Source organism: Branchiostoma belcheri, unplaced genomic scaffold (genome assembly GCF_001625305.1).
Source record: "Branchiostoma belcheri isolate BF01 breed outbred unplaced genomic scaffold, Haploidv18h27 scaffold1, whole genome shotgun sequence".
Lineage (NCBI taxonomy): Eukaryota > Metazoa > Chordata > Leptocardii > Amphioxiformes > Branchiostomatidae > Branchiostoma > Branchiostoma belcheri.
In genome coordinates, this window is record NW_017802379.1 from 11,692,946 (window position 1) to 11,765,034 (window position 72,089).

The 72,089-nt window shown below is 37.3% G+C and overlaps 4 protein-coding genes across 4 annotated transcripts; 1 reads left to right on the forward strand and 3 right to left on the reverse strand.

Annotated features, from left to right (window-relative positions):
• Nucleotides 1-11,627: 11,627 nt before the first annotated feature.
• On the forward strand, nucleotides 11,628-33,953 carry LOC109475946. The gene is made up of 10 exons (XM_019776786.1): nucleotides 11,628-11,730; nucleotides 11,916-12,022; nucleotides 27,528-27,624; nucleotides 30,044-30,108; nucleotides 30,646-30,790; nucleotides 31,294-31,434; nucleotides 32,031-32,149; nucleotides 32,818-32,930; nucleotides 33,304-33,439; nucleotides 33,912-33,953. Exons 1-10 carry the CDS (start codon nucleotides 11,628-11,630, stop codon nucleotides 33,951-33,953), a joined length of 1,068 nt encoding a protein of 355 aa, XP_019632345.1.
• A 5,503-nt stretch (nucleotides 33,954-39,456) lies between these two features.
• Nucleotides 39,457-46,044, reverse strand: LOC109476036. The gene is made up of 7 exons (XM_019776899.1): nucleotides 45,984-46,044; nucleotides 44,750-44,841; nucleotides 44,232-44,376; nucleotides 43,234-43,371; nucleotides 41,334-41,479; nucleotides 40,452-40,564; nucleotides 39,457-39,614 (listed from the first exon to the last, which is right to left on the reverse strand). The coding sequence occupies exons 1-7, from the start codon at nucleotides 46,042-46,044 to the stop codon at nucleotides 39,458-39,460; spliced, it is 852 nt and encodes a 283-aa protein (XP_019632458.1). The 3' UTR covers nucleotide 39,457.
• An 844-nt stretch (nucleotides 46,045-46,888) lies between these two features.
• LOC109484036 (venom allergen 5.02-like) lies at nucleotides 46,889-53,075 on the reverse strand. The gene is made up of 6 exons (XM_019787260.1): nucleotides 52,936-53,075; nucleotides 51,176-51,310; nucleotides 50,238-50,353; nucleotides 48,567-48,679; nucleotides 47,972-48,107; nucleotides 46,889-47,652 (listed from the first exon to the last, which is right to left on the reverse strand). The coding sequence occupies exons 1-6, from the start codon at nucleotides 53,015-53,017 to the stop codon at nucleotides 47,530-47,532; spliced, it is 705 nt and encodes a 234-aa protein (XP_019642819.1). The 5' UTR covers nucleotides 53,018-53,075; the 3' UTR covers nucleotides 46,889-47,529.
• A 9,312-nt stretch (nucleotides 53,076-62,387) lies between these two features.
• Nucleotides 62,388-66,172, reverse strand: LOC109476109 (monocarboxylate transporter 12-like). Its single transcript, XM_019777027.1, has 4 exons — nucleotides 65,836-66,172; nucleotides 65,166-65,309; nucleotides 63,616-64,434; nucleotides 62,388-62,749 (listed from the first exon to the last, which is right to left on the reverse strand). The coding sequence occupies exons 1-4, from the start codon at nucleotides 66,170-66,172 to the stop codon at nucleotides 62,529-62,531; spliced, it is 1,521 nt and encodes a 506-aa protein (XP_019632586.1). The 3' UTR covers nucleotides 62,388-62,528.
• Between the last annotated feature and the right edge of the window lie 5,917 nt (nucleotides 66,173-72,089).

Here is a 72,089-nt window from a genome sequence, read left to right on the forward strand (position 1 = left end):
AAACCATTCTAAAAGCCTGTATCACAAAAATTTAAAAAAAGCCTAGGGGTATTTGCCCACTGTACCTCCATACCAAATTTCAGGACCTTAGGCCCTAAAATGAAGAAGCTGAATCCATTTAAAGATATGGCAGGAGAAGGAGAAGAAGAAGAAGAAGAAGAAACATCAGAAAAAGCAATATGGGTTCACCACCACTTCGTGGTGTGGTGAACCCATAAAAACAACGTAAATTTCAAATTACTACTACAACAGATACATGTACTTATTCAGTAAATGTGAGTAAATATGATTAGGATTTTTTTAAAACAGATTCATTACACTGCACGCACATGCATTTGTTAATTGTTCGGACCAAACTAATTCATTTCTTACCATCACAGCGCAAAGGGTCACCGCTCCACATCTTTTTGGAAACGCAGGTGATGCTTTCATCTCCTTTGGAAGGGACATAGCCATTCTTGCATTCGAATGTGCACTTAGTGTTTGGTAGATAGGGGGCGCTGCATCCGTTCATATTGGCGTTTTTGCCACGCGGTGGGGCCGGACAAGCCGTGGACAGCAGTTCCTGACGTAGCTCTTTGACTGTAGGGAATATGGAGGTTAAAACGGCTTGATACTATTTCCTTAACCCTCAAACACCCGAACTTTTTTGTGACGTTAATGCCCGAACGGGGTCCAAATGGACCCCATTTGGTTTTTTTCAAATTTATTTTGCTTCTTGCATTCTTTTAGTGATCTTTGCACATATATCGGTTAAACAAGTTTACTTCTTACAAGTAGCCCCTCCCTCCCATACCCTACCAACTGCCGTATCTTTGATATTGTGTTTAACTATAACCACCACTCTGGAAGATTTGACCAATCTCAATAATGTTATGCTAGGTATTGGTGCGCCAGCCACTTTCATTTTATGTTAATGCTATACTTTATGTCATCTTTATGTTTGAGGAATTGGCATTGGACAATATTGTTGTAAACGCTGTGAAATATAGCCTTGCGACATACAAGCTATTCAAATCAAATAACACTAAACAGATTTTTGGTAAAGTATACACTTAATCCGTTTTTGCTTTCTTATACCTGATTTCAATACCATTTTCATGGAATGAACTTTACCCTCTGGTAATGCTAACCATGTTTTTTTAATGTGATTATACATGTGTAACCGACTTAAGGGGACAGCCCACTAATTCCAGCCCCTATTGGAATTATATAGAAAACATCTAAGAACTGAGCTGTCAACAATCACCTACTTGAGTGTTAAACTATTGCAAACACATATTGACAGGGTAGTCCAACTTCCAAATTGTCCATTTAGTCCAAAAAATTCACTTTTTGACCAGCGATACATAGCACGGCAAGTGCAAACACTGGCAGCATGACCTCTGACCCCCTTGAAGACCACCAAAAGACAAGAAGATGGGATTAGTTTTAGAACTCTACCAAGCAGCCAAAACAACACTAACAGCCAGTTTTTTTTCAACTTAATAGAAATAGAAATAACTCTCCAGCTGGAAAATACCAGCATTTATCCACACATACCAAGAAAAGGCTGTTTTCAGTTGGTTTGGATGCACTCAATCAAACTGGGCCCTCTGGGCATGCGCCAAATCGTGACCTTTGCCCTGAATTCAACTGTTGGGTTTCATGACATAAATTACATATTACGAGTATTATCAACCTTTCCGTTCTTTGGGTGTTGTCTCAATGAGCATCAATGCAAACAACAACCCATTCCAGTTTTCCTTTCTTAAGAGTAACAAATAGTTGAAATAAAGCAGCTTTCTATATAGCCTTTTTATCACATAGTGGGGACGCTAAATAATAAAGTGTGTTTTATTTTTCACTGCATTCATCGGGTAATATACCTGACTTGCAGGAGATGGGTTTGCCGCTCCAAGTTCTTTCAGAGGTGCATTTCCGGGCAGTGTCACCCGAAAGGAGTTCATAGCCATTCTTACATTTGTAGATGCACTTCTCACCAACCAAGTAGGGGGCGCTGCATTCCAATATGTCGGCAAAGGGCGGTAGGGGTGGTCGGCGACAGGCTGTTCAAAAAAATATTAACCTAATGAAGTATTTCTAAATTAAACTTTTAATTTGTCATTTATGAAAAAGCAACTCAGGGTGTGAAGGCAAATCAAACTTTACGACAATTTAACAACGCATTCAGGAGGCTAAAAACATTTGATAAAAACGTAAATCATGTGTGACACGACCCACTCATGTGGCGAACACGTGAATTGGTTGCCAATGTGCACGCACTAATCACGTGAACTATACACGCGACAGAAAGAAACCCTGTACAGAGCTGTAGGAAAAATATGCACGTCCTTAGCAGTTCTCTTACGCCCTGTTTGGAAGCGCATTGGATCCAGATTCAACCGAATGAGAATTTATGTGGCTCAATTACATTAAAATCGCCACGATCCCAAACTACCTGTCTTTTTTTTTTCGAACCGGCTTCAGTGCATTCGATCCGATTTCAGTGTGAACGCAACCATCATTGGTTTACTTAATATATTGACAAGGTTATGGATTACGGGTTGATGTTTCTTTATTTGTTTATTTGTATGCAATACGAAAATTTACTCGGCAGTAATGATTGAATAATATTATATGCCCATTTTAGAACTACCCTTTACCGCCTCTAGCGGGACCACGTCGGCATTCGGCCGAGATACGCTGGGAGGGGGGCACCAGCAAGAAGGTCGTTGACCTCTGACATTAATACGAGGCCACTTTATGTCTTTTTAATCGAACAGCAAATATATTTTAGTTTTTCTGAATCCAATCGTGCTTGGCACAATTCCAAAGGAACATTTGACAAGATGGACCTGATATGAGGTATGCGTTTTACACGAATCGCACTTCTACAGCTTTCGTCTAAGCAGGGCCTTATTCTACTTATTAGGGAAGTTAAACATTTCTGGAATAGATAGATTTTCGACAAAATTAGTAATTTTCTTACCAGCACAGTGCAAAGGGTCACCTTTCCATAGCTTGCCGGACCCACAAGTGATGTTAGCATCTCCAATCAGAGGGACGTAGCCTTTCTTGCATTCGAAAGTGCACTTCGTGTTTGGTAGGTAGGGGGCGCTGCAACCGGTCATGATTGCGTTTTTGCCAGACAGTGGGGGCAGACAGGCCGAGGACAACAAGAGTTGCTTCTGACGCTGCTCTTCGACTGTACATAAGACATTTTGAGATTTTAAAAGCTGCAATATGCAACATTTAACCGATACAAAAAGTAAATTTTCTGATCATTATATTTAACAAAGGAAAACACGTTGTTTTTGCTCCGTTTCCTTTTCTCCGAACACAAAATGTCAATGGCCCTGGCCAGGCAGTCACCATGGTAACAAGTGCTGTGTTACATCATGTTGCTGTCTTATAGCGGGAGGGATTTAGACTCTTGTCCAACCATATATATATATGAATCTGTTTGAGTAAGAATTAACAGAGGAAATTTTGCGAAGGTAAACATTATGCATTTGCTTTGCAAATGTTACCTTTCTAGTTTCTTGACAATTTTACGAATAACATGTTTCAAAGACCCTATTGCAATGCAAAATGTGTCATTCAAAAAGAGTATGTGCCAGTCAGAAAGTGTTTGTGGCAAAATACCATGGCTTGAGGGTTTATCTAAAAGCTTGCAATGCAGCTGTCTTCCATGTTTGTTTATAGTATGGTAGTTAGTGGTGGTACCAAAATTTACTTGGACTTATGTGGGCTATCATAGCGCCAACCAAGAATGACAGACGTGTGATATAATTGCGCAGATATGTTAAAAAGTTGAAGTGAACAACAATCAAATGTTCTGCTGACATTTCAACACAGATTTTTTTTTAGATAATTTGATGTCTTGAACAGTCACAGACCCTTATCTTTTTTGCCCTGTGGTGGCGTAGTTACTTCCAATCTTTTGTTGCGTTTCGCTGCAGTGGGATGCATTACTAAGTACACGTGAAATACCCCAAAACCATACACATACAGGGTTGTACATAGATGGTACTGAGTAACCCGTATATATATGGGCTCCACATAGTTATGATGTCTATAGTTATAATTTTTGAGGCAAATGTTACACAAAGCCCCATTAGAATAAAATCAGGAACCTATCATATCCAAAGCGTGCATATGCAAATCGTTTTACCTTCAGCTAAATACGTACCATAAATACCTATATATGCAATTTTGTATTCAGAAATGTTGTTTTTCAAACGTTTGTGCATCTCAAGAAAATGTCAGAAACGCTCAGATGTGTCGCAACTTTTTAGGAATACTTTGACTAATTTAAATGACATCCACTGTTCAGCAGACAGAATGGCCTAATCATGTTAACCAAGGACGCAGATGACGGTGACAAATATTTTGGGCCCAACATATTAACCTGCTAAACATTAGAATCAAGGCTTTATACATCCGAAATCAACGACCTTTGCAAGATAAAACTATTTCCATTCAACTCAAAACACTATCATTTCTCTACCTCTCCTTTGGGAAATGATGTTTACTTTTACGACTGTTGAATTTAGTTTTTTTTTGCCATTGATAAAATTCTTATTTACTTCTTAGCAGTAGTTTGGAAGCCCAAACTCACATAGGATTTTCCGAGCAGAAGACCTGAGTACCATCCTACTTTCGTGACGCTAGCTTCAGGGGTTATTAAACAGGGATGTTCCACTCTTATAGAAAGTACCATAACAAACAGTCTTGGGCCCCAAAATCTGATCATTTCAAGGTCTCGTATCAATATGTATCTACATGTATCTACCTTCCAAGGTATATGCTAGGGCATTTAAATCTTCTTGACGCAATTCTTACATACACATACCGAAATATTGTCATAAAAGTTTCCATGACCGCGTGGATTTTGTCTTAAGCCAGTTGCAAGTAATGCTTGAAGCTTGGTATGAAAAATCTCTTATAGCTGTCTTTTTGAAAATCTACCAAAAACGAAAAGAGACTCTGCAGCTAAGACTAATTAGGAACCTAAGGCTACGTATTCTGACGTTGTGGTCCTGTGAACGGGCTAGAGCAGTCATTGTAACAATAGCTTTTTTTATTGACCAATCAAACCTCCGTTCCTTATGTGTCAGACTCTTTCCCATCGTTTCTTCTCTTATTAAAAACAGTTTCTATTTAAGCCATTTATATGCTAAAGGGAGCAGCGTTGAGGTGACATTTGCGTCTTATTAGTTAATACGTAATAATACATAGACAAAATAAGAAGAAACTAGAGTTTCACACAGGCAACATATCTTCGCACAAAAAAATTCTCATTGTCGCATCATGAAGGTCCCTCCCAATGTCTGTGCCAATGAGGCTCTCATTGGGGATTGTTTTGGTCCATGATTGTTTCCCAAAAATTGCAAATAATACTGTGAATCGATACAGTAACGACAATATGAAGCTTACAGTTGAAGCAAAGACCTAAATGAAATCATTATATCAGTTTCACATGGTAAAGAGCTCTCAAATAAAAAAAAATCATACCTCATTCAAGGACTGGCATGTAAGTATTGGTTTATCTAAATATCTATTAATGACCTTTCCCCTTAGAGTGCCCAAATTCATGACAGACACAGACGACACCTCATACATACGAGTCTCTTAGTTACAAACATGCATTGGTTTGAAAATATGCTTTGTTCCTTCTCTATCTTTTTTGAGTTTGTTACAACAATTGTGTTACACATTGTGTAACACAAACAGAGCTCCTAATTTCTGAAGATGTACAAAAAGCCAAGGATATATTTTTTGTGATCAAATTTACCAACCAACCAAATTTACCAACCAACCAAATTTACCAACCAGCCAGCCAGCCAACCAACCAACCAACCAACCAACCAACCAACCAACCAACAAACAAACCAACAAACAAACAAACAAACAAACAAACAAACAAACAAACAAACAACAACGAACAACAAGTACCGTTCTCAAGGTCACTTTCCACCATCGTCTTATTGTTTTTCATCTCCCGGAGTGCATCTTTGATGTTATCCATGTCTGCCTGGTGATGTTTAAACCAGCCGGCGGTTGGAAAACCAGGCAGACGCCCAGGAGGAATGTTCCAACGCCTAGTAAATAATTAAAATATTTGTTAGGAATCCCTGTGTGTTCCAGCAGTGTGTTGCCCATCTTTAAACTGTGATTGTTATTGGTTATGGGAAGGTTATTAACAAAAATTAAGTAAGAATAAAATTCTTAGATTAATAAAACTGCATATGTACAACAACTGCAGAACGATAATGAAATATATTTTGAACTAAAAATGCAGTAGTTTGGAAGATTCACAATTTATAATTTCAATTGCAGACTGCTATCAAGAATTCATTATATACCTCTTGTGCCATAATCTTGTATTCTTACATGCCTTATCCAGTGATAATCTTTTCATGATCTCGATTCATGTAGCAATGTTTGTATATAATTGTTTTATGTAAATCTTTACAAAAATATGTATAACAGATTAGCTTTAAAATGTATCGGTAACATACCAAAAAAAAGGCATTTAAATGGTAAACTGTATTTGTTTCAAATTAAAACGCCGTACGATTTCTGCAATAGTCAGTGATTATTATGAATGTGTTGCAATACAAAACATAGGGATTCTCTGTAAAACAGTTATTATCACTTTGACGCTACCCTCCAAGGTATGAAAAAAAAAAACCGAAAGAGCTACTAATAAAAAGCACTTACCCGAGATAGAAAATAATTGTTCCATTTGATACCACCATGCCTGTTGGGACAGTAGGGCCTGTGGCTTGTAACCATTCTGTGACAGTACCTAAGATACATGCCAACAGGATAACTTTAAAATGACGATTCCAAGCCATTGTGCATACTTTTCTCCTACATCCCCGTGGGCACAATATGGCAGAACTGAAAAGATGTAAATTTGTTAACCTTTAAAATGATTGAAGCAAAGCTTTCCAGACTGATTAACTCGCCCGAACAAACTGTTATGCATAAAACAAATTTTGGATAAATCAGTGCAATGTATTGAAGAAAAAATGTTTTTATGGATTGAGAAAATCAAAAGGTTTTTAGTCTTCTGTGAAATAGTTTTCATCTAGATGAAAGGCATTCTGGGGCAGGTAATTTTTGTTTTATTCACTAGAAATGGTACTTTGATTTTGATATCAACATTTTTTAACTGCACAAGATATCCCTACCTGGGTGAAAACACATACTGAATGCGTGAGTGCCACCCCCCCACCCGACATAATCTCCAAGCAGATCTTTTGGTGGGGGTAAGACAGTATCAAATTGGCCAGTCTGTAAGCAGATCTTTTGGTGGGGGTAAGACAGTATCAAATTGGCCAGTCTGTATCCATGGGTGGGCGCTATTTTATCCCGGACAGGCTTGTTCCGTAACCGATTGCCTAAGATGACTACTCAAAACATCGGACGCACGCAGGCTACAGAGCAGCTTCATTTCTACGCCAGCTATATAGAATTCTGAACGACATAACTATCTTACGGACGATTTTTGCTGTGTTGCAAGTTAACCTAGAAAATGTAATGTGAAGAATCAACGTAGTTCTTTCGAACTGCATGCACAGAGGGTAACAATTTAAGTGAAAATTTAAACCTTATTGCGTATGGTCCTTCCCCGAAAATAAAAGGACGTATCAACGTGCGTGCATGGCACATCATATGCCAAAAACATGAAAACAGGGAAAATAGAGGCATGTAAACATCGCATCAACACTATGAGCTTTATTTTTTTTAACGGTGTCGCTCAATGCAAGGCCATTGGCCACTTCTAGGCATAGAGCTAGAGGTATACATGTAGAACTGTAACAGCAACTCTTCTCCCTGAGTCAGAAACATCCTCACAAGTATCAACGTAGGCGACCTCGGGCTTTACTCATGCGGAGTGTTTTGCTACAAACAAATGAGGTTGCATCCTGATAGACGTATGGATGTGGATGTGTAGAGTTACTGCGTCAGATTAAAGAGGGAGGAGGGTTCTACCGATAAGTCACAAATTCAACTCGATTCAACAATTTGACATAAACATGTCTGGGTTTATAGTGACCCTGCGTTGATATAATATCAATTTTGCTATGAATTGTTTGACATCCAATCTTTTTTTAAAGTGACTTAAACCTATAGTATGCAGGAAGTCAGGAGGAATTGTTTCCATCTATGCTAATCTTGGATCCCAGTAAACTCATTCTTGTTATAATACTTATACAAAGATGACCTGTAAACTCAAAGCCCTTAGTAGCCTCTTAGAACATCAATCCGCAAAGTAATATTGGTACGCGCGAATAGGTACTACATGTATATAATATAACTACGTTACTTTGACATATTTTGCTACAAATATAATACAACGTGTACGGCGTGTCAGATGACCCAAAACATGAACACTAGGAAAAAAAAAACATGTAAACACGGAGTCGACATGGTGGAGCACTAAGTAGACGATATCAAGCGTCAATAATCTTCATCATCATATCATCATCTTGATTACCCCCAGATAACCCCGCGAGGGGTGCCGTTAGGGGGGGGGGGGGTCAAGGCTAAGGCGGGCAGGCCGCCAGCCCGGCCCGGAACGACTCAACATTGGGAGCCACGACTACCGGGCCGGGTAAGGAGTTCCACTGTGGAATGGTACGGGGAAAAAAAGAAAATCTGTATGTGTCAGTGCGTGCGTTAATGGGCCGATATTTAAGAGAATGGCTCCCTCGGGTACGCCCGTGTGTGGGCTGCAAAAAACTGCCAATTTTGGTATTAATTGCTACGATGTTATGAACTATTTTAAAAAATGTTGTGAGGCGGGCGCTCCTCCTCCTTTCGGAGAGAAGAGGCCATTGCAGGTCGTTGAGCATTTTTGTCACACTGCTAGTTCGCCTGTAGTCATTGAGGGTCACCCGGGCGACCCTGCGCTGGACAGCCTCCACCGCCTGTATCCCTTTGATGGTATGCGGGTCCCAGACGGTGGCACTATATTCCAAGTGGGGCCGTACCAGCGTACGATCTTCATAAGGTGTCAGATATTTAAGCGTTATTATATATAACTTGTAACAGCTTACTTTGCCTGTGTGCAAAACTGAACGCCTAAGACGATTTTTTTGTGATAGAAATATTTACGCACAGCCAGACCTTTCATCATTCACTTCTTGCCAAAACCTATAACCTACGAAGAACGTTGAAAGTGTGTAAATACTGACTTGTCTCTAGCAAGCTGAACATTAAAAGAAAGAAAAATGTTCCAAAAACAATGGTTGAAGTGTATTAATTCCATCAGTAGCATTAAACCAAATTTATTAGTATTTGAATTTATTGGTTTTCAAATGAGAAGGGCCATACGCGTTGAGGTTTAAATTCTCACTTAAATTACCCACCTCGCAGGCATTTCTATTGAAGTATGTTGATTCTTCATATTACATTTTCTAAGTGTGGTTAAAATTTAATCAGCTTTACACCAACAATAGTAAAGAGGCCAACACATCTCTGCGATAGACTACCGATGTGAGGATGATTTTTTGGCATTAAAGTAAACAGATCGTTCTTGGTTCAATTTAAAAAAATCTCTGTTTTACTTTATTAGTGACTTCAGTCTAACACAGCAGTGGAAACTGTGTGATGTTGAAACTTGTAAGACAGCAAAAGTCACCGGGAAGACAGTTGTGTCGTTCAGAATTCCATATCTGGCGTAGAAATTAAGCTGCTCCGATCTGTAGCCTGCGTGCATACGATGTTTAGAGTGGTCATCTTAGGCAATCGGTTACCGAAAAAGCCTGTCCGGGATAAATAGCGTCTATTTATGGCAACACAGACTACATCATCGAGGCCATATCCTGCATTCTTTTATTATACGCATGTAAATGACGTGTTGAAAAACTTTTACTTTTGTGTATAATATGTGGTTGATTGTAAAGCCTAAGCTAACTTTTGATTATTTCTTTTCTATATATAATTTGCTGAGTTTTATTCTATACCTATCTATTTTACTATGCTACTTATTGTTACCTACTTGCCATACAATGTACCCTGTACAATCGCAATGAAGTTCTTCTATATTTGCGTGTGTGTGTGTGGGGGGGGGGGCTACTCAACGCACACGGTACGTATTTTCACCAAGGTAGGGAGATCTTGTGCAGTTCAAATGCGTTGATTTCAAAATCAAAGTACCATTTCTAGTGAAGAAACAAAAATTACCTGCCTCAAAATGCCTTTCATCTAGATGAAAACTAGATCATAAAAGGCTAAAAATCTTTGTTTTATAGATTATTATTTTTTTATTGCACTGATCCATCCAAAATGTTTTTTTATGCATAACAGTTTGTTTGGGTGAGTTAATCAGTCTGGAAAACTTCGTCTCAATCATGTAAAAGGTTAAAACATTTTCATCTTTCAGTTCTGCCATATTATGCCCACGGGGATGTAAGAGAAAATTATGCACAATGGCTTGGAACCGTCAATTTAAAGTTATCCTGTTGGCATGTATCTTAGGTACTGTCACAGAATGGGTACAAGCAACAGGCCCTTCTCTCCTAAAAGGTATGGTGGTATCAAATGGAACTATTATTTTCAATCTCGGGTAAGTGCTTTTTTATTTACTAACTTGTAGCTTTTAATATTTTTTTTTTTTACCTTGGCGGGTAGTTTCAAAGTGAAAAGAACTGTTTTACAGAGAATCCCCATGTTTTTTATTGCAACACATTAATGACATTACTGACGATTGCGGAAATCGTACGGTATTTTACATTTCAGACAGATACAGTTTACAATTTTTTCTAGTATTAACGAGCTAATCTGACTCTTATAAATATTTCTTGTAAAGATTTATATAAAAAGTATCTATATATATATACAAACATTGCTACATGAATCAAGATCATGAAAAGATTATCACTGGAAGATCATTAATGTAAGAATACAAGATTAAGGAACTTTTTGATTGGAATTGGAACTATAAATTGTGAATCTTCCAAACTACACCATTTCTGGTTTAAAATGCATTTCATAATCTTTCCTCAGGCCGGTGTTTTACATATGCAGTTTTTTAGTCAATGACTTTCATTCTTATATGTTCTTTTGTAAATAACCTTCGCTTTACTAATAACAATTACAACAAACTGCTTTAACACACTTTGGATGCCTAACAAATATTCCGATCATTACCTATATAGGCGTTGGAACATTCCACCTAGGCGTCTGTCTGGTTTACCAACTGCCGGCTGGTTTGAACATCACCAGACAGACATGGATAGAATCAAAGATGCACTCCGAGAGATGGGGGGTAAGCAGATACAGGTGGAAAGTGCCCTTGAGACCGGTGTGTGAATTTTTGTTGTTGTTGTTTGTTTGTTATCTTACTTAGACTTAGCTTTTTGTACATCTACATAATTTTTTTATATATAAATATTAGGCATTTAGGATATTTGGGTAGCTCTAGGTAAATCACACAGTAAGATATGTTAGGATGTTGCCTTTTTGTGTTGACACCCAGTGACGCTACTAGAATAAAAGCGACTACAAAATAGCACACATGTTTTTGTTACAATGACAAATGGTTAAAGATGCACTTATTTCTAAAATGGTATTCTTTTCAAACAGATACATGCAATGTACCAGCTAGCTGCACTGAAGTAGCAGAAATGAGTGGGTTTAAAAAACGGAAACTCTACATCATCGACCCTGACGGACCAGGACGTGGGGTCGCACCGATGGATGTTCAATGTGACCTTGAGGGACAAACAGGTTAGGAAAATTGGCAAAGAGTGCTGAGACAGTAAACTTGCCTGGCCCATGGTCTATGTACTACTTGAGCCCTGTTATATAGTGACACACGCAAGAAACTAGTAACGGCTAAATTTATTAAGACGAATAGGAGAATGTCTACAATAACTACAGCCTAATGTTTGAACGGTTTATTACGATTTCAGCGGTTACGTTTATTGGCCACGACAGTGAGACACGGACACATGTGAATGGGTTTGAGGATTCAGGCAGCTACTCCAAGAATGTGATATACTGGAATAGTGTGGAGCAAGTGAGAGCCTTGGTGAACCAGTCAAGTCACTGCAAACAATACATCAAGGTAGGGCCAGACCAATTTAATTTGTTGCTTCTCGGATCGCCCTATCCATTTTTTTCTGATTTGCAAAAAAAGCAACAAAATGGTTCTAAATTAACTGCAAAATGCTCAATAAAAGACACATTTTGGCCCCAACGGTTGAAAAAAGTCCTTTTGATTTGATTTATTAGGCTGCATAAAACATATACTGTAAATCCATTTAAAAATGCGGTTGGAAATTATAGCGGTCGGCAAAAGATGGACAACCTTACGTCACTTAATTATAGCGGTGTGAACATGGCTGATGTGTGTAAAAAAATACATTAAAACGCTGGCCTTTTTTTTTTTAAAGAAAATAAGAAAAAAGCAGTTTACGCCAGCGAAAATCGATTTTTACAAAGAAAAAACAAAACAGGCACGCCGATGGTGTCTGGAAGTAAATAATTTACAAAGTACTGTAGCGGCGCGGTGACTTCAAAAAGTTCGTAATTACGCACGCTTGTGTTGCGTGCGGCACCGCCGCCCCCCTCCCCAAGCTCCATGCCGCTGCACGTCGCTACATGTCCGGCGCCGCAGACGAGCTTACAGCGAAACCCGGCGTCTTCGCCCTAGGATTGGAGCGTAATGGAATCCATGACGCCCTCGAGAAAGTTCTACAGACACTATAGCCTTTAACAGTAACGTTTAATCGTATTTTTTGCCGCAAAAGTTGACTCGCAATTTTCGAAAAACTTGTGACGCCATTTTTTTCACACAGCGCTTGGTTTCCGAATTTTCGATTCGTCTTAGTCGTAGCACGCTATTAACGCTTTTACATTTTGTAGTACAAATGACGCTTAACATTTGATTGTATTTCTACCTAGATTTCGTACCGTAACGAGCTTGGGGCAAGAGGGAGGGGGGCTGAAGTGGTAAAAAAAGTTGCGATCATGAAAATTTAGCGGTGGAATAGTGACCGCTAAAACCGCTATAATTAAGTGACCGTTATCAAATCAAGAATTACAGTATATACAGCCAGGACTGCCCAACTAGCGGGAGGCTATTATAAAGGGCTAGCCCTCACAACAAGAACATAAACTCGGAACAGGAAACAGTTAACAGTGCAGTGTCGGTTACTCTTTAGATAAATATACTATTACATAGCAGACGTTGCGGTCTAACGTTAACCTTTTCTTCCTAGTTCTTAAGTTTTTCAATGTAACAATGCAATTTTGTTTCATTAAAAGTTTAAAATCCATTGATTATAAACCAACCTAGTGTGTTCATGGCTCATATTGTAACATTTCTGGCTATCATGGGGTGCCTTGGCCTGTTTTTTTTTTCCCTGTCGCTCCTGTTTTTTTTTTTTTTTCTGAAAAAAAAATCGAGCAACAACAAATTAAATTGGTGTGGCCTAGGTATTGTTTTTTAATCACCTTCGAGGCGTGCCTAAGCGGTTATCATGATCAACATACCTCTGCTTCAACTCTCACTTCTGTACCGACCAGTTTCATTCAAGGTCAGTTGCATGCAAACCAAAGACGGTTTGAAATAGTATCCGAGCATACGTTTTTTTAATAAATTACTGTCATTTTTTTTACATATGCAACACTTTTGACCAAACTATTTAACAAGAAGTTGGACGCAAAATTGACAATTTAAAAGTTTAGCAATTATACCAATATCACCCTAATATACATAATAAATGTAAAATTCTGTGATTTCTTAGTGAAGAGTTGATATAATTAATGAGGAAATGTTGAATTGGAATATGGCCAAAGGATAGGAATATTCCAAGCTAAATAGATTTTAATTTGGGTTTAGAAAACTATAGATTAAACCAGATGGTGTTAATTAGGACCTTATTTCCATGATCAAACCTTACATATTTAATGGAGGTATGAATTATTGTTTATAGCTTGAGACATGCGAGAGGTTAGCTTGGGATCAAGTCTTACAAACCTACAAAGAATGTCAGTCGGAGTTTTTAGCACAACATCTGAACAGGGTTAGAAGAGCTCTTCAATCAAAGGATCCTAATAAATTGTATGACCTTTCTATCACACACCCCGTCGGTATCCAACCTCCCTAACAAGAGGTCAGACAAGAAATCGGTTATGGGACTAGAACGTAGCGATTTTTCTACCAAACTGTGCTTGGGTAGTAGATTGTAGTGGCATCTTAGGCAGATGTTTTATGGATAACAATACTACAATACCATTCATACATCTTTTGTTGTATAATATGATGTTGCATTAATTGTGATATGTAGGTAATAATTCCACATGCATTCCCAGTATCAATGCTCTGGTTCACTGATCTGGGGCGTTTCTGGCATCATTCAACATGCCTGGTGGGTGACTTGGGACGGTCGCCAGGCTGACTACTGGGGAGGTGCCAGTCCTGGGAGTGGGAAATGTGCCTGTGGACAAACAGGTAATTAGGACTTATATACGCTTGCATTTTACTAGTACCTCAGAGGAGAATAGAATAAGCGAATTTTCAGAACATTGAGTTTTCATTTCTGCTTTGTAATATGCTGCATTTTGTTTGTGCAAAGGTAATAAAGCTTTTGTTAAATGATCTCTGGCAAAACAGGTCCATGCTCTGGTAGGTGCAACTGTGACGCCAATGATCACACGTGGCGCGAGGACTCTGGGTACCTGTCCCACAAGAATGACCTGCCGGTCACCCAGCTCAGGTTTGGGGATACTGGGAGTTGGGGCGAAGAAGGCTATCACACCCTGGGGAAACTTATCTGCTATCCCTGAACCTGTAAAAAAAGTATCTATGTTTGAGGCACAAATTCGTGCAAACTTGGTCACTTCAACTACAACACTGGCAATGAAAACATACATTCCCATGGCGACGGTGGTTGCTGTTAGGGTTATTGTTTGCATGACACTGCCATCATTTCAAGATTTTGAGGAAGCCTTGGTACCTGTAAGTCTAAACAGATACCGTGCACTTCTCCCCTGAGTGTATAGTGAACGAGAGACATGCCTGGATATTCCATTCCTGTGGAAAGAAAATGCCTGTATAATTCCTAGAATCATTGCAAGCTGCACACAATACTGTACCATTAGGCTCCTCCCTGAGATGTCGCCAAAAATAGTGCGTTACAGAGGTTATAAAGATCTTTTCATTACAATAGGCAGCTTATGTACTATGACAAACAAAGTTTCTATTACAAAGATTAGCGAGGTACAATACTCGTAAAGCTGATGTTACTAGTTGGTCTAAGGTGGCAATGCCAATGTTTATGTTTTGTATTATTTTTAGAAGTTTTATATTCTTATTGTTGTTTACAGGGGAGGACATGCTTGGATTTTCTTACAAATAATTACTGTAAAACTCATTTATATGTATAAAGTAGCACCAACAGTTAAAAGAAATATATGCATAAAAGTGCTATAACAATGGCACAAGAAGGCTAAAATGTCTGTATATGTGACATGTAAAGTACACATATTGGAATAAGATTCATGTCTTACAATACAAAGTCATAAACCACATATATTCTTGTAACGTAATGTTTACTTGGTGATATAGATTGTCCATTTGTCTAGCTATGCTTCAATGTGTTAATTCACTGAGAGAAAAGTGTGGAGGTAACGTATTGCCCCCATGCCAAAATATAGTTTTACCAAGCATATGATCTCGAGCAGTTTTTGACTTATTATGCAGCAAGTCTTTTTTTAATTATTATATCATATCTTACTACTACAGCGTGTGCTCAAAAGGCGATGACATTATTCTAAGTTTGAAAAATATTTCACAAGGATATATATGGCCTAACAAAACATCTTTATATGAATGGCTATTTCGGATAGCTAAGGTCATCACCTTGCAATACCGTCAATAAACAAAGACATAATCCACGTATTGATTTAACGTAAATAAAGCTTTGGAGAAGTGATTGATAGCAAAATTGATTATTCTCAGTGTAGCATCGTCAGGTTAAGAAGATGTATCACCCCTTGCTTACTGATAAACGTACGTTTAAGTCTCTGACACCACATGATTGACACTCGAGGACACCTCCTGAGTGACTCCACCATGTCGACTCCATGTTTACATGTTTATGTTTTCCTTGGTTATATGTTTTAGGTCCCCTGACACGACCTGCACTTAGTACCATTAAAATTTTGATATCAAAGGTTTCAAATGTGTATTAGGGAAAAAAAAACTGGCAATATTGTCACCACTCGGTAGGTGACCTCGAGCGGCAACCACGTGATGTGTGAAGCAATAGATATGCCCAGGATATACAGAACGATATAATCTCTGTTATTCAGTGATTGCAACATTTTTAAAAGTGTCATATAGTTCTAAGATACATCCAATTTTATGCTCACTCAAAGGAAGGTAACAAAAGAGAAAGACAGAAACCTTTTAACCTTTACTAAATAAGTAATAATAGCCACCAATGGTCCTGTCGTGGTTAAAATGTTCTCATTTTAAATACACATTTTAACCCTTGTCAATTTGCCACCTCGAAGCGTGGGTTTATGTAGAACATTTTAGTATAACATTCATTTTTAAATTAATTTTTTCAGCAAATCTATATTTTGTGTGTGACCAGTACCAAGGTAATGTGTCCTTGTATTGACGGTACTACAAAGGTGTTGACATTAAAAAATTCATTACCCTCAAAGCATACTTCCGCAAAGCCTTTTTGGGACCTTTTTTTATCATATGAGACCCAAAATCTCTACTATGGATAAAACTTTTCAACTACCACATAATAAGAAAATGTCGTCATAGGCTGACACATGCTAGTTCTGACAATGCAATCATTCAACCATACAAAATATCGACATTAACTTATGAAAGTACGTGCAGTACGGGTTAGAGGACACAAAACATATAACCAAGGAAAACATAAACATGTAAACATGGAGCCGACATGGTGGAGTCACTCAGAGGGTGTCCTCATATGTGTCAATCATGTGGTGTCAGAAACTTACTCGAAGGTAGTAGGTTTATCAATAAGGACGATGCTACGCTACTAATAATATTACTTTTGCAATCAATCACTTCTGCAAAGCTATACTTTTTACGTTAAGTTCATACGTTGGTTATGCCTCTATTTATTGAAGGTACCTCAAAGGTGGTGACCTTCGCTGCCCGAAATAGCCACTCAAAATATAACGATGTTTTGTTAGGCCCTATACATAACCTTGTGAATTTTTTTTTGAAACTTAGAATAAGGGTAACCGCCTTGTAATCACACGCTGTAGTAATTAGGATATGATATACTTTACAAAAATTACTGCCTGGTAAGTCCGATGATTCAGACTTAAGAGCATAACGCTCAGCGGAACCACATTTTGGCATTAGAGCAACATGTTTACTCCACGAGCGGCAACCACGTGTTATGTGAGGCTATATAGAACAGGGCTATGAAGCATATTTTAGTATAACATTCAATTCCAATTTAACAGAATAACTATATTTTGTGTGTCCAATACTATGGTGATGAGTCCTTGTATTGGCGGTGATTCAAAGGTGTTGACATTAAAACACCCTTCCTTATGGCCTGTGTGAAACTTTTCCTTAATCCAATGAGACCCAAAATAACTACAATATATATGACATTTCAACTCCCACATAATAACTTTTATTATTACAAAAAGTTCAGAACCTGGCTTATGCTTATTCTAATCGTGTAATCAGAAAACCACGAAGAAACACTAAATTTTGATACTACGTGCAGGACGTGTCAGAGGACACAAAACATTTAACCAAGGAGAACATAAACATGTAAACATGTGTTATGTGAGGCTATATAGCACAGGGCTATGAAGCATTTTTTAGTCCAATATTCAATTCCAAATTAATCATTTCAGAAAATCTATATATTGTGTGCCTATACCATGGTAATGCGCCCTTGTGTTGACGGTGATTTAAATGTGTTGACATAAAAACATTCCATTCCCCTTAAACAGCCTTTCTTATTGCCTTTATGAAACTTTTTCTTAATCCAATGAGACCCAAAATTACTGCGATATATATGACATTCCAATCCCCACATAATAACTTTCTTTCTTACAAAAAGTTCATAACCTGGATTATGCTTATTCTAATCGTGTAATCAGAAAACCAGGAAGAAACGTTTTATTTTGATACTACGTGCGGGAGTGTCAAAGGACACAAACCATATAACCAAGGAAAACATAAACATGTAAACATGTAAACATGGAGTCACTCAGTAGGTGTCCTTGAGCGTCAATTATGTGGTGTAAGAGACTTAAACGTACGTTTAACTGACATCAGTAAACAACAGGTCATGCATCTTTTTAACCTTAAGTTGATACACGTAGTTTATCGGTAAGCAATAGGTGATGCACCTTCTTAACCTGATAATGCTAATAATAATAATTCTACAATCAATCACTTCTGCAAAGCTATACTTTTTACGTTAAATCAATACGTAGATTATGCCTCTGTTTATTGACGGTACTTTAAAGGTGGTGACCTTAGCTGCCCGAAATAGCCATTCAAAATATAACGATGTTTTGTTAGGCCATACATATAACCTTGTGATTTTTTTATAACTTAGAATAATGCCACTGCCTTGTAAGCACACGGTGTAGTAATTAGGATATGATATAATTCACAAGAAGTACTGCCTAGTAAGTCCGAGGATCCAGACTTGATAGCATATGCTCAGCGGAACCACATTTCGTCATGGGAGCAACATGTTTACTCTACAAGCGGCAACCACGTGTTATGTGAGGCTAAATATTGCGGAGCTATGAAGCACATTTTAGTACAACATTCCATTCCAAATTAATTATTCTATAAAATCTATATTTTGTGTGGCCAATACCATGGTAATGTGTCCTTGTATTGGTGGTGCTTCAAAGGTGTTGACATAAAAACATTCTATACCCTTAAAACATCATTTGTTATGGCCTTTCTTTATTCCCATGAGACCCAACATTACCACGATACGTATGGCCTATCAACTCCTACATAAAAATAGCTTTTATTCTTACAGAACGTTCATTACCTGGCTTATGCTTATTCTAATCGTGTAATAAGCAACCCAGGAAAAAACGTTTTATTTTGATACTACGTGCAGGATGGGTCAGAGAACCTAAAACATATAACCAAGGAAAACATAAACATATAAGCATGGAGTAGACATGGTGGAGTCACTCAGTAGGTGTCCTTGAGCGTAAATCATGTGGTGTCAGAACCTTAAACGTACGTTTAACTGACATCAGTAAGCAACAGATTATTCATCTTCTTAACCTTATGTCGATACACTTAGTTTATCGGTAAGCAATAGGTGATGTATCTTCTTAACCTGACGATGCTAGAAATAATAATTTTGCAATCAATCACTTCTGCAAAGCTATACTTTTTACTTTAAATCAATACGTGGATTATGCCTCTGTTTATTGACAGTACTTCAAAGGTGGTAACCTTAGCTGCCCGAAATAGCCACTCAAAATATAACGATGTTTTGTTAGGCCATATATATCCTCGTGAAATATTCCTTGAAACTTAGAATAATGTCACTACCCTGTAAGCACACGCTGTAGTAATTAAGATATGATATAATTTACAGAAATTATTGCCTAGTAAGTCCGACGATCCAGACTTGAGAGCATATACTCAGCGGAACCACATTTTGGCATTAGAGCAACATGTTAACTCCACGAGCGGCAACCACGTGTTATGTTCGGCTATATAGCGCGGGGCTATGAAGCATATTTTAGTACAATATTCAATTACAAATGAATCATTTCAGAAAATCTATATTTTGTGTGTCCAATACTATGGTAATGCGTCCTTGTATTGGCGGTGATTCAAAGGTGTTGACAAAAACATTCTATACTATTAAAACATGCTTCCTTATGGCCTTTGTGAAACTTTTCCTTAATCCAATGAAACCCAAAAAGACTACGATATATTTGACAACTCCCACATAATAACGTTCATTCTTACAGAAAGTTCAGAACCTGGCATGCTTATTCTAACGTGTAATCAGAAAACCACGAAGGAACATTTTATTTTGATACTAAGTGCAGTACGTGTCAAAGAACCTAAAACATATAACCAAGGAAAACATAAACATGTAAACATGGAGTCACTCAGTAGGTGTCCTTGAGCGTCAATTATGTGGTGTAAGAGACTTAAACGTACGTTTAACTGGCATCAGTAAGCAACAGGTCATGTATCTTCTTAACCTTAGGTCGATACACGTAGTTTATCGGTAAGCAATAGGTGATGCATCTTCTTAACCTGACGATGCTAATAATAATAATTCTGCAATCAATCACTTCTGCAAAGCTATACTTTTTACGTTAAATCAATACGTAGATTATGCCTGTTTATTGACGGTACTTCAAAGGTGGTGACCTTAGCTGCCCGAAATAGCCACTCAAAATATAACGATGTTTTGTTAGGCCATATATATAACCTTGTGAAATACTTTTTTGGAAACTTAGCTATAGAATAATGCCACCGCCTTGCATAAGCACGCTCTAGTGATAAAGATATGATATAATTCTAAAACAAATTCTGCCTCGTTAGTCCGAGGATCCGGACTCGAGAGCATATACTCAGCGGAACTACATTTTGGCATGGGAGCAACATGTTTACTCCACGAGCGGCAACCACGTGTTATGTGAGGCTATAGCGAGGGGTTATAAAGCACATTTTAGTAGGGTATTCAATTCTAAATTCATACTTTCAGCGAATCTATATTTCGTTTGTTACCAACACTATGGTAATGTGTCCTTGTATTGGCGATGATTCAAATGTGTTGACATAAAAACATTCCATTCCCCTTAAACAGCCTTTCTCATGGCCTTTGTGAATTAAATCCGTAATCCAATGAGACTCAAAATCACTGCAATATATATGAAATTGAAACTCCCACATAATAACTTTTATTCTTACAGAAAGTTCACAACCTGGCTTATGCTTATTCTAACCGTGTAATCAGAAAACCAGGAAGAAACGTTTTATTTTGATACTACGTGCAGGACATGTCAGAGAACACAAAACATATAACCAAGGAAAACATAAACATGTAAACATGGAGCCACTCAGTGGGTGTCCTTGAGCATCAATTATGTGGTGTAAGAGATTTAAACGTACGTTTAACTGACATTAGTAAGAAACGTAGTTTATCAGTAAGCTATAGGCGATACATCTTTTTATCCTGACGATGCTAATAATAATAATTCTGAAATCAATTACTTCTGCAAAGCTATACTTTTTACGTTAAATCAATACGTGGATCATGCCTCTGTTTACTGACGGTACTGCAAAGGTGGTGACATTAGCTGCCCGAAATAGCCACTCAAAATATAACGATGTTTTTTTTTAGGCCATATATATAACCTTGTGAAATACTTTTTTTGAAAACTTAGCTATAGAATAATACCACGGCCTTGCATGAGCACGCTCTAGTGATATAGATATGATATAATTTTAAAAGAAATTCTGCCTCGTTAGTCCGAGGATCCGGACTCGAGAGCATATACTCAGCGGAACCACATTTTGGCATGGGAGCAATATGTTAACTCCACGAGCGGCAACCACGTGTTATTTGAGGCTATACAGCACAGGGCTATGAAGCATATTTTAGTACAATATTTAATTCCAAATTAATCATTTTAGAAAATCTATATTTTGTGTGTCCAATACTATGGTAATGCGTCCTTGTATTGGTGGTGATCCAAATGTGTTGACATAAAAACATTCCATTCCCCTTAAACAGCCTTTCTTATGGCCTTTATGAAACTTTTCCTTAATCCAATGAGACCAAAAATTACTACGATATATATGACATTCCAATCCCCACATAATAACTTTCATTCTTACAGAAAGTTCATAACCTGGCATGCTTATTCTAATCGTGTAATCCAAAAACCAGGAAGAAACATTTTGTTTTAAAACCACGTGCAGGACGTGTCAGAGGACCTAAAACATAAGGAAAACATAAACATGTAAACATGAAGCAGACATGGTGGAGCCACACAGTAGGTGTCCTCGAGCGTCAATCGTGTGGTGTCAGAGACTTAAACGTACGTTTAACTGACATTAGTAAGCAACAGGTCATGCATCTTCTTAACCTTAGGTCGATACACTTAGTTTATCGGTAAGCAATAGGTGATACATATTCTTAACCTGACGATGCTACGCTAATAATAACAGTTTTGCAATTAATCACTTCTCCAGAGCTATTGCTTTCAAGTTAAATCAATACGTGGATCATGCCTCTGTTTATTGACGGTACTTCAAAGGTGGTGACCTAAGCTGCCCGAAATAGCCACTCAAAATATAACGTTGTTTTGTTAGGCAATATATATCCTTGTAAAATATTCCTTGAAACTTAGAATAATGTCACTACCCTGTAAGCACACGCTGTAGTAATTAAGATATGATATAATTTACAGAAATTATTGCCTAGTAAGTCCGACGATCCGGACTCAAAGGGCATATACTCAACGGAACAACATTTTGGCATGAGGACAACATGTTAACTCCACGAACGGCACGTGTTATTTGAGGCTATATAGCGCAGGGCTATGAAGCACATTTTAGTACAATATCCAATTCCAAATAAATTATTCTAAAAAATCTATATTTTGTGTGCCCAATACCATGGTAATGTGTCCTTGTATTGGTGGTGCTTCAAAGGTGTTGACATAAAACATTCCATTCCCCTTAAACAGCCTTTCTTATGGCATTTGTAAAACTTTTCCTTAATCCAATGAGACCCAAAATTACTACGATATATATGACATTCCAACCCCCACGTAATAACTTTCATTCTTACAGAAAGTTCTGAACCTGGCTAATGCTTATTCTAGTCGTGTAATCAGAAAACCACGAAGAAACACTAAATTTTGATACTACGTGCAGGACGTGTCAGAGGACCTAAAACATATAACCAAGGAAAACATAAACATGTAAACATGAAGCCACTCAGTAGGTGTCCTTGAGCGTCAATCATGTGGTGTAAGAGACTTAAACGTACGTTAAACTGACATCAGTAAGCAACAGGTCATGCGTATTCTTAACCTTAAGTTGACACACGTAGTTTATCGGTAAGCAATAGGTGATATATCTTCTTAACCTGACGATGCTAATAATAATAATTCTGTAATCAATCACTTCTTCAAAGCTATACTTTTACGTTAAATCAATAAGTTGGTTATGCCTCTGTTTATTGACGGTACTTCAAAGGTGGTGACCTTAGCTGCCCGAAAAAGTCACTCAAAAATAACGATGTTTTGAGAGGCCATATATATAACCTTGTGAAATATTTTTTTGGAAACTTAGCTATAGAATAATGCCACCGCCTTGCATGAGCACGCTGTAGTGATAAAGATATGATATAATTTTAAACAAATTCTGCCTCGTTAGTCCGAGGATCCGGACTCGAGAGCATATACTCAGCGGAACTACATTTTGTAATGGGAGCAACATACTAATTCCACGAGCGGCACGTGTTATGTGAGGCTATATAGCGCGGGGCTATGAAGCATATTTTAGTACAATATTCAATTCCAAATAAATTATTCTAGAAAATCTATATTTTTTGTACCCAATCCATGGTAATGTGTCCTTGTGTTGGCGGTGATTCAAAGCTGTTTACATAAAAAAATCTACTCATTTTTAACATACTTTCTCGTGGCCTGTGTAAAACTTTCTTTAATTCCATGAGACCCAAAATCACTACGATACATAAGACTAATCAACTCCCACATAATTACGTTCATTCTTACAGAAAGTTAAGAACTTGGCATATGCTTATTCTAACGTGTAATCAGAAAACCACGAAGGAACATTTTATTTTGGTACTAAGTGCAGGACGTGTCAGAGGACCTGAAACATATAACCAAGGAAAACATAAACATGTAAACATGGAGCAGACATGGTGGAGCCACTCAGTAGGTGTCCTCGAGCGTCAATCATGTGGTTTCAGAGACTTAAACGTACGTTAAACTGATATCAGTAAGCAACAGGTCATGCATCTTCTTTACCTTAAGTTCAACTTGATAACGTAGTTTATCGGTAAGCAATAGGTGATGCATCTTCTTAAAGGTGTTGACATTAAAACATTCTATACCCTTAAAACATCCTTTGTTGGCCTTTCTTTATTCCCATGAGACCCAACATCACTACGATACGTATGGCCTATCAACTCCCACATAATATCTTTTATTCTTACAGAATGTCCATAACCTGGCATATGCTTATTCTAATCGTGTAATCAGATACACCAGGAAGAAACGTTTTATTTTGATACTACCTGCAGTACGTGTCAAAGAACCTAAAACATATAACCAAGGAAAACATAAACATATAAACATGAAGCCACTCATTAGGTGTCCTTGAGCGTCAATTATGTGGTGTAAGAGACTTAAACGTACGTTAAACTGGCATCAGTAAGCAACAGGTCATGTATCTTCTTAACCTTAGGTAGATACACGTAGTTTATCGGTAAGCAATAGGTGATATATCTTCTTAACCTGACGATGCTAATAATAATAATTCTGTAATCAATCACTTCTGCAAAGCTATACTTTTTACGTTAAATCAATACGTGGGTTATGTCTTTGTTTATTGACGGTACTACAAAGGTGGTGACCTCAGCTGCCCAAAATAGTCACTCAAAATATAACGATGTTTTGTTAGGCTCTATATATAACCTTGTGAATTTGTTCAAAACTTAGAATAATGCCACTATCTTCTAAGCACATGTTGTAGTAATTAAAATATGATATATTTAAAGAAATACTGCCTGGTAAGTCCGAGGATCCAGACTTGAGAGCATATGCTTAGCGGAACCACATTTAGGTATGGGAACAACATGTTAACTCCAAGAGCGGCAACCAAGTGTTATGTGTAGAGCGAGGGGTTATAAAGCACATTTAGCACAATATACAATTATAAATTTATTCTTTTAGCAAATCTATATTTTGTGTGTGACCAATACTAAGTGTCCTTGTATTGGCGGTGATCCAAAGGTGTTGACATAAAAACAACATATACCCTGAAAACATCCTTCGTTATGACCTTTGTGAAACTTTCTTTTATCAAATGTGACCCAAAATCTCTACGATACATATGACATCTCATGTCTCACATGATAGCTTTTATTCTTACAGAAAGTTCAGAACCGGGAATATACTTATTCTAAATGTGTAGTTAGTTGACTATAAAGAAACATTTTATCATAATGCTACGTGCAGGACGTGTCAGAGGACACAAAACATATAACCAAGGAAAACATAAACATGTAAACATGAAGCCGACATGGTGGACCCACTAGTCGACCTCAAGCGTCAATCATTTTTTTTTAAACTTACATCATGGATTCACCACAATACAAAGCTCATGAGAGCCACTTAAATACTTTGGTTATTGTACAGCCAGAGACGACAGCTGTTTGTTGACCTTAGACTTGAAACGTTTAATCTTGTGGTGTCAAAATCTTAAACGTCGGTTTATCTGACATTTGTAAGCAACATGACATGCACCGTCTTATCCTTTGAGTTGATACACTCATTTTTTTTTCAAAAAATCACTTCTGTAAACCTGTATCTTCAGATCAATACGTAAACAAGTATATTGACAGTAATGCAGAGGTGGTGACTTAAGTATGCTCAAAAAAGAAACTCAAAATAAAGAGGCCATATATGTATATATATGTAATATATATAACATCTGTGTCCCTAATATCACCAGGGTCCATAATATCGCCACCTTGAGAACTAGTGTGCTTAAAGATATTTTTACTGCAACATATCCTAGGTATGTACATTTGATGTGTGAAGGAGTGCATACCAAAAGTATGTTGCAGTAAAAATATCTTTAAGCACACTGTTTTTCAAGGTGGCGATATTATGGACCCTTGTGATATTATGGACACAGATGTTATTTGCATATACCTTTGTGAAACCTTAGCCTTAAGCTTGTCGATGCAATAATTAAAAAAAAAATTGCCTAGTTCGTTACTGCCAGGTCTGTAGACGTCTATCCTTAGCTACTAATTTCATAATTCAAAATTTTAGACAATGGAACACAGCGGAACCAGTAACATGTCAACATGGCTCCAGCAAGTTACTCAAAAGATGTCCTCGAGTAAAGGTGACCTCGAGCGTCAATTGTGTGATGCGCAAGGCTACAGATAAATAAGTATACGCCCCGGACAGACGTGCGTGGTGACGATTTGCATGTCGGTTGCGTCAGCCTAGAGAAAAGACCGTTTGATCTAAGCCGATCGGTTACATCAGTATGCATACGGATCAAATCAAAACATGTCGTCACGCGAATATATATGAGGAATATTACAATGAATGAAGACCTTTATTGTACATTTTGCCCCACTGGGCTAAAGACAGGTCACATATTGACAAAGTACATCATCAATGTTGATAATAAAACTGCTATAGTACACAAGTACTTTCAACTTCCTCTCGCTTTCTGGTAATCTTATAAACACTCATTTAATGAAGAAGATTATCTTAAGATCGCAAATGTACGTCACAGATCTGCCATTACTAAACTAAGAATCAGTTGTCACAATTAACGAATTGAATCAGGAAGACATAACCGCACTCCTCTAGAGCAAAGAATCTGCCAATATTGTAGTTTAGGTAAAGTAGAAGACATAATTTTCAATTTCATCTGTTGTTTTTGGGCTACTTTTAACTAAAAGAGCTTGCAATCTGTCTACGATTTGGGGTTGGCTGAGGGATTGGATAAATTGTTCTGCTGAGTTTTCAGTCCAATGAAATCTTTTTGGAAGGGGTTTTGTGTTTACAATAACACTTCCAAGAAATGGTCGATATTTTGACATGACGTTAGTGTTTTAAGGTATATGTTTTGTGTCCTAGGCCTAATTTGCCCCATCCTCCATTTTGCAACGCAGAATTGAAAGAATGAAATGTAGAAACAAAGACAGAATTTTAGTAAACGTGTTCTTAATATGATAAGTAGAATGTGGCTACTGTTTTAGAAGGTTTGTCATATTATTAATTATTATAAGTTTAAAAGAAATTTGGTAGGACTTTTAATATTCACAATCTTGCCACCCGTCATGTATCCGCATTGAAAAGGAAACCTTTTCATTTAAAACTGGTGAAATAATCACATACGAGACCATTTTATCAACCATCCTTCTAATAAACCATTATCGTCTTTAATCAAAGCATATTAATGTGAATGGACGTAATCCACAGATATATCACTCTAGATCTCTTGATGGTGGTCATATGTCACTTTTGCGCACACCTAGCATATACTTCGTAATATCCTTACCAAACTGACCAATCCCGACCCATCTGACCCGATCAAAAATAAACCTTGAATACACGCACGTATGTCCCATTATATAGGACTGATAGAAATCTCTGCATTCGTCATCCGGAGATTTATAAACAACACGAAGCTCACGAGATCGCCAGAACGTCTCCCAGCGATCCCGTTGGAAACTTGTCTTCATTCTTCCTCTCTATTTTAGACTGAGACGAAAATTGCCGTGGCTGAAGACTACAAGATGAGGGTCCTCGCACACATCGCCGTTCTCTTCGTGATTCTACCTCTACTTCCCGTTGCAAGTAAGGATTAAGACATATTTAACTGGCTTAAAGCATAGCGGATCTAACATGTGTATCCACCATAACAGCAGTTTAGCCCTTAAAGCGGTAAACTGCACCAGTGCCAAGTTTTAAGGATTTCTTACTTAATTCTGTTTTGTTTTAACAAATCTTTAACGGAGCTGGGCGGTGCCTAGAGATCAGTTAACACCTTTGATAAAACCGCGGACACTTTAGTCGTTTGATGGTTGGATATTTTCGGGTCTATCTCAGATCTTGTCATTGACAACAATCCACGCGCAACAGCTTAATTTCGTTTCAAAATGCCCCAAATTTGCCGGTGTTTATTATTGTATGGCTTTGTTATAATAACGGGACCGGTAAGGTTTGATTTTAGGTCATGTTTTTGTTGGATTTGATACATTTCTTTTTTACGTGGCAAAAATGTTTTTTTTTTAAGTGGACTAGACAAAAACATGTTTGCCCACACGTATACGGATGCAGAGGTTAGGTTATGTCCGGGATTCAGAGACTCTCTGTGTGGTCTGTTTTAGGGTAACACGACACCTTACTTTCTTGGGTTTTATTTAAAAGGTAGCACCTGAAGATCATCAAATCCCTGACCAAAGCTCTAGCTTCTTTCTCATTCGTCTTTTTCCTATAACGTACAGATGTTCGACACAAAGACAAAAGGACGTTTCTTGCAATGCACTAATGGTACAGTATTGCGTGCAGCTTGCAATGCACTAAGTGGCATTTCTTTGCACGCAATGCCATTCTAAAAAGTATTTGATAGGAAAGAAAATAAGGTAGAACGAAATACACCAGAGCTGTTACAATAATTGTTGGTTATGTATTTGTTTTAATTACGTAGGTTATTAGAGGAAGACGTGTATGCCCGACCATTTGAAACCTCGGCCCCTTTCTATCCCTCTATCTACTCTTTGTTCTCACTGACGTTTAAGTCCTAGAGGCTCCTTGGAAAGATTTTTCTTAGGTTTGACTATTATTTTTTTTTAATTCTATGTAGATTATGAACGACTGCGTCAATAAGAGCTATGAAAACCATTTAATAATTGACTTAATTCATGGATGAGGTCCGTGCGCGCATTGATTTTTGCCTATTCTCCAAAACATGACATTTTTAGACACTCTTGCCTTTGTGCTATTACATGCGGCAAAAGGAAGCCGGCGGTAACTTCGGAGGATGGTACTTAGGCTTGTCAAGCTCCATGTAACTAAAGAACTCATTACAGTGCCGACTTGAATGCAACAAAGGGCCAGCATGTCCCGATTTGCCGTGAAAGTAATCATACACTACTGCTACCACCGCAAATTCACAATACCACCTTCGTATTTCTGTGGTTTAGCAGTTCATTTCTGACTGGATTTAGTTTTTACATTATTTGCCCGCGCGCACTAGTCATAGGGTGACAAGTGCGCGGCATAGATGGCATCCTCTGAAAATTTACGGTGGAAAACTAGGATTTTTAGAGGATGCCATCCATAAAATTGCGTCAGTGTGGGCTAATGCCCGTAATATGTTAGATAATCCCATTTTTAGACCATGGCTTTTCTCGCCCTTCAGAAGTGCACATGCAAGAATGGAAGAATTCTGTGTTTGGGCAGGGCCTGAAAATGAGCAACAAAATCATCCTAAATTTGTCCGTGAAGCATCTCTTCACGAATGAATTTCCTTCACCTAGGTGAAAAAAAAATTAACGAGTACTTAGCTTTGGTTAGATTCATCCCCTAGAAATGTTGTTTATGAAGGATGGTATTCCAAGAAGTAGAGGCACCAGCCACAATGATCGGACATGCCAGGGATCCTTTCCGTGCAGTGCGTGGGTGTAGATCAAAACCATTCCGGTCCGAATGTAGCCGGGAATACCGAGTAGCATTAGCTTCATAACTTTGTAAGACCTTACTATCAGTTAATCCAACTTGTCCATATGATTGATCTTTGAAAGAAGAAACTCTGATTCGACAACCCATACACCATTGCTTAGGATGCTTGCAAATACTAAGGTGTATAATTATGTCCCCAAAATTAAACCCTGCCCATTTATTTTGGACAAGGCCTCTGTCTTTTTGATCTACCCTTATATTGACAGGATCAGTATCTGTTGACGCCTATCTTATCACTTTACTATAAATAAAAAGTGATCGATGGATGTTTATACTCGGATAACCCTCCTTTACTCTTTGTTTACAGACGCTTCTGATCAAAACTGTTGGCAGCATATCAAAGAGCCATGACGCACAGTGACATGTTTTTGGCGGTTTGATTGAAATTAAACACCAAATCTGCAAAACATTTCAGACCACCATTTTGTTGAGGGGCCTAACAACGCAAAGAAATGTCTTGAATTTTGATTAAAACCGCCGCTAGATAATAATAGGCAAGGTCATTACATTTACAAAGTACCTTCTTTTTCAGAAACTTTCCCAACCAATGAAAAGCAGAGGGAGAGCTTCACTGGAAGCGAGATCGCAGTAAAGACAGTAAGTTTACTAATCTGACTGCGACAATGCTGTTCAAATTTCATGAAATGATTCTGAAAGTTTGTCTGTGTGAACGTGTGTAGTGTACCCGTGTGTGTATGTGTGTGTGTGTGTGTGTGTTGCACATGTAAACGTGCAAATGTATGTGTGTGCGTGTGCGCAACAAGTCTGAAATTTTAAACATTAGGTTTGTGTGTCTAGGTTTCTGTGTAATACAATGTGTATGCACGTGCATGTGAGCGCGTGTTTGTGTCGGTATGTATGCACAAATGTGTCTGTGTGCTTGTGTGGGGTTATATGTTTGTGCATAAACATTGGTTGCGTATATGAGAGTTTATCTCTGTGTTGGTGCGTGTGTGTGTATGTTTGTGCGTATATGTATATGCCAAAAAAATAGATCAATGCACACACAACATAGATTTATGCAGCATAGTACTCTAAGTAATAAATATGACAGAAATTCCTAGTTCGGATATTGAACTAAATCGGAAATAAAACACACACACGCAAAACAAAAACAAGTCTTTTGTTGAACAGGTTGCAAAAAGGAGTACTGAATGCAAGAACGTGTACAGCAACTGTGCCTGTAACTACTACAAACTGAAGAAGCACTGTGACTCTCCTGTTTACCGAGTTTGGATGCATGAAAACTGCGCCGCAAGTTGTGGAGTCTGTGTTGTAGGTAGGGACTACAAACCATGATTGCATTTAAAGAAATAAATACATGCATATTATTTCAAAGACAACATAAGATCTCTACATTCTTCAACATTTAATATAGATTAAGAAATCACGTTGTTTTATATTTTAAAAGGTATGAGGGGATGATTATACAATGAATTATGTCAGAAATTAAAATAGTTTTAATCTTAAACATTTTGTGTTATTTCAATTTGCATTCATTTTGAAATATTTGAGTAATTTACTAACATATCTGACATTAATGGTTAGGACTAAAACATAAAGACTATTTATTCTACATTAACATGCATAGCTTTGAACTGTTTCCAACTTTTAATCACAAACCTAAGGTGTCATATTTTGTCACCTGTACAACCTAAATACGCTCTTATATGCAATAGAGAATGATTTTTCCGGCTTACTTTGATAAAAAGAAGAGGAAATTTTGTTGTATTATACTAATGTTATATATTAAATCTTTAATACCCTTATCATTTATTATAGATCCCTTATTTTTCGTGTGTGAAAACAAGTATCCGGATCAGATGTGCGAAATTTTCGCCAATCGCCGTCTTCAGGAAAAGCCACGCTTGCAGTATTTCATGGCGTGTAACTGTCCCAAAGCTTGTGGAATCTGCAATATGCGTAAGTTGTTTTCATCAGTTTAGTTAGTATTACCAACATTTTTAAAATATAAAAAAAAATATTTAAGTGTTTTTTTCGTAAGTTGTTTTCATCAGTTTAGTTAGTATTACCAACATTTTTAAAATATAAAAAAATATTTTAGTGTTTTTAATATTTCTATCAATGCTAAAAATGCAAAATGCTAATATGAAAAACAAATGATTAATAAAACCCTTAGATGTTGAACAACAAAACAAATAAAAAAAATAGAACTAGTTATTATATATAGATACAGAAGTAGTAGAAAACATTAAAGCTTAGAAAATAAGATCGGCATAAAGTTTTTTAGGGGAATGTCCGAATGATTATAAGTTTACATTATAAAATTCAAATAGCCATTCAACCATAGTTTTAACGTGTTTATTTTAGCTTCACAGATATTTTTGTGGCTCTAAATTATATTTGACCAGAGCATAGGCCCCTCATGTTATGCCAGCACTTGGCATCCTTTCGTAATATTTTTATATTTCTTTCTATTTTATCCCCAAAGTCTGATTTTAACTCATACTTGTGTGATTCGAAATGTAACTGATGTAAAGAACAAAATGTGTCCCTAGCGTTCGATACCCGAGAGTCAACAGAAAAAGAAGATGACACATTTGCACAGGATGATTGTCTGAAGCTCCACAATGATATAAGAAGGATTCACGGTGCTGAGGATCTGACTTGGTGTCAGGTAAGTAAAGAAATAAAATAAACTGAATATTAACTCCAGCCAATGTTGCTCACATGACATAAAGGCTGCTGAGAACGGTCGCAATCCTGAGTAGCGTGTAGTCCACAGTTCATTATGCTTGACGGAAAGGGGGGAATTTCCCTTATATAATGAATCTGCAAATACTGGACATAGCTTCTGTCCTCTCTATCACAACTAAATAAGCTCTACAGTGAGCTAAAACAGGACCAAAGTCACTTTCCTTTTTCCTTTTTTATTTGCAACAGTATTGTACGTTGTATGTCGCATAGCTGTGTTTTTACTTTTAAGGGGATGACCTATTATTTGAAAAAAATTTAAAAAAGAAGGAAACGAATAAAATTCCGGTCCATTTTGAGATCAGGATATCAGTCAGAACTGGAACATATCATCAATTTGTCAAAACAACCTCAACAACAACAAAAGATAAGCTTCTATGGATTAAAATTGTAATAACTGTTGATTTAAATTTTTATTACATACAAGTATATACAAATGAATTGGATCAGAAAAACGCCCTCTATCGTCAAGGCACTGTAGTGTTAGCCATCAAGAATTTAGGGATCTAACTTCTTAAATAGTTTTCGGAGGCAAACCCGGATTTTAACGTATTCGTTTGCTTTACCGGATGCCACAAAATTCCTTTGCAGAAGTGTGCGGAGTTTGCGCAGCAAGTAGTGACGGCATTACGGGACGCCAATTCTCCATTGCAGCATTCAAGCCCAGTATACCGCAGGTGGTTGGTGGACGGTAAAATGGTTCCGTAAGTTCCGTTTTTAATTATTTAATTATATTTGGTAGATCAGAACAATAACCATTGTAGTAAAATAAGTAATGTCATGTTTGCAGGAATATGAAATATTGAACTGATATATTTATCATAACTTATCAGATTTGACAAACTGGTATATAATGCTTTTAATTCTAACGTTCCCAAAAGTTCAAGCCATCGCCTCGTTGTTACGATATTGTTATAGATTCTTTTTGAAATTCTTATTATATTCATGGCAATGTAGTACGCCCCGATGTTAACATAAACCTTTGTTTAATACATATAAATACATTGAAAACTTATGTAAAACTACCGGACGTTTGCAAAATCAAGAATTGACAATCTTTTCCTCCTTCTTTTGCAGACATGGAGAAAACCAGATGTACAATTTTCCAAAAGTGGACTGTAAAACAGCTGTGAATTCCTGGTACGAAGAAAAGCCGCTTTACAATCAACGCCATCCTCTACGGGATGTGGAAACTGCTGGTCACTTTACTCAGGTAAGATCTCAGGTAATGCAATTGTGGATCTGAATAAAACTCAAACTCAATTTACAGCAACACAATTAAAAACCATTTCCAAGGAATCGCATTTAGCATATTAGTGACGGGTGTCAGTTTCTGATTCTTTTAATTCATGTACAGTGGTTGATTATATGATATGATGATGATGATATGAATCTTTATTGCATGTTCTTGCCCAGATGGGCTAAATGCACAAGAGGATGTCCAGTATGTAAAACATGAGTATTTCATACTGGTACGCTATATTCTAATGCAAAAGTGCTAGGAATGTATACATTACAATAATACTGTAAACTACCTATCATCTACTGTTAGTTGCCCTTTCTTCTCTCTTTTTAAAACATTTGGAAACGTAATTACATAGTTTGTCTACTGTACATTCGTTCTTGTTTGACATCAAGTGTTTAAACATGTCCTGCTTTAACATTTTCTTACAAATATAATCAAGAGTGGATCTGAGGAACCCCCGGGGATCACAGCGGGTAATTAGCGGGTCTCTGGTCCCTCTCTCCGCGTAACTTCAGTCTGCCTTAGGTTTAGTCTCCCACATCACGACTAAATCCCTCCCACCATTTTCGGCGACGTCTCAGGGAGGAGCCTAATGGTACAGTATTGTGTGCAGTTTGCAAGAATTCTAGGAATGGTACAGGCGTTTTTTCCACAGGAATTGAATGTCCACAGGCATGTCTCTGACCCACATCTATGACCACATTCCTGGAAACCCTTGGCCAATTGGGAAGACATCTCTGTCCCGGATGGCCCTATTTTCTGTGATCCCGGGGCTCGGGTTCACTATACACTCAGGGGAGTAGTGCACTGTATCTGTCTAGACTTAACAGGTTCCAAGTCTTCCTAAAAATCATGAAATGATGACAGTGCCATGCAAACAATAACCCTAACAGCAACCACCGTCGCCATGGCAATGTATGTTTTCATTGCCAGTCTTGTTTAGGTATATTAGAGATCCACAAGTGCCTTCAGAGTATTTAGCAGGAACATGTGTATGGCTTGTTGGCACCGCCTCCGTTTACATGTATATACATTTCTATGACCTTTGAATTCTATTTTCTGTCTCCATGTTTACCTTTAAACCCACTTTCCTGTCACCTCTGTTTTTAAATCAACACAACCAACCAACCAGACACAAAACATGTAAAAAGATGCAACGAAAATAATGAACTCCATTGATGCCGGTAAAATGGCCAATTGTTTCTACTCTTCTTTCTGGCTGGAAAGAACAACTTAGAAACACTAGTAAACTTCATACATATTCTAAAATCAAAAAACACTTTGGCATGAAAGATTATCTCACATCAATTTATAATAAATCGTTCGTAACTAGCATAACTAATCTAAGAATCAGCACAACACACCAGCCACTCAGAGACTGTGTCCCACTTGTAATAAGAGTATTGAAGATGAATTTCACTTTGTTATGACTTTTTCCACATATAGTTAAGAAAGAGATACATTGTTACAGACTATTACTATTAAGACAAAGTTCACCCAATCTGGTACACAGTACGATACATTCCATGAATTATTGTCATGCCCAACTACCATATATGCTTACGTAGCCAAATTTCTGTACACTTTATTTCCTAAGCGAGACCATATCATAAATACATGAACATATTGTAAATCATATACTGTATAGATAGTAGTTTGTAGTAAGAAATGTAATAAGATAGTTTAGTTTTGTAGATTCGTTGTATTTCTGCCACACATTGTACCATGTACGATTGTCGAGCAATAAAGTTCATTCATTCATTTTTCACTTCAGATGGTGTGGAAGGCCACGACTTCTGTTGGCTGTGCTGGGACTGAACGCTATTTTTGCTGCATCTATGAACCAGCAGGAAATATTAAGTCTTATTACCAATACGAAAAGAATGTCCAGATATAGATACGGAGAGTAAACGTATCTTCAAATAAATATTAAACTCAACGAAAAAGTGTTATTAGAGGCACAAAATTAACATCTTTTTGTAAGATTTTATCTCAGACAAACACCATTAAAACCAACAATGGTAACTCAAATAATGCCCATGCATTCCCATCTTTCAAATCTTAAAAAACATGAAGAAGACATTTCCGATTTCTTCTTATGTGTTAAATTGTAATGATTATTTAAGATACGTATTCTTTAATTTTTGGCCCCGCAACGAAAATATTTACCTTTAAGTTGATACACCGTACAAGAATAAAATGTTCCCGTCTGTAGTTGATTATGCTGCATACTGCATTACATTTATAATTTACATAGCTAAATCTCAATTAGGTAAATATGCAAATTTTCAACATTCCAGTAACTTCTAAAGGTAGGCAATGTTTTGCATATTAAAAATACAATGAAACAAATCAACTCTCTTTTACTTTTGATGGTAATAACTAAAGTAATAATACATGCATCCGTAAACCTATATTGTTACTACATAGAAGGTAGAATACAATACAATACTAATATTACTTAATATAGAAGACAAATATGAGTCCCTGGCTATAACGATAATAGTACAAACCACTATTATTAATTGGTACTGTTAGTAACCGTTTTTCCAAATATAAGAAGCATATAGTTTCAATGCAGGGGGCCATTAAATATGACCTTATATCTTCTATGATTGTAGAATCATAGTCAGTCGTCATATTTAAAAAAGTTTTCGTAAGAAAACGTTAGAAATTTACAAACATCTGCACACGTTTTACGTGTTAGACTGTCTGAAATTGCTATGGAATAAACACTGCGACAGTAATAAGTAATGCATCTGTTATATTGTCGACAAATAGTCCTAAATAGGAATATTACAATCAATAGTCAACTATGTAATAGGGCGACCTAAGGGTTTAAAAATATGTGCAAGTAGTTACAGAGATAAATACGCAGTTTTCTATCATGTACCTAGGGGGCGCGACTGGGTTGCTTTGGTAAAGTTGGTGTTGATAAAACTTCTTTGTTAAAAGTCATCTCTGCAAAAAAACATCAACAAGTTATCAAATGTGCGTGTTTCAGACTGTGCCTGTATTCGTGTGTGCGTTTGTGCATGTGTGTGCGTGTGTGTGTGCCTTTTCTCATGTACACGCGTGGGTGAGTGTATGTCTCTGTGTGTGTGTTCTTGTGTGTTTGTGTTCTTGTGTGTGTGTGTCTGTGAGTGCAAACACAGATCTCGTTTTTCTTAGGATGCGATTCTGTCCTCTTGCAAGTTCAGAACTGTAGTTTTGTCTGCAATAATCCGAATTGCACCGTGACATCGTAACGGTAAGTGGAACGGTAAGTAGAATATGGATAGAAACAATGCACTTACATAAATAAAATTCCTTCCTTCCTTCCTTCCTTCCTTCCTTCCTTCCTTCCTTCCTTCCTTCCTTCCTTCTTTCCTCCCTTCCTTTCTTTCTTCCTCCCTTCCTTCCTTTCTTCTTTCCTTGCTTCCTTGCTTCCTTCCTTCCTTCCTTTCTTACTCCCTTCCTTTCTTCATTCTTTCCTTCCTTTCTTCGTTCCTTCCGTCCTTCCTTTCCTCTCTCTCCCTTCCTTCCTTCCTTCCTTCATTCATTCATTGTAAATGATGCGACATTGAGCCCCCTTCTCACACAGTAGATTATAGCCTACAATTAAAACACTGTCGTCGGGAGAAGCTAAAGGACAGATGTGGTTGGCTAAAGGTCGGCTACTGTTTGAATGTGACAACCGAATGCTTCAGGATGTTTAGAATATTAGATGGGTGGTTTGGCCATGCTTGACTGGTGGTTAACTGCTGTTCAAGATTAGGATGGTTTTATCGGCATTTCCTTAGGTCAAACGTGGTCAGACTGCCCAAATTTGGGCATACTGCTCTTCAGCCAACCTCAGTTAAAGGGGTGTTTTCAAATGTGTGGCTGGGGTTTTAGTTTATAGGGTTCGGGGATGCGTTTGTCTAGCAAAAAAAAAATACTAAGAAAATGACGGGTATGTCAAATACTTCTAGAAAACGTATTCCATGTCAAGGCGATATATATTCCAACTATTAGAACATGTCAACAGTTCATAGAGCCGGGGAGGTCGTCAACTTACGAACGAAGACACCAAACACTCAACTACAAGGTTCCACTAAGTCGTACCGAAAGACACAGACAATCCTTAATTCCCAGAACTCAAAATCATGCAGCAGAAGCAGTTGTAAATTGAGTTTCAGACTCTTCTTCTGCAGATTTTTTGTGTGTTAACTTGTCTTAAAATTGTATATTCATGTCGCCACGTTATATATACTATATTTGAATTAATGATGACTTATTCCATTTTATCTATATCGTTGAATTTTAGACTGTTTGTATGTTGACTTTTAGACTGTTGTAAAATTACAACACAATTTAGGAGTTTCTCCCGCCATATTGTGAAAGTAAAACCGTCCCTAAGATTTTTTAAAACTATTCAGAAACACAATGATTACAAATGAAAAGACATGGACTAAGTGGCTGCGAACTCAAGTTAGGTACAACTTATATTCTCGCAGCCACTTTTACAATAAAAGAAAATATTTTACAAGACATTAAAAAAATACATGAAACCTCGCGTGAGTAACAAACCTCCCATCCCAGAAGACACATACAGTTAGAATCTTTTTGTTTCTAATATATGATTTTGTGCGGCTGACATTATTTGGCAGTTGGTATCATACGAACAAAGGAAACTACCGCGAAGAACTGAATATTGTGTAGAATTATCAGAAAGGGTGCTTAAATCAACAATATTACCGAGTATGCTTGAAAGCTTGCCAAAGAGGACTAAGCGCTGGTAGGTGTATATAGGGCAGTGCAATAAATAATGAATAATGAGCAATCGTTTCATATAGACACCCGCAGCTACAGGATGGACTTGTAACAAGACCCCTAAGATGTTATTCCTTAAAAAAGCGACATGAACCAAATTTTACTTAACCATGCATCATTTAGCTGGCTTCTTTTATTGTCACATTTAACTAAAACGATAAACTGTAAGGTGGAGATGTTCTCATCAACTTACATTTATCTTAAATTACTATATTTGGCATTTTTGACATTGATTAAGATTCATTAAACTACAATTCTTTTTACGGGCTGACGTTCTGCCTCATTCTAAAAGCATTCTTTGTATTGCCCGTCGGCTCATAAATACAGGCCATGTAGTTCTGTGTCCAAGCACAACCAACTCTTCCTGTACCCTTCCACACCACCTGTTGGAGAAAGGGCAGATGGCATTGTTAATTTTTATCTAAATAAAGTATCATACAAAATGGTAATTATGTTAAAGATGCGGCAATTATGTTATTTGGCATGACAAAGTATACTAAATTAAAGCATCTTTACACCTATGAAAGTCATTGAAAGAAACAAATACTAGGTATTAATAAACTACAAAAGGAATTGAGCATACATCATATCTGCGTAGTAGTAATTCACTTTTTTTTGAGAAATTGATGTAGATTGTTGAATTTCGCAAATAACTATATATCTAAAAAAATCTATGAATTATTTCAAATAGCCATAACTTGCAGTAAACATACAAATGGTGAACAGTTGACATGCAGTCAGAAAATTTCATTTAATCGTTTCGTTTAAGATGTGTGTGGATGTATTCGTACAAAGTTTACTAGTACGTTTACAATAGCCTCTACCAGGCTTGGGGAGGCGGCTGGAAAGAGTAAAAATCGGCCAAATAGAGAAATAAGCATGTCAAAGGAGTTTGTCCGTTGAGAGAACATTTCGCGGCGAACTGTTATCTCAACGGACAAACTCTCTTGGCATGCTTATCTCTATATTTGGCCAATTTCTACTCTTTCCAGCCGCCTCCCCAAGCCTGGTAGAGGCTACGCTTACAACTCGTGAGAGCTAAATAGAATCGCTGGAGATTAAAATGTTAGACACAGATAATTATAAAAGAGTTGGGTACAGCACATAGGTGGGGCGATTAACAGAGAGGTTAAACACAGGAAAACCTAGTCAAAACCTTAAGTTTTCAAACATTCTATCACTTCATACGATTTAAGACTTTACATCTCTGACCTGTGTAAAGTGACCGGCTTGCCCTAAGGACTTAACAGGATGGCGTGGATCGTATAGATCTATTTCGCCGTACCAGGACTCCAAAGCTATCGCACAGTCTACCTGGGGATACTCGTACTGCAGGTTTTCTCCGTGCCTAAACAAAAATGTACGGTGAATATGACGTAAAGGAAAGGCAGTATGAAGCAAGTGATTTATTAAAAATTAAATTTTAAACAATGTACTAGAATTTGAAATAATAGAATCCGACAAATAAATTCATATGCAATTATAAACATAATTGGTATATATACGCCTTCTTCCTGCAACCTGTTTTTTCTTTTCTATAACTTTCTTTCTTTCTTTCTTTCTTAAATGTGCAAATAAATACGAAAAAGAGTTCCGCGACCTCATACCTTGGTCATATTTGCATAAACCATATCAGTTAATAACTCCTCTGGCAACTTGCAGTCTAATCTTTCGATAACACGCGATTATAACATCTCATCCTGATTTGCATTTTTTTCATTTATTTAGTCAAGCTTTACTTTTAAGACGTACATACCGAAACGCACGACAATTCGTCGATCGGTTCTTGAGTTATCCTCATTCGAAAACTTTAAAATATTTACTGCAGCAGTTCCAGTACGCGCTGACTAAACCGTTGACGCTTCTTCCCAAGAAGAAAAGGTATCTTCCATACAGATTTCGTGTCCCTACCCTGTCTAGATTATAAGATATCAAAACTGAAGTTCCTGCTGCAGTACAAAGGAAAGCGGGGCCCAAAATGTAATATATTTAAATGAGGCCATCCCATGTACACACCGAATATTATTAAATTTTATTCATACATTCTTGAGTTAAGCCGTTTACAAAAAAATACAGACAGAGAGACAGGCAAATGGACAACGCTACTAAAAACATAACCTTCTTGGCTAAGGTAATACAGGGAACAAACAAACCTTCTCCAGAATAACGGGAAAAAAATACTTACAAGACTAATTTACCACCAACAAGCCAAATACGGTCTTTTTTGCTTGAATGTAGCAATGGTTTATCGCCATCTTGCATCATCTCTACAAGTTCTTTTGCAAAATCTGCACACTTCTGTTGGGACAAAACAATAAAGAAAATGTACAGAAACGTCAAAAACACTATTGGTTACTTCTAAATATGACCTTGTACTTATGAATCAAAATGATAACACAGCAGGCTATGTCCTGCAAGGGAAGAAAGCTACCCTTGTATTGGGTTATATTATAGAATTCAATAAAACATTATCCTCAAGTTTGACAATTTTAACCCTCTTAAACGCCATTTTCCGCATTCTGATAGACAACAAATTGTTGAGTAAAGGTAAGTTTAATTCGTCCGCGAATGCTAGATAAAGTCGGGAAGGGCGGCAATTTTCCGTCTCTTAAACAGTCGATGCCATTTAAAACGGTCGATGCCATTTCGTTGAATGGTGGATGCCATATCCTAGCCTACCATAACTTTTTGAGGGCCAAAAACGAATAAAAAGTAATAAATACTATAAAAAGCAATATTCTAGTTGCAAATATAAAGGAAGGGTCATGTAGAATTGTAAATATTAGTGAAAAAAACGCACAAGCTCGGGTTCGAACCCGGGTACAAAAGTGTAGCTCTAAAACCCTTACCTATACCCTTACCCTCTACGCCACGAAACATCATGGTGTGGATGGACCGTGCTGATACACTTAAAAGTAGCCCTTCTGCGATATGGACTCGACCATCAAAAGGCGATGTCGGTTAACAGACGGAAACTAGCGGCGGGTCGGGACAGTACCAGCGGGATCTTCAGTCCACCACAAACATTAAATTCTTCAAAAAACATGTCAACACTTATAATACATACTTGACACCACGTCAGGGGTGCTGCCCCATGGTGACTCCTCTTCTCATTGTGGAGCCTCAGACAGTCCTCCTCATCAATGACCTTGGGCGTAGTAACTGGTGTTACGTCTGTTGTTGCTAGTTCCGTTGTTGTTGGTTCTGGTGTCGCTAGTTTTAGAAATGGATTGACATTTAGATTAAAACATCAAATCTGAAATGTTACTTCTTAAAGGGAGTAATTATGTATATAGGTGTAAACACTCTTCTGCTACAGCAACGACAGCTCCATCGTTTCAGGACTTTAAACAGGTCATTAACCCTACCTAGACCGGGCTTTTTTTGACATGGGGGGACCGGGGGGGGGCGCTCTTTGACCCCCCTAAGAACTCGCGAACGGTATGTCGTATGACCACCAAATTTTCAGAGAATGGTGTACTAGTGAAAATTTATCATATCTACAATTTTTATGTCGTTATGACGTAATATGACGTCATTATGACGTCATTAATGTGATTTTATTGGCCAAAACCGTCTAAATAGGTTTTTCCCTAAAAACCTCCCTGGTATACAACATAACTTTACCAAAAGTGTTTATGACAGAATATTAGTGTGTACTAAGTCTTATGTTGCCCATAGCAACACCGGTGACGTCATAAAATGACGTCATGCATATTTAAGATATCCGCCATCTTGGATCATCAATCTTGAATTTTCAAAAATAGTTTTTTTTCATGATAAAGCCTAAAATACATTGTAAACATACTAAACACCTTCATTCAAACCTTTTTTGTAAAAAGAAATGGAAGTATTGATAAAATTTTAATGAAAATAACCCGTATATACCTGTTCTAATGATATGGTCCGCCATCTTGGATTTTGGCCAATGACGTCATCAAATTAGCATAAATTATGCATATTTAATGATAAAATTTACATAAAATTATATGGGATGTTATTAATATTAGAAACCATGAGTAACTTGACATAAAACCCATAAAATTCTATTGTTGAAACAAAAAGTACTAAATTTAGCAAAAAATGCCTGTCAGAAACCCGTTGCCATGGCAACACAAAAAATTATTATCTTATTCCAATGATAGAGAATTGTTGCCAACAATATTTTAGGAAAAGTCACCAAGTTTGGTCGTTTTACGGCTAGCCGTTCAGACGCTAGGTAACATCAAAGTTGCCGCGGGCACTTTTAGCCCCCCCCCGGTCTAGGTTGGGTTAAGAACAGGACTTGATTTAGTTAATGTTGAGTATATTGTATTTTAATAATTGTTTATGTACTGTGTATGTGTTGTATGTATTTTTATGTGTATCCAAGATTACCTGAAAAGCAGTCCAAAATAGCCGTAATTACTGGCTGTAATTACTGGTAAAAAAAAAAAACTGAAATTGGAGTGTCGCTGTTAATCATTGACCTTCATATTCTGTGAGTGACCATTTTAGCTCCTGTCATACTATTCATCCGTACGTACACACATCTTAACAGCTTGGCCACCATTATTGATATTGCAATTCGAGAATAGTAAAGCTTGATAAAAAGCTACACAAAGAAAAATTACCGACCTGTTAATCTATACTACTGACCCTAGTATGATAGTAAATATAATAAATATATGGAGATTACACATAACATACATATATGGAGATTACACAAAACGGAGCTACCTGAAAAAAGCGAGAGTAGATATACGCCAAATTTTCTTAGCCTTTTTTATGCTGTATTTTAAAATGGCATTTAGAACCATAATAACACTGGGTTTTTTACGTATAATATTGTGGATAATCTTTTGTAAACCTTTTTGTGTGTGTTGCGGTGGTCGATGGAAGTACATCCATGCTCTATTTGACATTGAAAATATATGTCGCCGAGCCTGGTAAGTCACTATATATACCAATTTGAACCATCTGCTCACCTTCCATACAGATTCCGCACGCCGTCGGGCACTTACATGCCATGAAATACTGAAACTGCAGCCTCAGATGTAAACCACGACCTGCCCACTTCTTACAGCCCCCCTTATACTTGTCCTGGCACTGGCTCCCAATGGACTCTTCAAAAGGACAAAACATATAGCTTTAAGAACTCATATTCACGTGTATGTATGTGTGTGTATGTATACGTATATGTAAATTCATATTATATGCATTTGAATCTTCAGTCAAAGATATAATGTTGTATGTAAACCAATCTAAATGACAGGTTGTTTAGTTATGGGTAAATATCATAATAGGACAAAATAAATATGTAATTAAATTGGAAAGCAACAGATAATTCAATCGAAGCATGTTTTAGACGCTTATTTCATAAGTTGTAGGCAACCCTGTGTTAGGCCGTGTCTAAACGGAATCACCCAAGGCGGTTTACATGTGGTTTACCCCGAAGCCGGTTTCAAGTGGCTCCATCTGAACGCTCCGAAATCACATTGAAAGCGCCGCGATCCCAAGCCACTTCTAGAGGTGGTTTCGAATCGGTTTCCCCGCATCGCGATTTGCGTCTGAACGCAATGTGATTTCAATGTTACTTCGCCTGGTCATGGATTACGGAGTGATATTTCTTTTTTTATATGCAATACCAACTTTTACGTGGCAGCAACTTAAAGAGCAGTAATGGTCAAATAATGTGTCCGTTCTAGGGCGAGCTTCACCGCCTCTGGCGGGACCACGTCGACATTCGGCCGAAATACGCTGGGAGGGGGGCATCAGCAAGCAGGTCGTTGACCTCTGACATTAATAACACGCCGCCTTGCGTGTTATCATCAAACAGCAATAAATGTAGCTCAAGCGCATTATGTTCGGACACGGTTTCGCAGGTGTGTGTGGCACGTGGACCAGATGTGAGGAATGTGAGTTACCCGAATCGCGGTTTGGGTGATTCCGTATAGACACGGCCTTAGTTAGAGACGCTTCTTACCTCCAACACAATGCCCGCAGCTGGCTGCACATTGTTCCTTCATCCACACATGGTACGTTTGGGATTCACACCTGCCCAACAATGCTAAGAAGTTGCAACGGCAGTCAGCGGCGATGTTACTACACCCAGCACTAGGGACTTCAGGCTGTACAGAGATGGCACAAGAAATGCATTTTTTTCTTTCAATATTGCATGTGTAAGCAAAGAATATTTCGAAGAATAATACTATCACTGTTTTTTTTTTTCTAGCAGGCAGAGACTAGCTCATACACACGACACTTAAAACAAAAATTCCAAGATCACTTATCTTTCCCTAACATTGTACGTTCCTTTACATGTAATCGTACGTTCCTTTCCATCTAATTGAAACCCAAGCCAATTTCGGCAAATAAAAACACACAGCTATGGATACAGAAATAGAAGGCCGGCATATGAAAGACATGCAGTGTTTGAACTAGCGTCAAAAATATGTTCAATGTTATACATTTTTTTTATAATTTTGTCGTTTGTAAACAAACCTTCTTCATAATTTCTTTAAAATCTTTGGATGAGTATTTCCATTTCTCGACATCCCAAGGAAGTGGGTCATTCACGATGTCACTTAGGGATTCTGCAAAAGGGAATGTTATGGTATAACTACATTTTTCATGTTAGGCCAAACCGTGTTAATTTTATGGATGGCATCCTCTGAAGACCCCAAATTAGTGCGCGTGGGCGAATAAAAAAAATTCCGGCCAGAAATAAAAATGCTACTAAACCACAGGAATACAAGGCTGGTATTTGATTTGATTTGATTTGATTTGGTATTGAGGATTTGGGGCAGTACTTAGCGACGTATACGACAAGCCGGCACATGCTGGCTTTTTGTGGAATTTATGAATCGGCACTGTATGTAATATGTACTGAGTTCTTGAGTCGTAGAGTTTCGGTAGCCTGGACTAGACAGGCCTAGAGCCAGACCAGAACCTCGGTGGACGTAATCTTTTTTTTTTTCGAGAACAGGCGAAAATCAATGCCCGCGTGGATGTCATCCATAAAATTAAGGCGGTGTGGCCTTATAGAATGTACACTAAGAATATATACTGCAAATTAATTAAAAACATACCGAAACATGCATAAAGAGAATTTAAAAGACACAGATATGTTAACAGTAGCATTAGTTAGACTCAAAAGTCTGTAGCCACAAATCAGTACAAAGCAGGTTTTATTATAACCAGGTAAGGATTCATATTTTTGCGGGAAGGTACTTTGTTTCGATCATGTTTGCCTATTTGCAGCTGTAACTCAGTGTGTCTTTTATGAATATCCGGTATACGGATGGTTGTTGTGGTGCAGGCGCTGTTTTTTCATTACATGCCCATGTATTAAATCAGAAAAAAAATCGACACACCTGTATAGCATGCAGTGTGATTTTTGATCTTTTAAGAACCGTCGTCAGCTGAATGCAACAATTCACCGGGGTTAGAATTTTTATGGTGAGCAGGTTTCAATAGAATTCCATTTTCGACACAGCCTGTTTTTTTTTTCTTACTTCAAGTTTAAAACTGCATACATGTGGTTCATTTAAAAACAAAAGATAACGATAAATAGTATCTGGAGTATGTATTAAAACAAAGTATATTGCAAATTTAGGACATGTCTGGTATCCCGATGTCTGCTGAAGCCTCTTAACCATGGTTAGCAGTAGGTCAAGGTCGTCTGCGTTTGATTAATGTTCTGGCAATTGAATCAAGCAACAGCAACAAAACTTACCTGAAACAGCAGATAGTGGCAGAGTCAGGGCGAGAAGGAGGATCCATCCTACTATCTTCATTTTACCGTTTTTCAGCTACAGCAGTGGTACTCGTACGAAAAATCCTCCGTTCAGAAGATCACATTGAGTGTTTTTTTCAGAAATCCGTGTTCGTCTAATGGATACCACACATATATACGTAAATGTTTATATATTTAAATTAGTGTTTATATATTTAAATCAGGTTCTTTTTATGGAGGTGAGGGGGTTATATTGACATGTACGTGCTCATGAATAACCATAATAGGTGTGCATGAAACGATGAGTGGGGGGAGGGGAAGATCTTAGTAGGGCTACGGCTGGGGGAAGGGGATAAAAAGTAGGGATAGAATATTTTCATTTTACGTTTAAACCTTCTGATTTTTCTTCATTTAAAGTTTAGGTTTGCTGAGGTTTGTAGGTAATTGACAGAGATTTGTCATACTGAAAGGGACTAGTTTCTGCCTATCAAGTTGAGAGCCTAGCAAATATCTATAAAATACATGCTGATATATATTTGTAACTGATAAAGAATCCTCATGATCTAAACGCATTAGATTGTTAAAACGATATAAAAAAGGCCCAAGGCGTCATGCATACACTTAGTAAGTCATGGTAGGCACCAACATGTATTCTTGACTAACTCTAACTACTGGTTATTCTAATAAAATTTCAAGTTACGTATGTAAACATAATTATCGGACTTGATAGATACATTCGTTAGAAAGAGTCTGAAAGTCGTAAATTACGTAAATTTAGTGAATTATATTTGGTGACAATTCTATGTTAGTGAGTTGACTTTTTGTGTAATAATGGCCAACATTAATTTTTGCATGATAATAACTTTATTTCTAGCATTTTTATTTTCTTTTTTTTTAAATATCTATACACTGTTCTATATAAGTTATGCAGGAGCAGTCAGTATGTAGTTTAGCTTTCTTTAATCGAATTTAGGTGTACTTGGTCAATGACATGTGTATAATGCACAACATGATAGTTGGGAAGTATTAGCAGTTCAAGTATATTACTTTTCTTCTTTAAACGAGTACTACTATCTAACCCTCCATTGCCTCTTTACTAAAAACTACAATGAAGTCGACTAGCCATCTATACAACTAGATACATGCATGCGGCTACTTTAACTTGTTTAATTAAATTGATAATCAAAGTATGGCCTTTAATGGCGAGTCGATTACTCAGTAGCTTTTTCATTCAGCTTTTTCATGTTTTATTTTTTTTCCACTCGTCTATTCAATTTAATTTTTGTATACACATTGTAAATTGTATTAATTGAAATTAAGTGAAATCATTTTATAATCCGTCAATGTTCAATCTTATTAATGCAGAAATACAGCATCTTTGGTTTTGAAAGCCATCTGAACCTAATTTCCATTAGTTATTCATTCAACTTCTATGATGAACAAATTTTAAGGTAGACGTTTCCTCTCCAACTTACCAGATGTAAAACGTAAGATTAGTAATTCGGTATCGTTTTGATGTATTAAGAATCATCAAACTGAATACATCTTATGGTTGGACGTTCCTTTCGATGTCATAGGCGTTCTCTGTATTGCCTGTTGGCTCATAAATGCAGGCCAAGTAGTTCTCTGTCCAAGCACAACCAACGCTCTTTGTATCCTTCCACACCATCTGTAGGGAACAGGTGACCAAAAGTATAAGTTATTTTAAAAATGTGGTTATAATTATTCTATGAACCACTCTAGATGCGGGGACCATATATTTAGCAAAATTTGTTAAAAATTGCAAATGCTTGTTATACCTCATATGAAAGTCAGTCGAATACTAGTATACAAGCTGTACAAAGTACATTGTCAGCATGTGTGGGTGTAGCAAACAGAATAGCTGGAAGTTAGAAGTTAATACATAGGAAAACAAGTAGCATTAAAGGTAAAAAAAAAACTTGAAATGACTTATGACTTGATACAATTTATGATTGTGTATCTCTCACCTGTGTAAAGTGACCGGCTTGCTCTAAGGACTCTACAGGACGGTTTGGATCGTAAAATTCAGTTTCGCTGTACCAGGACTCCACAGCTATCTCACAGTCTACGTGTGGAAACTCGTATTGTAGGTTGGATCCATGCCTTAACATAATAGTGTAGTTTAAATGTGAGTTATCTTAAATAATTGTAATCAGGTATTTGCAAAGTGCAGGGGTATGACAAAGTGTGAATAGAAAACTTACTAACTACGTGTTACTATGCTGACTAGGACAGCAGTAATGGTTCTAATAAATTACGGGAATCAGTCATTTTGTCAATCTTTTACATCCCTATTAAAAGTTTCCGCAATATCAACTGTCTTAACAAGATAGAAGGTGTTAAAATTGTGCATAGTCGTCGTCGAACATGTAGGCAGTAGTAAAAATTAGTATATATATAATGAGATATCTTTGTAGATTTTGCATAGTAAGATATCCCTGTGCTTTATATAGTAAGATATCTGTTATGTGTGCTTCATACATGCATGGCATGTACTTTGAGAAAATAAATGTACAATAAATATATTTCATCTGTTTTTAAAGATAAAAAAAGATGACTCACAAGACTTCTTTTCCCTCCACAAGCCATGTTCGCTCTTCAGGGCTTGTATGGTGCAATGGCTCATTGAGATCTTGCATCGTCTGTACAACTGTTTTCGCAAAATCTGCACACTCCTGTTGAGGAAGAAACAAAATGAAGGTACAAGAATATGAAAGATCAGAAGAAAACGTGCCTTCTTGTACTTAGGGCAGGTGTTCGGAAGAATGCAATGGGCAGGTGTGATACCTAGAAAGTCATACGGTGGGCAAACGAAGGGCAGCTGAATTGTTTTTGAAATGTCAGAATAAAAGTAACAACAATTAAATACACAGAAACCTCAGACGATGTGTAAATTTGAGCTTGCCTTTGAAATTTAAATCAATTACACCAACATGGTGGTCAGCACGTGCCTGATTCAATGGAATCATCAAACCGCTCTGAACCCAAAACGTTAGGATGTGACACCAAGATTACATCTAAAAACAGGCCCAGTTGAAGAGAACCCATTAAGTAACTAGAAAGGCCAATATTTGCTTTGGAGCAAATATAGCGATGGGTTCACCACATTTTACGACATGGCAGGGAAAGAATGAGAAACACAAGGGAAAACAATGATTTACATTGATATAACTATAATATGAAGTAACATACAACTAAAACAACAGTTGGATAGCTATTCCCTACTTTATTGGTTAGGATTTTTAATTGCATAATGCAAACTGTTGATTTTTCAAAAAAAAAAAAAAAAACGTTCATGCCCCGCATTCCAATGCTGGAGCAGAAAAGCTTGAAATACCTACCAAAACACTTGAATAAAGACATACTGTCAGTATGGAAATGCTCTGTGCAGGTGTTAATCAAGTTAAATCCCAACAGCCAATCAGCAAGAAATGCTCTGTGCAGGTGGAAATGCTCTGTGCAGGTGTTAATCAAGTTAAATCCCAACAGCCAATCAGCAAGAAGTATAGAGGAAAGCTGCATGCCTATTGGTTGATGCCCTGCATTCCATTGTGATGACTCATGCCCAAACGTGGTAAACAAGGCACACTAACACAGTAATACATTTGCTATAACACAGCCAAAAAACTCAAATAAAACCATTCTAAAAGCCTGTATCACAATAATTTAAAAAACGCCTAGGGGTATTTGCCCACTGTACCTCCATACCAAATTTCAGGACCTTGGGCCCTAAAATAAAGAAGCTGAATCCATTTAAAAAATGGCAGGAGAAGAAGGAGAAGGAGAAGAAACATCAGAAAAAGCAATATGGGTTCACCACCACTTCGTGGTGTGGTGAACCCATAATGAAAGGAAATGTCTCCCGTGCCCTTATGCAGAGCGTAGGGTGGTGCCCATATCCATTTCTGTAGCCCTTGGGCGACACACATTTGTACACTACAGCAGGGGGCTAGTCCGCTGGTAGTGCTGTGTGTTTGACCTTCCCACCTCTTTCTCATGTGTGCTGAGTGCTAAGCAGAGAAAGAAGTGTTGTACCATTTTTAAAGTCTTTGGTGTGATCCGGCCGGGGTTTAAACTCACGACCTCCCGGTTACAAAGCGATCACTCTACCAATTGAGCTATTGCACCGGTGGACTAAGTTTTAAGTTTTTTCATTAAGTAAACTGCAACAAAAATCAATTTCACATATGATATAAATTAATAATCTCATATGTATTTGACGAACGAACGAACCTGACACCAGACCAGTGGTGCTGCACCATGCTGACTCCTCTTCTCATTTTGAAGCCTCAGACATACCTCATCCTCATCATCGATAGCTTGTAAGGTCGGTGCTGGTGTTGCTAGTGCTATAAAAATGCAATTCAAAATCAAACATACGATTTGACACTTTATACTAACATTTTTGCCTAAATCTTTGGTTACTGCAACTGCACTTGAACTCCAAAATATTACTTAAAACTCTATTAGCTAGATATTTTAATTGATTACATTATATTTTGTTATAATGATAAGAAGTTTGAAAGCCTTTGCAAGAAATTGCAGTTTTCACAAAGCAAAGAATTGTAAGCTGTATATGATTAAAAATACTTCAAGAAAAAAATAACACGTTTGCTTGTGCCACTAGCCTTAAGTAACTGAGACATTAACTAGTAAGTGAATTAGATAAGGTTTACTTAAAAATTAATTTGTTGATTCACAGGTGAAGCTACCCTTAAACAGCCAACTAAGATAGATATGTAAATCTAATTTTTAGCCTGTGTCATGAAAATTTATAGACACCAATTATTAGACAACTCGTAAACAATAAAACAAATTATAATAATTTTCTTGTTTGGACTTATCGAGAGTCTCATGCACGTTAAAAGGCAATGTGGCAACGTATGGCTGTTTGAGACCCTCTTATGGTATTGATAACAAGTTATATATGTTTAAAGTTAAAACTTTTGGTCCAACACAAAAAATTCTCTCACCTAGAGCTTTCGACCAGTCACTCTGGTCTTCCTCAGTAGACTGACCCAGTGAAGCTTGCCACGTGGCTTCTTTGAAGTGTGACGTCAACACTGGGTCAGTCTACTGAGGAAGACCAGAGTGACTGGTCGAAAGCTCTAAACATGTAACTACCAACACAGATGAACTTTAATGACAGTATAACAAGTTATATAGCCTACCCGTAGTACAAATTCCAGAGGCCTTGGCGCACGAACAGGCCATAAAGTACTGGAACTGCGGCATCAGATGAAAACGGTGGTCGGTGAACTTCTTACAGGTCTCATCACCATACTTGTTCTGGCAGTCAGACTCTTCTAAAGGACCAAATAAACAGATTTAAATTTATACAATGTAAATATAGAGCAGGAAAATTGTTTAAACCCACATGAAGAAACCAGTCTGATAATTACATTTACTGACACATTTTTTGTCATCATTTCATAGTCGGGGCGTTTGAAAAGGTAAAAAAAAATCTCCTTTTTGCGTCTTTTTTTTGGGGGGGGGGGGGGTAAGTTTTATTCAGATCCACAATTAGTCTCACAAGAGGCTATTCTTCCTGTGGTCTACACATTCATATTTACATACATGTATTACAAAAGTACAAAGACATTACAAAATTAACAGTACATGGCGAACTTTACACAATTTTATTGTCGACCAAGAATAGCTTGATTAATTCTACGATACAAAACCGTTTTCATCAGAAATTTTATAACATATTATGTACATAACATTATATATTACATGCCTCTCAGATCAGTACGTAGCGTGATAAACTTTAAAAAAACTCACTACATTAAAAGAATGGCTAGAAAAAGGGCATTGAAAATGCTTTCTATACCATAAATTACAAGTAGGTTTTTGTGATTTATGCACATTGAATCCTCACCCACAGATTATGTTACACGGTAACTGACAGGTTGTTTATTTGTGGGTAAAAATTGGACCTAGAAAAATAAATATACCCTGTAGCTAAAAGATTGTGATCATAACAGCATGTGGTACATGAGTGGTAAGGGGACAACTACAATGCAAGTTTTAAATATTAGGAGAATCACCAAAAAGAAAATGATTCCATCTGCATTTGGAGTAATTGAAATGATGATTAATTGAAATACTTACTAATGTATAAATGATTTTGTATATTAATCTTTGTGACAAATTGTTTATTTGTGGGTATACTGTGTACCAGGACCTAAGAAAATAAACAAACCATAATGGAATGCGACCTTGTGGATAACAGCTAGTACTGAGAATAGTCAGGGCTCTACATACAGTACAGGTATAATGAAATTGTTTTTCAAACTACCAAAATTTAAAAAAAAAAGGTCAGTGTTTAAAGTACTAGAGAATCTTGATTATATTCAGGTATCATTATACTAGTGGACAAAGGCAGATTATCCTGTTTTGTATGTAAATAACATTATTTCATTTCTTTATTTTTTCTCTAGACTTCTCTATTTGAATGTATTCTTATCTAATATTAGATTTAAAAAGGGTAAATTTCATCCGTTTTCTTTATTAATGTTTCCAGGTGAAAATATATGTTTATGTAACGGTTAGCTTTACTTGCAGTAACTCCACAAATTAGAGACTATAGCATTAGCTCATTTTAATACTTATAAAGAATTACAGTAGTATTTTTGTACAAGACAGAAAAGTCTGTTTTTAAACATATTATGTTTTTCGTATTGTTGTCCCCAAAAAATAAACTTATAGCATACGCACAGTTCCCGATCTAATAATGTGCCTTTATCTACATCACTTACACAGTGTGGCATAGTTTTAAAAATACTAAATTATAGACCTGTAGTTGGCGAAATTTACTTGGTGATAATTTGTTTTGGGTCTTGGTTTAATTTAAGATCTTTTATAAATATGTACTTTATTTATAATTTGTAAACAAAACAACGCAAGGAATTTATAAAATTATATTTACCTGCAACGCAAATTCCGCAGCTGGCAGCACACTGTTTCTTCATCCACACGTGGTAGTTTTGTGATTCACACAAACCCAACATCTTCCAGAAGTTACAATGGCAGTCATAGGCGATGTTTCTACACACAGCACTCCGCACTGCAACCTGCAATGAGATAGCACAGTAAATGAGTTTTTTGTGACGTCTCAGGGAGGAGCCTAATAGTACAGTATCGAGTGCAGTTTGCAAGTATTCTAGCACGGTACAAGCATTTTGTCCACAGGCATGGAATGTCCACAGGCATGTCTCTGACCCAAATCTACAAAATGTATGGCCACATTCCTCAAAACCCTTGGAAAGACCAGTCTGCCCCTACTGTCTGTGACCCTGGGCTCGTTAACTATTGGCTCAGGGGAGGAGTGCACTGTATCCGTCTAGATTTTCTGGTCTAACAGGTACCAAGTCTTCCTCGAAATCATGAGGTGGTGGCAGTGCCATGCAATTAATAACCCTAACAGCAACCACCTTCGCCATGGCAATGTATGTTTTCATTGCCAGTCTTGTTTCCCTTTTTTCGGAGATACAGTTTTGAAGCCAAGGGAGTTTGCCGAGGAATTTTTTCACCGCCGAATTTTCTCCCGACAAACTCATTCGGTGGCAAAACCGTCGCTCCGCGGCATAATCGGCGTCATTTCATGGAATAATTGACAATGCTGCCCCACAAGTCTGTGAGTGGGGGTATTTATAATAAAAATTAATAATATTTTTAAAAAAAATTGGCAAAAACATTACACTTCGTTGTATGATTTTTTAATGAATAAACGATAAACTTTATTACAAAAACACTCTTTCCCAAGCAGCCCGAGCAAAATTAAGTGTCTAATTGTCTAAATGATTGCAGGCTTTTAAAAGTGAATTATAAATGATATATTTGATCTTACAGCCCCTCATTATGTTTTACATGTTAGAATAAAGCTTTGAACAATAGTAAAAAACTTGCACATTAGGTTAAACCATTTCTTGTTAATTTTACCAACCACCTTGTGAGAGTCTTGCCATTTCTCGAGATCCTGCGAAAGTGGAGGCACTTCCTTCATGATTTTCACATCACTCAGAGATTCTGTAAATAAAATCGTTGATGGCATGATAGTTTGTGCTATTTATTTATTTAAACTGCAAATGTGTAGAATACATTTTAAAATAAACAGAGAGTACATAATTAACGGAGAGACATAATTACAGAGAGACATAATATACAGGGACAACAAAGGGACATAACAACCATATCGTATCAAACGATATTGACTTCATCCATATTTGATTAATCCGTAATTGTCCCCAACCATCATTGCCGTACGTAACATTTCCCATTATTGTATGCGATTCTTCCACCTGTGGTCTTTACAATCTTTGCAAAGGAATAAGACATGTTAAATACTGTTTTCCCCTACATCTCAATCGTATCCGTCACACGATCGCGAATTGGATATCGATATTTGTACATATGCCGTACAGAATCTTGGGACTGAAAATAAAACCTTATTTTCTTTTATGACTGAAAAGATTAGCTTAGATCACGATCGACCATTGGTTATGTTACTGCCATGTCACACATATGACCACCCAGAAGTAGGTTGGATAAGGTCGAGGACATTCTTGGATGTGGTTGGCTGTGCTTGCGTCGTGTCAAATTTGTCTCAAATTCGATTTGATTCGTTTAGATACTTTAGATTGGGCAAAATCTGATTAGACTGCCCCCAAACTTCGGCCAACCTTAGTTGGTAGGCGGACGAGGGGAACGTTCTGAATGTGTGACGGGCTTTTCCGTTGATACTATACGCCGATATTGATTTGTTGCAGTATTGCATCAGAAACGGACGGACGGCTAGATCTTACAAAATTAGCTCTGACCGGTACAAACGAGTTCAATCCGGCCAACATCCTTCTCGGAACGGGCCTAAAACAAGGCCGGTTTGGTCACCGCAAACAATTAATAGCAACTTCCACTGCTGTAATTTATAAGAATTGCCTGCTCTATCGTGTTTATAATCCATAGTACACAATGTACACAATTTACTGACTAAAAATTTATCACCTTTGCCAAGGCGATCATGTTTTTAGTTTTGTGTGGTTCTCTGTCTGTAAATAGCATAATTAAAGAAGTCATGGATATATTAATATTGAAATTATGAGGCAAACTAAAGATTATAAGACATTGGGCCCCCGAGTCCTTTATCATTGCACTGCAACGAATCGTTATGTCTCGATATTTAGTGTAGTGGACATTGAGTGGTCAAGATTGCAGGTGGTGAACAGTTAATGTATGCCCTTTTACCATTTTTTTCTCAAACTGGAACAGGAGCACACGAATGTTTGAAAGTGATGTCCTCGTGATTTTGGTATGTTTTGGTATCACTTCATAAAAACATTTTGCAAGTTGGGATCTAATATGAATACCTATTGGTTTTATTAACTATTGGTTTTCGATGGTTAGTTCTCAAGGAAATCTAGTTAGTTTTTGTTTTAATGGTGGACCTTGATTAGAGAGAATTACAACCCCTTATAACTCCATGATTAGAGCTACGATTCTTATATTCAGTCACAAAATAACTACTCTTATGGTTTTTCTAAACGTACAGATGCATAGAACTTAACACCACATTGGAACCTCCCGCCAAGACTTACCCCACACTCCGGTCTTAGAATTGGATTGCAGTAATGTAAGAAGAAGATCAAATGAACAGTATACAATGTAGTATACAATGCGATCATTATCATCATCATCGGTCGACCGTCCTTTACAGGGTGATATATATGTACTAGTACCATTAAAAAAAACTTTAACAAGTCGGAGTGCTCCAGAAATCCGCCCAGATAATGACGTAAATTACCATGTAGCTGATACAAGACACGATTTTCCAGACCTCTGTCTTGGTGATTTGAAGTGAACCAAGGGAGTCAGACAGTAATATTTGGACCATCTGGGCAGCCCGCCACTCTTTTTTCAAGTAGGCTCCATGTTTATTTTCTTTACGTGGGTAGAGTGCTGCTCCCTCAAGAATAAGGAGTATCTATTTAACAGGACGTCCCGTATAACAAAGCTAAATACTCGTTTTTATATGACAGAAGTAGGAAAGGTTGTGTACATACAGTGCCTTTCCCAAGGGAACAGCTTCGGGGCCTGCTCTAGGGGATTGGAACACAAGATTTATTGTTTTGTTTTGGTTTTTATATCCCAACATTTCGACATGGTGACGGCACACTCAAGTTATATCAACTCATTTAAAGCCGCCACCAACGCAGATGGCGAATACAGGACAGGGCAATACTCATTTTCACTTGAGTTAAGTGAGGAAAGTCGTGTAAAGTGTCTTTTCCAAGGGCACAAGATCGGTGGCATGTCAGGACTCACCCGGACCTCTTAGTTCCGGGTCGAGCAGGCTGCCGCTACGCCACACGATACATTCGTTCTGCGCCACTCACCTAACCATTGCGCAACAAGACGCCATGTGAATTATACACAACAATACGTAATTTTTGATGCGCCACTATTTCTGAATATACTTATTCGGTCGCAAAATTTACACGTCGCCATCTTTTTTGTAATTTTCTCCTGAAAAAAAATTCAAAACAAAGAACCGCACGCAAGTCGGTACTTCAATATACGCTGTTACCTAACGATAAATATTACACAGAACACGAAACATGCATGGTGCAACCTTACTTTTTATTTCTATATATTGCAATATCTAATCACAAGACGGGGTGACGGCAAACTCAAGGAAAGTGAGGAAAGTCGTGTTAAGTGCCTTTCCAAAGGGCACAAGATCGGTGGCATGTCAGGACTCAAACCCGGGACCTCTTGATTCCGTGTCGAGAACTCTGCCGCTACGCCACGCGACCCCACCAAAGGTTTTTAGGGTGCGAGAATTTGTTTTCTTACATGGAAAATCTGCTCAAGAAGGCCACTAGTCATATACTGTTTAACAAATTTTCCATCTTAGCAATACATATTCATATTTAGATAAAAATTACCCCTCAGTAATAAAAAAACTTACCAATAATATACGACAAAGATTATATCTTTTTTAATAAACACATCCCAGGCAGTGCATGTTACGATATTGGTATTTGCTTAGCAATAGAAAAAAGCGTAATATAGAAGAAAAAAAACTTACTTGAATCAGCGAGTGGAGGAAGTGCCAGGGCGAGTAGGATGACACAAACAAAGATCTTCATTTCGCCTTCTTCGGCTACTGCAGTTGCCCTTGAATGTTCAACGAAGTCAACCGTTTCTTCACAAAATCAGACAGGGGAGATTTTAAGAGGGTGGTGCGCGTCTGACCTGTATCACACCGTCTTATGTGTACGTGGCAGGCTCTTGTTGTTATGACCAGTCCAAATGAAAGGCTATTCGATCGGGTCAGAATGTACCCTATTGGTCACACCAAGGATATCATGATATGAAAAATATAACATGTTTTCCAGGGATCGAACAAATGGCTTGGCGGATCTACATGGTACTGTTTGTTTACGTCAAAACATGCCCTTACTAAAGATAGAGTTTCAATATACTGTGCGGCCACTTGGACCAAGAAACTTCATAATTATATAAGCCATCAAAATATTACAATAGCAATGGCAATATATCAGAAACCTAGACATTACAAGTATGATAGTTGGGATGCCTATGCTCACGCACAAGTTTATGTATATGTCTGTGTGTTTTACAGAGTTGAATAATACATGTAGTTTGCACCTCAAGATGAGTCATATCTGTTGTTGTAAAACAAGAGGTCGATGCACTCCTTCTGAAAGGTCGTATATATTTCAGTTCAATCACCTTCTGTTGTTTATCCCATGAGAATATTGTCCCATATTTTTTTCTATAGCTGGTACTCAAATTAAATCTTTGGATAACAAAAAAAAAATACATTTTCTATCTATATTGTGTATTAATGTAATTTATGGTGGTCTACCAAAGTTATATACGTATATTTTTGGCCGATACGTAATATAAAAACTGATGCTGTAGTGCCCCCCTCCCACACTCACTCACAAGATACTGACTACGAAATTCTTCGACACCTGTAATATTACGATATAATATTAATATATTTCATGATAATCCTTATACATACTGCCTACAAACATGAAAGCTTGCAGACAAACAGGCAAGCAACAAGCAAATAAACATAAAACTGTCTTTAAAATATGCATCAAATGCATTAAAAACACGTGTGCTGTTATTCAACTTCTTATAAAACACTGATGTCCAGTAATATGCAGTGATGTTTTCTAATCCGTTTCTGACGTCCATAAGTTTGATGTGCACAAAACATTGTTAATACCGTGTGAGGTCCGGATAATCAAGGACTACACTGCCTGTCAACCGGACCGACTCACACAGATCGATACTTGGCAAAGTGCTAACAGAACACAAGAATGTTAGTCATTACATACATGTATGTATATATCTCAGGAGTACCAGACTATACAGTGCAATTTTACGGAATGTATGCAATTTTACGGAATGCAATGTAATTTTACGGAATACAGTGCCATTTTATTAGTATACAGTGCAATTTTACGGAATGTAGTGTAATTTTACAAAATCCAGTACAATGGTATTAGTATACCATGGAATTTTACGGAATACAGTGCAATCGCATTAGTGTATATTGCAATTTTACTAGTATACAGTGCAATTTTACTCGTATACAGAGCAATTTTACTCGTAAATTTTACTGTATACTAAGACGATTGCACTTTATTTCGTAAAATTGCACTGTATACTTATTCGATTGCTCTGTATTCCGTAAAATTGCACTGTATACTAATACCATTGCATTGTATTCCTGAAAACTGCAAGCATTCCGTAAAATTGCACTGTATACTCTGTCACCCTGTATCTGGGTCTCGCTCAGCAATTTAGGGCTGCAAAACTGGATTTTTGACATCAATTTTTTATCATTTTTTATCATTCTCATAATATGGTAATTCCAACACCACAACATACTTACATTTGTGAGAAAAAATGCGATGTCTCTATGCACTGGTGGTAACGATTGTTTGTTTTGAATTGATGGCCGTTTCTAGCTATTCTTGGAAGGTACACCAAAACCGCTTTACGTAGTTTGTCTTTGGGGCTATTTGAAAAACGTTTACCGTATGAAATTATGACAAAAAATGTACTACGAAATTGCATTAAATGTCTATAGACCTTTTTTTCTCATCCCGAATGTTATTTATTTTGTATTGTTTTGCTGCTCCGAAATTTCACTGGATGCCACTACATGCAACGAGTACTATTAATAATAATATGTTGATTCCGACAGTGAACTGCAATTCCATATTTAGAATCTACAAGGACGATTAGCCGTATGGCCGCTAGGAGCGCAATTTCACAAGACAGGATGGTACCCAAACAGATAAATATGTACTATACACTGTAGCTTAGCCCGGTATCCAGTACTAGTCTTACGTGATCAAGCAGGCGGTGTCTTCGGGGGCTTTAAGAGCTTCCCCCGCCAAGGGCAAAAGGCCGTCCCGGTAGGAGAGTTACGCTAATAAGAGACAGTATGCTTGGGGATTTGCCCCCCTCCCACTCCCAAACACGTGGAGAGCTAATCAATCTCTCGTGAAATACACACCGGGAAACCTATGTGAGGCCGGCGGGAAAGAGCTCTTGCGGTCCCGACCACGATCAGACTGGATACCAGGCTAACTGTAGCTATGATTTAGTGTCTGTCAAGTTAGGGACGCCAACAACAAATCTGAGCAATTTTTAAACTAACGTACGGGCGTATAACATTATACACAAAGAGAAAAACATAGGCATTATCTAAATCAATACAGCAATTTTTGAAACACGTAGTAATCAACCATCATCAGGAATTTCTTTTCAGCGACATTTTTTTCTGTTGACGTCACCAACTAATTTCTGGAACCGACCACTACATTTTAGGGGTTTTGGTCAATCTTCAATATAGACTAAAGCTTCGTTTACGTCGAGTAAATTTTAGCTCCCCGCCCTCTAATTTCTAACTATTGTCTTCGAAGGAAATGATTTAATTTGACAACTACAAGCTGGAAGTGTATATATAGGCAATTGCAAAAAAAAAAAAAAACTTTTAGAAAGTACTAGGTAGACATTGGGTGCCCAGTTGTAAGTGCGGATGTCCGATGTTCATAGCTAATTTTGGTCGAAGGCCAAATATATAAGCTTCTGGTCATTTCACGTCAAACGATGGTATATGTTTGCCTTGAACCATTAAATAGATTTTAGTAACCTAATGGCATTTTTCCGTAACTCTTCGATAAAAAGAGGAGTTGACAATCATTTGGTCCTAGTATCTGATTGGACACTTAAAATTCTCATTCATGTAAATAAACAAAGGTTATTACCTCTAAAAGTTTACATGTAACGCGCTGGTAAAAGGACAGAACTTTAAAAAAGAGCTCACGAAAAAGCGTTTATATAGATATATCTATTTTATTGCGACATGATCTGAGATATGTAATTTTCCTCGACACAAGGAATGCTCACACAAAATACATATATTTCAGTATAGTATGTAGCTTCTACTTTGAGCACTACATATATGATAGATCATCTTCATTATACTCTCTGGTAAAATATGTCCATCATAGTATTTTTTCTTTCGTTTTAATACTTTTTACACGATTGCTCATGTAGATTCTTTTGAAACATTTTAGGCTGTTAAAACAATCACAGCTACACGCTGCGTTTCTCCCAAATGCAACAGACAACTGCTGGGAAATAACAAAACCACAAATACCTTATACATTTATATTAACCCTCAAACCACCTCACTCTTGAGTTTTTTTGCTGCAATTTGAATCAATGTGTTGATTCGGAAAGCTAAAAAATGTGACCCTAGCCTATGGGCCTGGGGTCAAAAGTTATCGACATGGCCGCCTAAAAACATCAAGTTTCGGGTGCATAAACAATGAGCAGAAATTTCTTACACCTAATTATGAAACTTTAATAAAACTGAACATACTTAAAAATCACAAAATAGAGTAAGAAAAAAAAGCTAAATCCAGGCAACACATAATGGGGTCAGTTTTGACCCCATACGGTAAGATTCGTCGCAAAAAAAACCTACGATGGTTTGAGGGTTAAATGTTTTAAAAATTCCTTACGAAACAACACACAATCAATCAGTCAATTGTAACAAAAATTACTTAACAAAATAACCACACCTGATGAAACAGACGTGATAATCACACTGATTCTCTAGCTCAATTTACATTGAAAACGTCACTGTAGATCTACCAACAAACTGCCATATTTCTAAATAATTGACTATGTTCAAATACAATATCCATAAATAATACAACAGTTTCTGTTTAGTGAAAATACGACCTATCTTACTTTCTTTGACATATAGATTGATATTTTAGCAGCAACAGACCTAACAGCACCAGTACTAGTCTCCTACTTACAAACAGTAAATATCCATAGTCATAGAAATACAACATCACTAAGTCTTTACAAACGACAGAAAATACATAACATGTTTAATGAAAACGTCTTTGTTTAGCATTAAGTAAGAAGGGTACATTATGGAAATCAATGTGTAATGAATATTTTTTTTTATTTACTGATGATTAAGAAACGATTGAGAATGAATGAAATGATAAAAGAAAACATAATTATAATGCCATGTTCATTTTATGTTACCACTGCAGGGATACATTTTTTTAGCAGCCACAGACCTAGCAGCACCAATACTAGTCTCACAATTGCAAACTGTCAATACCCATAGTCATAGAAATAAACCATCACTAAGTCTGTAATAAACGACAGAAAATACATTACATTGTTTGATGAAAACGTCTTTGTTTAGTATTAAGTAAGAAGGGTACAGTGTTACAATCAACGTGTAACAAATATATTTTGTTTAATTTACTGATGCATAATATATGATTGAGAATGAATAAAATTATGAAAGAAAACATAATTATAATGCCATGTTCATTTTCTGTTACTACTGCAGGGATATAGATTGATATTTTAGCAGCCACAGACATAGCAGCACGAGTACTAGTGTCACAATTACAAACTGTAAATACCCATATCCATAAAAATACATGATCACTACGTCTATTACAAACGACAGAAAAATAAATAACATTGTCCAAATCTTATTTGTTTAGTATTAAGTAAAAAGAATACATTGTGGCAATCAACGTGCAACATTTTTTTTTGTTTCACTGAGGCATAAGAAACGATAGAGAATGAATGGAATTGTAAAAAAAAATGAAAATGCCCCGTTTATTTTCTTTTACTACAGCAGGGGCGCTAGCCCACTGTGTTAGACATTCCAATACTCTTTCTCCTAGATGCTGGGTGCTAAGCAAAGTAAGAAATATGTGCCATTTTATACATACAAATATATAATGTTAAAAATGTAAACAAATGGCAGTCAATGTTCGTTTTCTTGTGTTGCTCCAAGTCAATGGAATGTCGTTTTGATCTGTTTTAAATCATATTTTGTGAAAAGATACCCAATTTATCAAGCCGGTCACTAAGATGTTCAATCTTATTGAAAGAAGGTCAATAGCGTGTTGGCAAGTCAGAAAGCTACATTGATGTTTCCTTCTCCAAGAGAGTAGGTAAAACTTCCATATTTTCATCCAGTTCGACAATACCTATGTTGTTTTGTGGTGATGGAGAGTCATCTTCATGCTCCCCGTCAGGGTTGCGTGGTTTCTTCAGACAGAGCAGGATGAGAGATGAGACTATGATGGAGCCGGCAGAGAAGAAAGAGATGTTGTAGTTTCCCGTAGCATCATAAAGCCAGCCTGTAGCAAGAAAAGGTAACTCAAAAGTACAGCTTGGATGTTAAAGACCAAATGACGCCAAAAATTCTCTGCAATATCCATACAAATATCGGATGTGCACATACAATATAGTCCCTTAAAGTTTGTTTCAATCATGATGACTGAGAAATTGGGCTTGTACGGCCTTCTAGAAGTGAATGTTTGGAGACTCTCTAGCAAGCTTTCCAATTGCCCAATTCGGGCATCTCTATTTGCATCTCTTTTTTTTTCTTTTTGTTTCTGTGCCTTTTACTGAGTTGACATTACTGGGTGACATCAGTCTAGGAATAATACAGAAATGCAAAACTAATGTATAGAGATGCAAATCGCCTGCCAAAACTGGCTTGTGCAGACGTTTCCAAAGCAGGACATTGAAACGTTTAATGTAACAGGAGAACCGTGCATATTTATTGAAAATGTGTCTGTTAACTTAGGTAATACTAGTTATGTCAACTACGATGAGAGAAGGTCATATTTTGGTGTTATGAGGCCGACACATTGTATTTTACTAACCAATGCGGGGGCCGCTACAAACTACCGACTGCCTCCCACTCAGCAATCCCATATTCTTTCCATGAGGTTTTAAAATGTTAAAGTTTTGAATGCTAACGAATGAAAACGATATATAGTAATTACAAAAAAAGGAAGAGACCAAACATCATTTTGCAATCTTACAATAAATGTTAGGACACAAATAAATCAGAATGATTTTCTGTGAAACTCTATAAACAAATTATGATCATAGTTTTTGGGACTTAAAGGTCCAAACAGGCTAAAATGGGGCCAAGAGATTTTAAGCTATATCATAAAATCAACCTGACCTTACTATATGTACAGAGATACCTTACCTGCAATTGGTGCTCCTAGTAGGTAGGCTGTTCCACCCGCCAACAAGGTCCAACCGATACCGTTGAACAGCCTGGCGACGCCGGTGTACTCTCGGACCAGCACCGCTATCAGGGAGTGGAACACCCCGGAGAACACCCCGTAGAACGCCATGTACACAATAAGCGCAGCATAAGACTTACAGAAGGGCACAAACAGGTTACACAACCCCACCCCTGCAGCTCCAAGCATGTAGACATTCAGTCTACTCATGACACCAAGATCTGCAAACCAGCCTGCAATCAATCGGAAGATAAACTCGCTGATTCCCATCACTGAGATTAAAAACGATGCTTCCGTTTTACCAACCCCGATGTTTTGAGCATGTTTAGCCATGTGGACAAAAACAATAGAGTAGCCAAGCATCGTGCCAAAATGAGAGACTAGGAACAACACAAATGCGACATCCGTCAGAAGCGACACGTCGAAAATCTCCAGAACCTTACGAGTAGAGGAGACACACTTGTTGCAATGTGATGTGGAGTTGTTTGGGGTCTTTCGGTGGTTTTTGGACATCAAAGCTTGCTGTTCCAGGTCTTCCCTGAGGCGTATTGGCCGGAGTAAGGCCCCACATACACACCCGTGAAGGGTAATAGCAGCGATCACTAACAGGGCACCGTGATAACTATACTCATCGATCAGAACCTGATACAAAGGGGACAAAGCAAACATCCCAACTCCGTTTCCTGACAAGCCTATCCCGTTCGCTGTTGCCCTCTTCTTGTCAAAGTAACGTCCCACCATGGTTAGGCATGGCGAGTACATCAAGGACATGGCAAACCCTGGAATAAAATATTCAACAAATATCGGTAACCTTACTATTACTATTGTAAAATCAACCTGTTTTGTTTAAACATAATGTAAAAATTATAATGCATGCGCAATTGGAAGCTAACATCTCAATTGCCTAAAAGCCACCTTTAATACGTATTAATTGCTCATGCTAAATTAGGATGGCTCAGCAAGCAAGCAAATACTCTGGATATCAAATTGAGCCATACATATGGTATCAACTGGTATCTTTTAAAAGGTATGTGTTTTTATTATAAAATGTGCATTAATCTGTACAATTCAGCACATTTAATTTTTTTTATCAATGATACTAAATTCCCCAGCCCAATTCGCCATTACCAGACCATTTACATTGTGTATTAATGATTCTTAAATGATAATTTTTATTCTAAATATTATCCAAAAAAGGCAATTAAATAGCAGTATTTTATGTCCATAGGAATTTTACGAATGTTTGGCAAAATCAAGTGTTAAGAAAGGTCTGTGATTATGGCAATCTTGTTCAATCATTATATAGATTGTTTCCTTTGCTGTTGCAAATGTTCCAACATAATCGTAGTAGACCATTGACTACAAAGGATGAAGCTGTTTCACACGAAGAAAAATGCCCTGATGGTAGAAAGGCCAACTAATTCACGCCATTTTTCCGCTTAAAAAGTCACTTGATCTTGAAGGTTAAACAAATCACGTGCCTATATGAAGTTTGTGATTGGTTCTTTACCTGTAAGAATCCCCAGGCTGAAGAGAAGATACGTCACACTTGAGGCGAAAGAACTGATGATCAGTCCCACAGCGGCCAGGACACCTCCAGTACTGACCATCACACGGCAACTGGTCAGCTTACTCAGGGCACAGGCAATCGGAGCTGTAACAAAACAAGCCAATACGTTTGGTCTTGGTTTACGTGAGAGACAGTTTCTCATTGTTTTCGGTCATTTTAAAGAAAATGTACTAAGTGTTCTAGATTTCTACGATCGCAATACACACCAAACTATGTTATTCTTTACGACTAATAATCATTATTGCTTTTTAATGATTTTGCTGGTAAGAGACTTATAATATAAATACGAGTTATCATATTCCACAATTAATAACAGCCTTATCCTCACAAAGAATAGATATTTTAGCCTAACGCATTAGCTATGCGAATGTGTGTTTTTAAAGGAAATTATGCTTTAATGTTAACCTTTTCTTAACATTTAAGGTACAAGTATGGAAATTACAGCTGTCACCACTATGAAATGATACTTTCAATAATTATACAAATAATTCTATGTTCACTTGATCAAAAGAGTTTTGTTTTGATAACATATGCAACAAGTTTGTAAGCTTCTATTATAGAGCGTAGCAGATTGATGAAAATTTTGAATTTCTGGATGATTAATACTTACAACATATCAGTGTCATGCCCACCAACGTTGATTGGATGAACGCTGTGTCCCCAGCACCTTCGTTGAACGCTTCTCTGAACACAGGGTAGAACACACCGAAGGATTTGATGGACGCGATCACAACGATGTGCATCAGGAAACTGCTGAACACCACCAGCCAGCCCCAACCGCCATCTGGCGGGTGTTCAAGGTACTGCAAGTGTTCTTTTCTCCTGGCTCTTCTTGACGGTCCATCGGTGATAGCGGCGTGTTCGGGCGTGCAGGGGGCGCAGATGGCGTCCACATCTGCAGCAGCCGTGCTGGATTGTCGTTTTAGGACTTTCCTCTTCCCACTCATTTTGTTTTTTATTTAATTAATTGTCAGACTTCTGGAGGTAAATAAAAAAGGAAACAATGTTTAGACATTATACCATATGTAAGTAATTTATTAATTTATTAAATTTATTACAGAAGAATCATGTAAAATGCCTAATTCTCGGTGACAAAATAAAAAAAATACTGCACAAGCAACGACCCTATGCCCTTACTATTTATTCTCTTAAATCAAATGCAAATTTTAAAACTGCAAGAATAGATCCTACGTTTGTGTGTGATGCAATTGTTCTACTAAATTATGAACCCAAAAAAGTACTTTTTTTCAAATGTGCAACAAAATTGTTTTAAAGGGCAAACTGATACATATAACACACCGTTTCTTCAAAAATGTAAAAAGTTACAGTTAATAACTTTACTTGTAAACACGTGTTTCAATAAATTTTAATAGTTATATGTTGCTTTATGATTTTTTGTGGTTAGGCCACTCAATTTTATTTGTTGTTTTTCGGATTTTTTTTCAGAAAAAATCAAGAGCGACAAGGCAAAAAAAAAGTGAAGTGAAGTGAGTATACCAGGCTGGTGGTTTCTATTTTATATATAATCAAGACAATAGATTTTTAACTTTTAATGCAACAAAATTGCATTGTTACATTGTAAAACTTGCGAAATTGGAAGTAAAAGGCCTTTTTTAACCGTTGGGGCCAAAATACGTCTTTCGTCGAGCATTTTGCAGTTAATTTAGAACCTTTTTTTTTTTTGCGAATGAGAAAAAAATGGACAGGGCTATCCGAGAAGCAACAGATTAAATTGGTGTGGCCTTAAACTAAGACAAATCCAGTGTCTACTGAGACGGAACGATGGTAATAATAAAAAAATAGGCAATGATTCTTTAGACATTACGAAATAAATCATACAGCAACTTGATAATATCTCTGAGCGGACAGTCAGATATTTCAGATACCATATTTAATCACTTACAGAAAAGAAGGCTCAACCGCTATCTTTTATGACTAACTCAGCATGTCTGACCCTTATGTCTTAGTCATTGATGAAATAAAGCAGATGTTATATAAAACACCCAAGTCACGGGAGAATTTGATTAAGAACTTCCGGGATTAGAGTACTATTTTGGGTACAACTTGTTTAGGCTATATGAATCTATTTTATGTCCGTTATCAACCCCATTTAAGTATATCCAACTGACATGAGCCACCAGTTACGTGTAAGCTTCTTCACAGTGGAATACATATGTATAGTGCATTAGGCCAGAGCAAGTTAAGTTTATGGATGGCACCCTCCACAGATTCTAAATCTAATGCAAGTGGGCGAAGAAAAAACAAGGCAGGCTCCTCTCTTCATATTTATCTGCCACCCACGTTCCGGCATAGCAACATCTTTTTCGGCATGCTGACCAGTATCAGAGAGCAACAAATTTTCTTTTTTTTTTATTTCCAAAATCGGGCGAAAATCAATGCGCGCGCTGATATTATCCATAGAAATTACTTGATTTCGCCTTAGTAGAAAGTTGCCGGTTGCTACGTGTTTGGTCAGAAATGTACATATAGTTCCAAATTTTGAGTGGTTTTGCCGCAAGGTAGCAGCGTAAACGTGCCTCTTGCAAAGATGGATTCTAGGTTGTATGGGGTGACTGTTGCCAAAAAAGGACGAAATGATCTTAGTGATATATTTTTCAGAAACACTGTAGGGATAGCAAGATAGTTACTTGGATATCTATTATCCCCCATGGACTTACAGTTGGTTCTTTCCTTGGTGCTGAAAATGCAGTCACGGTGGTCGAAATAGAATAAATGATTTTAAAATATATGCATTTCCTGTACGTCAATTTACTTCGGAAAAGGTCTTCTGTACATTTGTATGAGGTCTTGTTAACACATTTAGTAGTAGTTGCTCCAATCCGCATACCACAGCAACTATATAAATCACACACGAGCTTATTGGATTGGTGCAATCATATGTACAGACATGTGTTTACGGCACACTCTAAAACCTGGCATCACAAGTAAAAACCTGCCTAAAGGCAAGCATAAAGACCAGGTCACATTTGTCTTATGGTATTTGTTGGGTTGCAAGCTAAGATCATTGTTAAAATAGCCATCTCTATTGTTACAAAAAAACATCAAAATGTTATGACTAAGAATCTAAATGCACTCCAAGTCATTCGCGTAAAAGTATTATTTTACCTCACTATATAATGACATTATCATCGCATTTTTATGTTGTTATTACTGCAAGTAACTACCCTTACACTTCTTTTGCTTGAAAAATATACGGGGTTTATTGTCTAAAGAAATCCCAATTTAGCTCAGCGAAATAGAATAAGTCGTTAATTATGTGGAAGCCTATTCGAAGATGAATGCATATTGCACTAGTAGGTAATTTTCGATTGCCGCTTGCTACGCCAGAAGGTATATAGCTCTGCGTTTTAAGTGGTACTGCCGCAAGCGAAGTGTAATAAGCAGCGCGAAATTACCTATTAGAAGAGACAAGCTTGTCTTATGTGTGGAATCATAATGGCATGAACGGAGAAAGTGCGTAACAGTGTGATACTTGTTTAAATTGATGTACAATTAAGGTGGTTAGAATAGAATGATTGTGGTATGTTTACATTTTATATAGGTTTGTTTCACCCTTAAAAAGACATACTGACCCTAAGAAAAATGTATATTTTCTACCTTTATGTGGGATGCTACAACTTAATACTTAACACCCTTTCCATCTCACTCACTCACCCATTCACTCACCCACCCACTCACTCACTCACTCACTCACTCACTCACTCACACACACACACACAAACGCACTCATACACACTCACTAACTCACTCACACACTCACTCACTCACTAACTCACTCACACACACACACTCACTCATACACACTCACTAACTAACTCACACACACACACACACACACACACACACACACTCACTCACTCACTAACTCACTCATACACACTCACTAACTCACTCACACACACACTCACACACAGTCACACACTCACTCACACACACACACACACACACACACACACACACACACACACACACACACTCGAAAATTCTGTCCCTACCCCGGAAAAGGCTGCATGGATCTGTATTTATGGCTGCCATTGATCTCGATTTGTCCAACCAAATGACCTAAGCCGTTAACTAGGCGAAGGCATGTTCGTAGCTGAAGACATATTGCATTGTTAGTAGGTAATTGCCTGTTGCCATGCGTTAGTGGCTCTTGCGGGAGTGTCATAAAAAGAATGGCTTATGTACTCTCCTAGCATTGGTTTGGCTTTTGGCCTTTCCTTTTTTATCGAGTTTTAGGCTTTTTCATCTGTCTTTCTTTTTGTTCAGATATCCTTTTTGTGTAGCCAAATCGGCATACAAAAAGATACCAGTACAAAAATAAAACAAAAAAAAGCATGTAAACACGCAAAAGAAAACCCAAAACCTATCTGCTTAGGGAATTTGGCTAGTACCAAAAAGGGGAAAGTAATAATATCAGCAATACGTTTTACCTTAAGTCAAATGTACAGTTAATATCGTTGTATAAAAAAATGAATGGATGATTTAAATATTACATTGTTATGTTGCTTGAACCATCAAATTGTTGATGACCGAAAGGATAAAATTATTTTGTACCTCTGTATGGCATCCATATTGTTTCTTTTAACGTTCTTTTTTACCACTGAGAGTTTTTCTAATTATACTTTTGGATTATAATATTATATTTTAGTAACTGTTTGTGGGGATAGTGTAATCTCCGACCAGATCATTCGGTGGCCGCAAATACAGTATCATATTCACCAAGCAATATCCATTTACCAGACAGCATCCACCTGAGGGCAATAGATACTCGTACTGTCTGACAAAAAGATATTGCCTTGTTAATTTGATACTGTCTTTGGGGCCACTAAAAGATTTGCTTGGAGATTAGGGATGGTGTGAGATCCATTTGGACTTCTAATCTCGATAAAGATAGCTACTTAGCACCAAAGATAACAATGATGCTAGCACATCAGTATTCCCCTCCCCCTCCTGGTGAAATGAAATGTATACACAAGCATTTGCTTTCCGAATTCCATGCACGCTAGTAAAACATTGAGTTATTTGGCCAATCTTTTATGCTACATGTACTGAAAATACTGCTGGGTCTGTACATATAGAATACAACACGGTGTATTCCGTATCGCCCGAGGTACCAGGTAGACCGCGCGTCGGATCGCCCGACGACCGAAGGCCGGGAGATCTGAGGGCTTGGACCGAGGGTGATGCGGAATACACCGTTTTGTATCTTATTTATGTCATACCAACCCAAGAAAACACGCCTTTCAATGGCGAAATGAGCGAAACTTTGGTGTCCCTAAACCAAAAAAAAATGCAACAACAACAATCCCAACGTTCGAATTCTGTATTCGAATTTTCGAAAGCGGTGCACGCGGTTAGGGCGAAATGCGTTCGAATCGTTCTATGGGACATTTGGAACCCCCGGGCCGTACGCGGTAAGAACCCCCGGGCCGTACCGCTAGTTATCACACAGGCCGGAACACCTGTATCGAACGTAATCGCGGCCCAGGTATGACATAAAAAATGTATCAGTCTGCTAACATGTACTGATGGGTGTCAAGGTCAAACACATCCCTGCCTCCGGTAGACTCATTACGTCTGTGTAGCATATATCACGACCCTCTCACACAAGCTCTCACATTATAACTGTAATGTAGCGTGTACAGTTGACACCGTGTTCTCTGGGGGAGGCATAACGGCCTTGCATTAGTGACTGCTTTCACCGTCAATATCATTTAGGACATGTTAATTAAATTATATGGATGACATCCGCGCGCGCATGAATTTTCGGCCGTTTCCAAAAAAAAAGTTTTCAACCATACTGAAAATCGTACAAAAAAACAAAGCAGTTGCAAAATATATACTGTAAGTTGCCAAAAAATATTTGAAACCTATACCAATTGCATAGAATGCCAAGATTAAATGAAAAATACGAAAATGTTAAGAAACTAATTCGATACCATACGTCATTTGTTCAACCTTTATAACCACGTTCATGATGAAAGCAACATGTTTTGTAAAACTTATTTATTCGCACGTGCACATCAGTTTTGGGGTTCCCAGAGGATGCCATCCATATAATAAAACTAACATGGCCTTGAGTGTCGTACCTGTAAATATATCTGTTGATTACAGTGTGCATGTAACATTTTACAATGTCTGCCAAATAATGTTAAAATCAAAATGCCTTGCAGGACACGTATTATGATTTTATAAGGTATCAGTATTTTACACTAGTCAAGAATTATTCTAACAAATTGTTCTTAAGATATGGTACAATAATGTTGAAATTAAAAATGCCGCACGCTACACGTATTATGATTTTATTAGGTATCATGTTAACATTATTTTACACTAGAATTAGTTTAACAAATTGTTATTACGAAATTTAAATCATGTATTAATGGTTCTTTCCGCAGAATTAGACATACAATGTCCCTGGTATTTTCTTTAACAATAATCAATAATACCCATGATTAATTATTTGGTAAGACATAGCCACATAATGCAAAAGTATTAATAATTAATCCACAGCTTCAGAAGTTATGCAGTCGGACCATGACCACACACACGTGATGCCAGCCTAGCCTGCAAGCAAGATTTTGAAGAGTACGTATTATAATCTAATTAGATATTTATAAAGCCTGGGGATAATTGTTGTTAACGTACCATTTTGCAAATAAGAATATTACTTTTTAGTGTTGACCATTACAGTTCAAACTTATTTCATAACGACTTCTACCGACACACTAAGTCAGATGAACACACCCCCCCTCAAAAAGCGAAAATCAATTGGTTAATAAAATACTGTTAAAGACTTGTAAAAAGAGCCAAGAGAACTAACTTTTCTAAGACATCTAC

Bases quoted from the DNA above. Each gene is read 5' to 3' on its own strand.
- LOC109475946 (XM_019776786.1), top strand. From the start codon at position 11,628: ATGAGTGGGTTTAAAAAACGGAAACTCTACATCATCGACCCTGACGGA. The intron at 12,023-27,527 runs GTGAGAGCCTTG...TCTCTATTTTAG, and splicing joins ACTGGAATAGTGTGGAGCAA to ACTGAGACGAAAATTGCCGT. The intron at 31,435-32,030 runs GTAAGTTGTTTT...ATGTGTCCCTAG, and splicing joins TTGTGGAATCTGCAATATGC to CGTTCGATACCCGAGAGTCA.
- LOC109476036 (XM_019776899.1), bottom strand. From the start codon at position 46,044: ATGAAGATAGTAGGATGGATCCTCCTTCTCGCCCTGACTCTGCCACTA. The intron at 44,842-45,983 runs GTAAGTTTTGTT...TCCCTTTTGCAG, and splicing joins GCCACTATCTGCTGTTTCAG to AATCCCTAAGTGACATCGTG. The intron at 41,480-43,233 runs GTGAGCAGATGG...TTCTAAAACTAG, and splicing joins GTGCGGAATCTGTATGGAAG to CGACACCAGAACCAACAACA.
- LOC109484036 (XM_019787260.1), bottom strand. From the start codon at position 53,017: ATGTTGGGTTTGTGTGAATCACAAAACTACCACGTGTGGATGAAGAAA. The intron at 50,354-51,175 runs GTAGGCTATATA...GCATTTTTATAG, and splicing joins CTCTGGAATTTGTACTACGG to CACTAGCAACACCAGCACCG. The intron at 48,680-50,237 runs GTTCGTTCGTTC...CTTCCTCAACAG, and splicing joins CACCACTGGTCTGGTGTCAG to GAGTGTGCAGATTTTGCGAA.
- LOC109476109 (XM_019777027.1), bottom strand. From the start codon at position 66,172: ATGAGTGGGAAGAGGAAAGTCCTAAAACGACAATCCAGCACGGCTGCT. The intron at 65,310-65,835 runs GTAAGTATTAAT...GTTTTGTTACAG, and splicing joins GGGCATGACACTGATATGTT to CTCCGATTGCCTGTGCCCTG. The intron at 62,750-63,615 runs GTAAGGTATCTC...TTCTTGCTACAG, and splicing joins ACTAGGAGCACCAATTGCAG to GCTGGCTTTATGATGCTACG.